Raw genomic sequence first — 72,089 nt, 5'->3', positions numbered from 1 at the left:
CCATCCCAAATCCTCACTTTGAGCAAGCCAAATTCGTCACTACAAGGAGTGGTAAGACCCTTGTAGATCCTCCAAAGCCTCCCAAGAAGGTCTCAACGTCCATAATAGAGGAGGAGGAGGACCCTGCAACGTCCAAGGCTCAATTGACGTCTCCACCTTCCAATGCAAAACCGAATACTCAAGGACATGTTTCTAACTCTTTCAATTCGGTTATTGCTAATCCATCTTCTTCTCCTTTGCCTTTCCCAAGCAGATATGCTAAGTCCAAGAAGGATGAGGCCGAAAAGGCCATCTTGGAAACTTTTAAGAAGGTGCAAATCAACATCCCTCTCCTTGAGGCCATCAAGCAAATTCCTAAGTATGCCAAGTTTTTGAAGGAACTTTGCACCACAAGGAGACAAAACCGTGAGAAGGAAGTGGTGAAGGTAAGTGAGAATGTCTCAGCTGTACTTCAACGCAGAATGCCTCAAAAGTGTAAGGATCCAGGGAGTTTTTTATCCCTTGTGTCATTGGAACAAGTAGATTCGAAAATGCCATGCTAGACTTAGGGGCGTCTATAAATGTCATGCCTTATTCTGTTTATGAAACTCTAGGTCTAGGTGAGCTTAAGCATGATAATGTTATTATTCAGTTGGCAGATCGATCTAATGCATACCCAAAGGGGTTAGTTGAGGATGTACTTGTGCAGGTTGGTGAGCTAATCTTTCCAGCTGACTTCTATGTCCTAGAGATGGAGGAGTCCCCAAAAAGTGGAACGCCATTGTTGCTAGGCCGCCCCTTCATGAGGACGGCTAGGACTAAAATTGATGTCTATTCTGGCTCATTAACAATGGAGTTTGATGGCGAAATTATTGGCTTCAACATTTTTGAAGCAATGAGGTATCCTTTGGTTGATTTTTCATCATGTTTTTCTATTGATATACTTGATGAACTTGCGCAGAAATTCATGGAGATGATGAATGAGGATACTTTGGTTTCAACCATTGCCAATGGCGTTGGAATAATAAAGGATGACACTACCAACCCTAAGGAGGAGCTCACGGCCATTCATAGTGATTCCATAATGGAACATGTTGCTTTTCTTGAAGCAACACCATTCGAGCTAGGTAATGTTTCTTCTGTGTTTATTTCTCCCTCTACTAATAAACCTTTACCTTCAGTGATTCAGGCACCTACCTTGGAACTTAAGCAATTACCGGATCACTTGAAGTATGCTTACTTGGGGGAAAACGAAACATTACCTGTCATCATTTCATCATCCCTGACGTCACCTCAAGAGGGTAGATTAGTGGAGATGCTTAAGCAACACAAGACTGCAATTGGTTGGACTTTAGCAGATATCAGAGGAATTAGCCCTACCACTTGTGTGCATCGGATTTTGCTTGAGGAGGGAGCCAAGCCAACTAGGGAGGCTCAAAGACGTTTGAACCCACCTATGATGGAAGTTGTGAAGAAGGAAGTCATCAAGCTTCTTGATTGTGGCGTCATTTACCCTATCTCAGACTCCAAATGGGTTTCACCAGTTCAAGTTGTGCCAAAGAAGTCTGGGATAACTGTTGTGAAGAATGCAGAGAATGAGTTAGTGCCTCAGAGGACTGTGACTGGACATAGAGTTTGCATAGACTATAGGAAGCTCAACGCCACCACTAGGAAGGATCACTTCCCTTTGCCATTTATTGATCAAATGCTTGAGCGGTTAGCTGGTCATGAGTTCTATTGCTTCTTGGATGGGTATTCTGGGTACAACCAAATCGCCATTGCTAATGAGGACCAAGAGAAAACGACATTCACATGCCCCTTTGGAACGTTTGCCTACAGAAGGATGCCCTTTGGACTTTGCAATGCTCCAGGTACGTTTCAAAGATGCATGGTAAGTATTTTTTCTGATTTTATTGAGAAAATTAGTTAAGTGTTTATGGATGACTTTTCGGTTTTTGGTAAAGACTTTGATGATTGCTTAAATAACTTAGAATTAATACTTAGGCGTTGTGAAGAGACTAATCTTGTGCTTAATTGGGAAAAATGTCACTTTATGGTGAACCAAGGGATAGTCTTAGGGCATATTGTTTCTAAACGTGGAATAGAAGTTGATAAAGCTAAAGTAGATCTTGTTAAGTACTTACCATACCCCACAAGTGTGAGGGAGGTCCGCTCTTTTCTTGGACATGCAGGTTTCTACAGGCGCTTCATCAAGGACTTTTCCAAGATTTCTAGGCCTCTATGTCGTCTTCTTCAAAAGGATGTGGCGTTTGACTTCCAAGAGGATTGCAAGAAGGCATTCAACACATTGAAGGACCTCTTGACGTCTGCACCCATCATGCTTCCACCAGATTGGTCTCTCCCTTTTGAGATCATGTGTGACGCCTCAGATTATGCAGTTGGGGCCGTGTTAGGTCAAAGGAAGGACAAGAAGCCCTATGCCATCTACTATGCATCACGGACCCTTAATGATGCTCAACTCAATTACTCTACAACTGAAAAAGAACTCTTAGCTGTTGTTTTTGCCTTAGAAAAATTTAGATCTTATTTGTTGGGTACTAAAGTCATTGTTTATTCTGATCATGCAGCTTTAAGGTACCTTATGTCAAAGAAGGAGGCAAAACCAAGGCTAATTCGTTGGATACTCTTGCTTCAAGAGTTTGATGTGGAGATCAAGGACAAGAAGGGCTCTGAAAACGTTGTGGCTGATCACTTGAGCAGGTTAGTGAGTGAAGAAGACGCCATACCCTTAGTGGAGATGTTTCCGGATGAACAACTCTTCGGAATCCAGGTAAGTGAACCTTGGTATGCAGATATTGTTAATTACTTGGTGTCTAAAACGTTTCCTAGTGCTATGTTAAGTGTTCAACGTGATAAACTTAAGAATATGGCTAGATTATATGTTTGGGATGATCCTTACTTGTGGAAATTTTGTTCTGATCAATTGATAAGGAGATGTGTGCCTAATAATGAACAAAGAGCTATACTTGAGTTTTGTCATGCTAAACATTGTGGTGGTCACTTTGGCTCTAATAGAACTGCTAGGAAAGTGTTGGAATCCGGTTTTTATTGGCCTAGTTTGTTTAAAGATGCAAATGAATTCTGTATGACATGTGATAGATGCCAAAGAATTGGAAATTTAGGACCTAAAGATCAAATGCCTATGAATTTTGTGCTAGTTGTCGAAATTTTTGATGTTTGGGGTATTGATTTTATGGGTCCTTTTCCTTCATCTAATGGTTTTCTTTATATTCTCTTGGCTGTTGATTATGTTTCTAAGTGGGTGGAAGCGAAAGCCACCAGGACTAATGATTCTAAGGTTGTTGCAGAGTTTATAAAGTCTAACATTTTTAGTAGGTTTGGCATGCCTCGAGCAATCATTAGTGATGGAGGTTCTCACTTTTGCAACAAGACCATTGAGGCTTTGCTTAAGAAGTACAACGTTACTCATAAGGTTTCCACACCTTATCATCCTCAAACAAGTGGACAAGCAGAAGTTTCAAATAGGGAGATTAAGAGGATACTTGAGAAAACTGTGGGACCTTCAAGGAAGGATTGGAGCCAACGTTTGGAGGATGCATTGTGGGCATATAGGACCGCTTTTAAAACGCCAATTGGGATGTCACCATTTCGATAAAAAGTCCAACAACTGGAGCTGAATTCAAGGTGAATGGACATCGTCTTAAGCCTTACTATGAGGCGTTTGTGGAGCACACTGTGGAGGATGTATCCCTCCAAGAGGCGCCACCAACTAAGGCATAAATGAAGGTGCAAGTCTAGGCTGAAAGACTTTAAACATTAAGCGCTGCATGGGAGGCAACCCATTTCAACCGTAGCTGTGGAGGAGCCATCAACGCAGATTTGCTTTCTTGAACTCTTCCCTTCTCTTTTATTGTTGTCCACTTTGTTTTTTTTTTAGGATTTGTTGCGTTATCTCTTATGCCATGCTTGCTTGATGCTTTGTATGCTTTCTACTTGTTTATACATTGAGGACAATGCATGATTTAAGTGTGGGGGAAGGGTATAACGTTTCACTTAGCTAGTTTTTGTGGTTATAAAAAGAAAACAAAATAACAAATCGGAAAAATCAGAAAATAAAAAAAAAAATTTTAGGTTTTTATTTCGGTTTTATACTTGTGTTCTTTGTTTGTTTGTTTTGTTTAGTTATTGTAAGAGTCAAAATGAATTTTGGGTAAATATCTTCTTCATCGTAGGCGCATCCAATGGGATGTGATGTCTAAGGTCTAGTTTGGATATGAGAAGTGCTGACAAAGGGTCTCGTCCCCTGTCAATCAAGTGAGCTGAGCTCCGCCAAAATCGTTCCTCTCTTCACCTGGTCATGTTCCAAAGGAGTTACCGAAAGGAGAAGGGAAATAACCCTAAGTCCAAACGTTTTTGTCATGTTTGTTGCGTCATTTATGTGTAGTTGTTGTTTTGTTTTGTGATTGAGTCTTAGGATGCCCTTTTAACTGTCTAGGATGTACTTATATCTCTGAAATTAAGGCTAAAAGAGGATCACAAGATTGAGATAATGTTTGATGATATTCTTTGGTTAATCATGATTTATAAAAAGCATATGAATGTGTAGTAGATATGGTGCATGCGTAACTTTGGTACAGAATATGAACATGTGGAAGATAAGTTGTGATTCAAAATAACCCTTGTGAGAATTTGAGCCATGTGCCCTTTCTTTGTGAGTCATTAACGAAAAAATGAATTATACTCTTATTTTCTTGGCGATGATTTTGTTGATCTCATTATTCTTTCATCTTGATTGATTACATGCCATAGATTAAGTTTAATGGACTAGAGAATGCTAGAATTCACTTTTATGCTTGTTGAGACGTTTATAATCAATATATGGCCCTGATTCTGGAAAGGATAAAGGTACTTACTTAGGATTTTCACCACCATTGCCAAATATAGCCTGTGTCCCCATTTGTTCCCGTCGCGGGACCCCCCTAGTTTAACCCCTTTGAGCCTACATTAAGCCTTTTCTTTCATCACCCTCAAAATTCCTTAACCCTTAACCTTAGTATAGTTATATCCATACCCTTTGTTCTAAAGACTTAGTGGAGCATATTTTCGAGACTTTGCTTGGAGTTTTGGTGTCAAGGATGAATTTTGAAGGCATGAAGAAGTTCAAGTGTGGGGGTAGACTTGTCCATATGAATATTTGTAAGTAATTGCCGAAAGAAAGAAAAAAAAGAAAAGAAAAAGAAATCGAAAAAAAAGAGAAAGAATTTTCGGCAATTAATTGAAAAAAAATGTGTGTTATTGTTTAATGTTTATGGATCTTAGTCCCCTATACTTAGTGGATTTGGAGTTTGTTTTAAATGGAAGGCCCATTGTTGAAGAATTTGGTCTTTGTCCAATTCACACTTGTTGAAAAGAAGGTTAGAATGAAGTTTGGGCCCAACATGATGACACTTGGCCCTTTTATAAAGCCCTAAGGAGTACATGACGTTTTGCAAGCTTGGTGGATTTCGAAGAAGACAGTCTCTCTACATTAGCAAGTGCTCTACTAGGTTTCTAGGATACTTTGTGATTTTCCTATCCCTTCGTTTCTTTAAACCTTAAGCCTTGGCCCCATTACAACCCTTAATTGTAAGACCTCTTTGATCCTTAAGATGGGACAGCCTTTGATGTGGAGATGAGTTATAACTGTTGAACTTATGGCTTGGGTTCATTCGTGCATGTGGTTGATATCTTTCATGAGATCTTTAAAAGAAAAATATATATGTGCTTTCGTTTCTTATGTATGTGATCTACTTTGTAATCTTTCACATATACTTGAGTGATAAGCTTTTAATCATGAGCCTTGAATCTGAGAGAAGAAAGAGTGATATATCTATGTGAGGTTGAATCATGACTTGTTTAAAATGTGTTGAGCTAAACCATCACCATTGTTTACTCCCAAGTCTTACATGCTTATATGTCACTATGCCAAAAAATGCTTCAGACGACAGACCATATCTGTCGTCTGATGAAGTAAAAATCTGTTGTCTAAGTGGCTGCCGTCTCTAAGCCATTCAAACGACAGATATTCTCCGTCGTTTATAAGCTACTCAGACGACAGATTCAGTTTAAGTTCTGTCGTCTGAAGTACCTAATATTGAAGAATCGGAGTCTATCTGTCGTCTGAAACACCATACCACTACATATTAATGTTGTTGGAAATTCACTTCATCAACGGATTCAAAAAATAACTGTCGATGTAGTTAATGTAAGATGACGGAGTTTTTATTGTTTCTGTCGTTTGATTGAACCAATATTAAGCTTAGTTGTTGCTTCTGTCGTCTGATTTGAAGAACAATGACAGTTATATGTTGACTGATTTCCTATGCAACAACATAATTCTATTGTTTGAAGTTGGTAGAAACAACATATCAACCACCTACTTCTGTTGTCTGAGAGCTCTTTGAACTCTACATTTCTGTTGTTTGAACGTGGTAGAAACAACATATCAACACCTACTTCTGTTGACTGAGAGCTATTTGAACTCTACTTTTCTGTTGTTTGAACGTGGTAGAAACAACATATCAATCACCTAATTCTGTTGTCTGAGAGCTCTTTGAACTCTACTTTTCTGTTGTTTGAACTTGGTAGAAACAACATATGATCATTTGTTTCTGTTGTTTCTATTTTCTTGATACAACATAAATTGTGCTGTATTTTCTTGATACAACATAAACCTGCATATATCTGTTGCCTTTCAACCATTTTAACATCAGTCATTTACAATCATCAAAATTAACCATAAAATTGGACTAAAATCAACATTGAAAATGATGGCTACGTTTCATTAATTGCATCAACATCATCCAAAATACAATCCATAGTTCCAACTCTAAACCTAGCCAACATTTACATTATGATCAAGAGAACCAAAAAACCATCTTATCTCGATCATTTACCTAGTGCACAAAGTCAAAAACCTATAAGGTAAAGAAAGAGTAGCTAGACAGAGCAACTGCATGCATAATTTAAGTTCATCAACACTTTCCATCAGTTATATATAAATGCACAAAAGCAGTTCCAAGTGCTACTCATCTACCTTAAACAGAACCAAAGTTAGAACTGCATAACATGATTTGCCCATTCAGCTCAAACCACATCAATATCCTTCTGTGTGTAAGCCAATCATCCGCTTCCAATGCTAGCCTAATGAGCCTAACTCCAAGCTTTTACTACACAGCACCAACAGCAAAAAAAAAATATGATCAGCAGTATGTAGCATACAACAAGTTCAGATTGCACAAATAGAACAGAACAAAAAATGATGAATGTAACAGAATAGCTTAAGGGAAAGATATATTTCTATTTGGCTATCCGTATGAAAGGGAGAGCGAACTAGAAATTTTAGACATAGACCTTTGACCATGATTAAAAGACTCCAGTCTAGTGCATAGTAACGTAAAAGTAGATATATGCATATATTAAACAAGCATCAAAAGCACCTTAAAATAAGATCCACATGAAGCAAGAACTCCTTCCCCTATATCCTGCGAAATCATGTAATATATATACATATATTACTAGTTAAGTCTCAAAAATACAAACCAAACTTCAGTTGTAGAGTTAAACCTAAAAATGCTTACCAAACACCAAGTCTTGCACTTCCGAATTGCAGGTAATACAATTTGACTATTACTGAAGACTGATCATCTCTTTTTTTTTTTTTTTTTTTTCAAAACAATTTGTCTGACCATTCAATTAAAGTATTGGCTACAAAAGTTGATCTGAATATTCCAAAATATAATTTCTTACAATTGAAGACCTACATTACAGAGAAGAATACTTAACTTTGATTACAAGGAAAGCCAGAACCCACTAATGTTTCAAGGCTGCAGCTATTTTCTTCTGAACCATTTCCACTCCAAGACGAGGAGATAATCTAGGTAGAGTTTCCTGGACCAGACATTGACATTTGCATTACATGAAACTACAAATGTGACCCAAGAAAACAATAAAATCTTAATTCTGGCCTATACTAAAAGAATGTTTTATAACATGCTAATAAAATTGCAGGGTCAGCAATGAGTGCAAGTACTATACTATCTATAATCTACAAAGAACTCCAGTCTTAATAAAGAGAACAAAAAGGATCAGAAAACTTGAAATGCTTCAAGTTGGCTGTTGATCTGAGTATGGAACTATAATTCCACCATCTAATGCAAAATGTTTTCTTGATACTTGGCAATGCAACGAAGCATTTTTTTTTTTTTTTCTAAACAGACTAGCAACTAAATCCATATCCTTGCAATCATGCACAGGAAAAAAGAAAAGAAAAAAAAAAGTAAACTCAATCAGAGATGTATGACTTGGAAAATTAATCATGGATATTATAAAACTAACAAATGACTGAAACATTAGATATGCAAAGAGGTTCTGCATCCATCAGCAAGCACTCAGGAGTAAGAATCATAAATCTACAGAAGATAGGTCACATCAGCAGGAAAAAAGCAAAACAGAAATTAATGAAGAACCATGGAATTCGAAAAGGATTCCATTAGAATTAATAAGAAAAGGTAATACATAGTCTGGGGCCTCCAACCATAACCAAGTTGGAAACGTGAAGGCATAAACGCATTGATTCAAACGTCAACCAAATATCAGAGGATAATGGAACATTTATATTAGTCAGGTAATATTCCAATCAATCTCAACAATGGATAACTGGTTTCAGTATCTAATTAATCTTCTTTGATTGAATGCAATGATAACCAAACCAGTTAATTAGATCCATGTACCAGAACAAAAAGAAAGAATCGTAGGAAGCGTTTACATTTACCCACTACTCAGCCAAACATCATCTTCAAATCCCAGCAGCACCACAAAACTGCTCTGCTCAAAGTCGCCTTGACCAAAACCAGCAACAAACCTGCAAGGAATGTCAAGCAAACCGAGTCCAAAAGCACCCATCTCTGTCAATCCTCACCGACAGCAAGGAGGAAACAAAAAGAAAAGCATAAAGCTTTCTTGTCAAAACAGCTTGCTGTTATCATATTGCATCCAAACAAAAAAAATCCGAGCAAAGAGTCTTTGAAACTTTGGCTCTGCTGCTCTTCAAATCAAAATGAGCTCGGTGGTTTCTCTCAAAAAAGTGTCAAAGAAGAAAACCAAATGAGCTACAAGAGTGCAGTTCATAAAAAAATAAATAAAAGAAAAAGGGATGTGTGGCCTATCGTTCTCCATCAGTGAAGATGACAGAGCCACCTCTTGGAAAGTCACTTAATGGAGCATAATCACATGATCAAGTTTTCTCCAACACACCAAAGCACAAAGCAACATATATAAAAACAAAAATTAAAGTTCTGGTGGTGTTGCAGACCAAAGGGGCTAGTTTAATTAAGCTATGAATAAGACGAAAAGCTTGATTAACAAAGTGCTCCAGATGATTGCAGAAGATGACAAAGTGAAAAGCAAAAGCAAAAGAAGAAAAAATGAATGGTGGCGTTAGCAGACAATGGAATCATGCATGAGCCAAATATAATGCATTCTTGTCAAAATCTGCTGGACTCTTGTCATGAGGCAGTGGATTAATTAACAAGGATGAATGCAAAGGCTTATCAAAGGAAGAATAAAAGTCAAAGAAAGGGAAGAAGCAAAAGTCAATAAGACAAAGCTCACCAAGACTACCTCAATCAAATTCTGCAGAGATTGTCTATGGCCTTTCATCGAACAGTTGGTGGGCATCACGTTACTATTCTACAAATAAAAGAATGAGGGACAGCGACTCAAAACAGGTTCCCAATTCGTCGGCAACCAAGACAGCAACTGCACTCTGCCTTGTTCAGATTTTCCTCGACTAGAATCCAATACCATGAAGCAATTTCAAAATCCCAAAGTCTCTGACAAGCAAGACAAAATTTCACAATTTGATTTCTTTTGTTCACAAATCCAACGAAGGAGTAACGAAAGATAATCAAAATCCTCACCCGGCTTCGCATAGTGAAGTCAGTTGCAAGGTTCAGACAATGACATGTTCTCTTGCCATGAATAAAGGTGCAGAACCATCTCCCAGCACTATGAGCCTAGAATCCAAGAAATTAAGAAAGACGTAATAATCCATTCATGAAAATCAACTGCAGGTAATAAAGTCCAGCTAACAAAGTTAATAGAATGAAAAATTAATGTGGGGACAAGCATAACCTCAAATTGCAATTGAGAAGCAAGGAGTCTAAGCAATTGTCCCACCAGCTACGACTAAACATACAAAGCTAAACAAAATGAGATTCATATAAATCAAACTCGCAGGTATAATCCCAGACAATCAAACTGAATAAACAAGCTCACAGACTCACATGTATAATCCAAACAATCAAACAATCAGCAATTGTTTAAATAAACGTCAAACAACCATCACTCCATTGACAAAGCATCAATTCCAAACAATAAGCAATTGCAGCAAGCCAGCAACCATCCAATCAATAAACCCAAACATGGATTTCATATACTCAAACATAGATTTCATATACCCAATGTCCCAATCAATAAGAAGTGAAAATTTCAGAAAACCCAACAGAAAAAACGAGGAACTAAATCTCAGGCATCAGATATAGAGTCATGGAGGCTGAAGATTGAGAGGGAGGAGCACTATTAGAGAGGAGTCAGAGCCTTAGATTCTGAATAACCATAAACCATCCCAAATCGAAATGAACCATAAACCATCCCCAAATCCATAAACCAGAATAAAACCCAATTCTATTTCAATCACCCCATCTCTAAATCGTTATCCCAAATCTAATTTCAAAGGAAACTCCCAATTCGATATCCCAAAGAAACCCTAAAACCCCAAATCGATATCCCCAGGAAGCCCTAAAACCCAACACAAATCAAGGTCGAAACCCTAAGACGAAGAATAAGACTTACCGTGAAATCGTTTGTGCAATCGAAGAACTCCACCAACAGTGTCTTCTTGACCTAGATCGGGGAGAGGTTGATGATACTCTTCTGTGTAGAAAACCTAGATCAGGGAGAGAATAACCATAATTGGGAAAGGGAAAGAATGTCTCTGATCGGGGCAGAAGAACCAAAATGGCCGGGGAGCTGCAGTTGCTCGGGGTCTAGCTCAGGGAGAGGGAAAGAAGGTTTCTGTTTTTTTGACCAAGTGTTGAGAAAACTCGAGGTATAGGCATCTAGTTCACATTAAGTTTTAGTTCAGCCAAAAAACTATTTTTGTCCACATAAGGGTAAATAATTTTTTCATTTACTCAGACAACAGAATCTGTTGTCTGAATTTTCTAAACTGTAACAAACTTGAAAAAGTTGAATTGGTGTTGATTTTGATACCATTTAGACGACATAAATAGTTAAAACTGTTGTCTGAAGATGTTCAAAAAAATTAGACAACAGAAAAAACGTCTTCTGTCGTCTGAGGGGTATGGTATGAAGCATTTTTTGACGTAGTGTGTGGATTATGTTTTGTAATTAGCTCTTGAATATCTTGAAGATGTGATGCTTGGTTAAGTGCTAATCTTGGTGACTTGAAAGTATGAGATTGCTGAGACAATATGTTAAAGGGCTTAGAAGTCATTGTGTGTGTCAACGTTGGAGTTATTGTTTGTGATGTTTTTGTGTTGATTTTGTTTAAGTGTTTTTGACGTTTTTCTTGAGTTTTGTGTCCTTGTGTTTTCGTTCTTTATACTTAGTTTATTTTCGTTAGTTTCTTTGTTTTGTTTCTTAGTCTTTTGGTTTGTTATGTTGATTTTGCTAAGGGACTAGCAAAAGCTAAGTGTGGGGGAATTTGATAGGAGCATAAAATGCGACGTTAATAATGTTTAAACCCTATATTTTGCTAAGTTATTTCTTTTATCTTGATTAATTTAACTTAGTTAGTGTTTTACAGGTAAAATGGAGTCTCAAAGTCCAAAAATGGCTAAGGAAGGCACAAGTGGCGCAGAAATGTAAAGAAATGAAGAAATTGAAGTTCTCCCAGTTTGACTAGGAAAAGGAATCCCAGTTGAAGTAGGAGTCTGAAGCTGACTTGGACTAGGAGTTCTACTTGGACAAGGAAACCCAATTCTACTCAGATAAGGAAACCTAGTGTGATAAGGAGTCCCTGTTGGATAAGGATTACTCAAGAAGGTTCCGGAAGAGTGTAGAAGCATCTCGGAAAAGAAAGCAGTATTCAACTAGGAAACCTACTTGCATATGGAGTTCTACTCATACTAGGAGAGCCTTGGAACGTTCACGAAGTATCTACAAGTCTCAAGAAGATCATATGCCGTGCACATGGAAGAGAAAGCAACAAGGAATTCGGATTTCAAAGCAATGTGGAGTTTGGATTTCTAGTTGGGTATGGATTGGAATTGCCGTGAGATTCTTGAAGGTTCTAGGGAGTTCTTGACGTTTCATTCTTCAATAAGGCGTGGAAGACATGTGAGAGGCATGTGATGTGAAGGAAAATCGAATTAGACTTTAGTTATGCTTTAAAAGTCAAATCCATTACAGATTCGGATTACTGCCTGTGCAGATCAGTCAACTTCAACGGAGCATAGAAAATCGCTCAGAGCTCAGAAAATTATGATCTTTATATGGTTGGAAAGCTACAGATGTCTAGTTTCCAGAACTTTTTACAGTTCGTCGATGTCTATTTTCTAGAAGAAGTTATGGCCATTTTAGTGGACTGAGGTCAATCCTGCCGGAAATCTGTTTTGTGCCAAACAAGTCCTAAATCAACACAACTTTGGAGAAACCAAGTAGAAACGAATTGGGAGTGCCTTGAGACGTTCTCCTATATATACCTAGTGTATTAGACGTCTCAAGGTTCAGAATTTTCTCCACAATTTCGTATTCTCACTTGTGTGCTCTCAAGTTTCAGGTTTTCATAATTCTTCAAGGAGCAAGCCGTGCCATCACCCTCCATAGCCGTGTTCATCACTTGTTGCCGTGCTAAGGAGCTGCTTTGGACCTTGGGACGTAACTAAGGGTTGTTCATAAGCCTTATCATACATCTACTTCACGGTTTTGTGTAATTGTTAGATAGATTTTCTGCTTTGGATTATCTACGTGTAAGTTGAATCTTTTGAGTATGCAAAACTATTTTCGAAGTATAATTTTGATGTCTTTTCATGTTTGATTTGTTTTGAGTGTTCTTTGTCTTGATTGATTGCCGAATTGATTGAATGATATTCTGATTTTGTGCTTCATTACATGTTAATGATTGACGTGGTTGAAACCATAGATGACTTGCATGTAACTTGCTAGTAATTAGGTTTATGCTTTGTAAACTCTAATTCGAAATAAGTAGTAAAGGCTTGCTTTGAGTCGGAAATCAGATTATGCATGTAATGATGAGTAGTGACGCCCTTGGAGTTGCATGTTCATCAATTCTTTCTTGAACTTAATGATTTGAAAACGAATTTTCAACGTATGTGTGTATTCGGGTTTTCAAAATAAATTGATTTGGTGTTTGCTATTTCGATTAACATAAGAAAGAAAGTTAAAAGGGACATTGGTTGCTTTGATCTTTGTGTCTTGGTTGATGGCATTCTTGGTGATTAATAAAGATTAAGGGATGCATGAAACATTGATTCTTGATAAGTTCTTGATAAATTGTATTTTCGAAAATTCTTCTTTTCCCACCTTTGTATAGAAACGATTTTTACTTTTTAATGTTTTCTAAAATTTATGTTTTCAATCTTCAAAAACCCCCCATCTTTACTTTTTCTTGTTTGTGTAAATAATTAAAATTAACTTAGAGTTTTTAGGTAGCATGTTCATATAAATAATAAATAAAATAAAATATGTTTTAAAATTAGTGAATAGTGATCCGTGAATAGTAAATATGTGTTAGTGTTTTCTAGGAATTAATTTAGTGGTTTTTAGGAGTTTGTTTTGTGTTTTTTAGGTGTTCCTAAATTTTAGGGATGCTTTGGTGTTTTTTAGGAAAAGTAGTTAGAGTTAGTTTTGACTTAGGATTTCTTGTTTGACTTGGTCAATAATTTGTTTCCTTGTTGTATATGGTTTTCCCTATGTGATATGGATTTGTAAATTGTGTATAAATAGGAGTAGGATTTCCAAAACCCATTCTAACTTGGTTTTCTTTGTTTGTTTCGATTTTTGTGAGTATATTTATGTGATTTCGTTGCTTTCTTTGTTCATTGTCTTCTAATTTCGTATGTTACATGTATGTGTGCTCTCTAACTCTTTGTTGTTTCTTTTATTGTTTGAAATTTAAGCATGCTTGTTCTTGTAAACTTGTAATGATTTCGTGAAACTTGTGTATGTTTGTTCTTTAATTTCGTAACTTGTATATTCTTCTTTTAAATTTGTTCTCACATGTTAGCACCCTCAATCCCCGGTTTTGAACGATACCCTATTTGCTCTATACTAACGATGATCTTTTTCAGGGTTTAAATTGGCGATGCTTTTGCACGTATCAACATAGAGACTCTTATCACATTTTAGCTTGCTTGTTACATTTGTACCACTCCTTATAGTATTTTTTATCCTCCTCATTCAGGCAAAGATCCATGTTTTGATGCATAGACAGTTAAAATTCAACTTCATTTCTCCACTTCTTATAATTCCATCAATTAAGCAACTGAATTTGGCCTATTGTGACCACATTAAGCCCTAAAAACACATAAAAATATAGAAAATAAGATTCTACAGAATTTTTTTTATCTATGTGTAAATATTTCAAAACAAAACCAATGTGTTTCTAGCATAAAATGAAAACAAAGCAAAAGACATAAAATTCAGAAGTAGTCATTAAGCTTTGATATGCAAATACATGATCAATTTTCATAAAACCCCATGGCTGAAATAACATTAAGTAATACCGTTGTTGACAAGCCCCGCCCTGGATTTCACCCAGAAATCTGAAGTAGTCCTGCTGGGCCCACCTTAGGAGAAATCCTACTGAAAATTCAGCAGCACTTCCCCTAAAAATGGACTACCCAACCCTGCATAAAACAACTGAACACTTCTAATCATACAAATCGATTCTCAACCCCTGGAGCCTACCTGCTCTTCATAACCACAACCGCCCACCCACTCAAAAATGACAAGGGTCATAGCCTCTCGGGTCTCCGTGAATTATAAATATAATAAATCATAAAAACATTCAACACACATAAATATAATTCTCATCATGCCATAGCATTAGTCGATCCAAACAATTCAAACCATACTTAAAATATACACTCACAACATGCATGACTCTAACCAAGAATCATCACAGACACCAGTTCATCCCCTCTCTCCTGGTGTCTCCATATCGATGGCCACCTGTACATCCCCTCTCTTCTGATGCCACAATAACAATCTCAGTCACTAGTTCATCACTCTTCTAGTGTCTCCAACAACATAAGACATTCAATTAATTCACGAACAACTATCTCAACAAACAATCATCACATCCGCAATTTAATATTGATCCGAGAATCTATAATTAACATTCATGACGATAAATTACTACCAATGACTATAACATTCATAAATCATAAAAATATAAATAAGGGAAACATAATTCCCAAATAGCATACAATCCGAAATATTTATCGAAATTATCTATTGTAATAACCTCATTTTTATCAAAGCAAAAACATGATTGCCATTGCTTTACTTTAGTTGATTTCCGATGCTTTAATTTAGTTGATTGATAGTGCTTTACTTTAATTAATTATCGGTGCTTTACTTACATGATTAAGCATTGTATAATGCTGTTTGGCCTTGTTGAGTCGACTAAACTCAAAAACAATTCTCATTCTCATCCGAAAACACTCAAAGAAACAGAGCATTTTCTCCAAAGCTTGTTCTTGCTCCATAGACCATCAATCAACCTCAGACCACTTCCCATACCTTCACCTTGACCTTGCGCAGCTGCCAGTGGCAGCCTCGTACCGTAAGACGGCCAGCAGCGGCGGCGGAGGAGTCGGTTTCTGTTTGAGCTCGTTTTGGTTCAATCTCAATATCTTGAGCTACAGGTTACCATATCTCTTGATTCTTGTCTCATTGGATTCGCCTCAACCTTCTGAAGCCCCCAGAAGCAGCCTTGCACGGCGGCGCATCCCGTAGCAGCAACTACAAGTCAACCCCGCCAAGAACGAAACCGGAGCTATCGATCCAAATATCTCGAGCTACAGGATGTATTTTTGAGTGATTCTTGAACCAGTGAGCTCACCTTGAAGTTCTGAAAAACTCTCCAGAAGGAATCGAAGCGTTTCGTTGAAGTTTTTACGTCGAAACTCAAGCTCGCCGGATTCTGGAATTTTTCCGACCACCGAAGCTTTCGATCGGTATATCTCGAGCTACAGACCATATTTTTCTGTGATTCTTGAACCAGTGAGTTCTTCTTGAGTTTCTTAACAACTCTTAAGAAGGAATCGAAGCCTTAAATTGACGTTTTTACGTCGAATTGGAGCTCGCCGTTTTCTGCAGTTTCTCGCCGGTTTCTGGAAAATTCCGGCCACCTTCATACTGTTCAAGGTAATTTTCGACCCCTTCCGGTCATTTTCAGACTTCGTGCTAGTTATGAAAGTTGTTAAGCATGATGAGAGGAAGAAGAGCAGCCCGGCCCCGACACCATTGGTGGTGGTCGGCGGCGGCTCTGCCACTAACTCCGGCGGCCCTTTCCGGCCACCTCTGGGGATCAAAAATATGGTTTCTGTACATTTTCAGATTCTATATTTCAATACGATCATTTTGATATATTATACGCAATTTTTGGATATCATATGATTAAGTTATGAATTTTTACGTTTCGATCGATTTCGATCGTTTGATTCGTGATATGTGAAGTTAGGACCGTCAGATGGACTTGTAGTTTTGATATGATGATCTTATGACTGTCCCAGTGGCTTTGTGTGGTCATGGGCGAAGATCCGACCGTTGGATCTTCGTATAATTGAGAAATGGTGATTCGGAAGGCGATTCGTGAGAATCCGTCCGTCGGATTTTTGTATAAATTTGTGAAGATGTTAGTAAGGACGATTCAGGAAGATCCGACCGTTGGATCTTCGTGATGATTTTTGGAGGGTGATCCTAAAGGCGATCCGTGAGGATCCGACCGTTGGATCATCATTTAATTTCGATCCGACCGTTGGATTGTCGTTTGAGTATGTTTTTGAGTTATTGGCTAAAATAAGGTCATGTGTGATTAGGTGATTGACGGTCTCCCTTGGGTGAAAGATTTCGGTGTGTATTGTGTTGAATTGAAGACGCAGCGGGAATATCGAGGTGAGTAAACCTCACGTGGTTCATATTACGAACCCAATACAATTAATTGCTTTATTTTGTTGCAATCATATGAACTATAGTTGGTATTAATGGGCATTCCTGTGTGAATGTCTATCTATATATATATATTATTTATGTGAAATAATATGTATTGTTGAAATTGTGAGATATTATGTACTGTTATGGTTGTGTTGAGTTTATTGTTGAAAAGCAACAATATTGTGAGAGGTATTAAATTTATTGTTGAGAAACAATAAATTGTTGATTTGTTGAGATATATTGATCTGTGGAGATCAATAGGTCACGGGGGTGACCATGGCATCTATTAGTGAACCACGCCCTTGTACCGGGTAGGTGGAAACTAATAGCATTAAATCGTGAACCACGCCCTCGCGCCGGGTAGGTGGAAACGATCAGTTAGAGCTCTAGTCTGTCTGCCAAATGTTGAGTGACCTTATGAGGGTAACGGGGAGTGACTCATAAGTGTATAATATTTATATATATATATATATTTATATATATATGAGAGTGAGAAAGTGAAGTGGTTTTGTGGTGATCATTGTAATTGTGATGTTTCTACATTTCTATACTTGAGTTAAAGGAAATGTATTTTATTAAATCAACAGTTCTTCTTGTTTACTCATACTGGCTGTAAAAAGCTTACCGGGTTTTGTGTTGTTGCAACTCCCGGTACACTATTCAAATTGTGTAGCGGGTAATCCTACAGGACAGGAGAACCAGGACGGTGATCGTGCGGTTAGAGCAATTGTTAGAGTTTTACAGCAATTGTACGTTGTGAGGTGTGTTATGCTCATTTGAGCTTTACAATATTGCTTGTGAGAGTGAATTGTAATAATGAACTCGAAGTTTCGAGATTTGGATTTTGTAATTGTAATTATTCATGTTTCGGATTTGAATTTATTATTCAAAATTCGGGGCGTGACATCTATCACAAGTAAAATCAAATCCAAGTAATCACAATTCATAACCAATGCTCAAAATACAGAACCCTCGTCGGAGATGAATTACTATTAATTATATATGCACTCAAACGATACCCGGATATCCTAATTTAATAATTCGTTGTAAATCTTGATAATCCGTAATCACATAGGAAACGCCTCAAACTTTTTTTTTTAAAGGGGTTTGGAACCCTGTCTAGCTGGGAGGCTCAGCCCCACGCCTCAAACTATTATTATATTAATAGTAAAATTTTGCAACGGGGGGGGGACATAAAACCTGAACCCCATGCTACATCAGAATAAATACAATAATCCTCATAGAGTACATCCTGAATAATAGCAGGAGTCTCATCTAACCATATATACATCATCAAGTAAACAAACACTAACAAGGATTTGAACGATTTCAACGATCTAATAATTTGAACTATCTAGGGAAAAATCACGACGATCCAACGGTCGGATTTTGCCGAATCAAAACACGAATTTCCGAAACTTCAGAAATTCCTATCGATCATAAAGTACAACGTATTTCTACCAATTTGTATCCATGCGCTCGTAACATTTTCCTCTACGTAACTAACAAAAAAAGAGGCTCAAAGGAAACCTCATGAGCCCCCACGCGCCCCCACGCACCACCAATCCCAACCCCAAACCGGGAGTCAAAACCTATGTCAACACATTCTCCATAACAAGCACAACAACTTTCATAACTATCACAAAGTCCAGAAATGCATGAAATGGCCAGAATTTACATCGAAAGCTTCGATTGCTGGAATTCCTCTACCTCACATCGAATTGAGCTATGTAACTTGGAGGATTTCTAGAGAATGTCCATACGAACAAAGCCCAGTTGGTCTCCCTTTCCAATTTGGCCGGAGTTGGCCGGAATTTGAAAAATATGCCGGAAAAGGTTCCAGCCTTCATTTCTTCAATTCGTTGTGTACGGTGGATAATAGGGTGCAAGGCTTATATGGTTGGAAAGATGGCTCGAAGGCAAAGAGAATAAGACCGGTTTCATGGCCTAAGGTGGCCGGAATCGCCGCCGGCAAGGCCGGGAAGCTCCGGCGACGAATCTGGAAATTTCTGGATTTTGGGTTGCTTCCCCCAAATGGAAAGTCAGCTGTGACCATTTATAACACGAATTCATCTTAATTACAAAACTACCACTGATTTGAAACCCTTATTACTTTTTCGTTACAACTCCAATTTTAACGTGTCACGTGTCCACGAACTCGATTTAACATCATCTACAACTTTCATGAAAGAAGTTTCTCCAAAACCTAAGCCGAACAAAAAGTCAACTTTCGGTTCTCTAAATAATCGAAATGAAGGTAAAAATAAAGATTTTAATCGTTTACCGTTCAAATGACCCGTAAGCGGGTAAATTAAGGTATGAGACGTAACAGTTGTGGCATAAAACTCAACATTCTAAAGTTCTAAATCATCATACTGCATTTAACAAAAATCAATTATTCCATGAAACAATCAATATCTGTGGACAAGAAAAGCTTATCAAAATAGATAATTGTGTTTACATATGATGCTGTTCTATATTAAAAATTACACAGTGAACTACTTTGGAAGACAAAATGTAAGTGCAATTTAAAATGCAATAACACATGTTTTAGTTTTGTTAATGCTAAAAAAACCTTGAAAAATAATAGTGAAAGTTTGCTTTGTGCAACATGATCAATACAATCTTTCAGGAATCACAAAACCAAAAATTAATAACGATATGTTCAGGTTTGCCTATGAACTTACTAATTTTCATACAAGCTGTGAAAATATCAATACTACAGATTTCATGTTTGGGAGACATTTGCATACATTTGTATATCTAATTGTTTTCTAAACATCACAGCATACTTCAAAAACAATACTCATCACAGAATAATATCATAATCATAAAAAACTTCATAACCATACAACTCACAATCCCACGCTTCAATAACATATACTTACAGTAAGGTCATTCAAACAATATACATGCAAGATTCCATCCATCAATATGAACAAGTACACTGAATATGATTATGACAACCCTTTCCATATGCAGAAATTGAAGTGTGAGTTTTAGATTTCAGTAAACATACCTTAGCCTCTGCTACAGCGCTGCAACAATCATGTTAGCAGAAGCAAATTGAAAACAAAAGGCAAGTAGTAAAGTTTTAACCGTTTTCTGATGATCCAAAAATTCTAAAGCGGGGTCTTGAATCCCCAAAACAGAGATTTCAATCTCAGTAAAGCCTAAACAATCCGATCCCTTAAGCAAAATGATCGTTTTATTTAAAGGTAATATTCCCATGAAATAATATTTTATTTTGAACTAGGGTTTTGGGCTTGGTTTCTGAAGATATTTGGATCGAGATTTCAAACAGGGTTAATATTTCTTGAGGCCTGCTTTTCTGGATCAATGAAAAAACGTATAATTTTCTCAATACATATTTTATTGTTTTCCCTTTCTCAATTAAAACAATAATTCATGATCTATGCGTTTTATGAAATTCCTAAGCTCTGATACCATTTGTTAAAAGCATGATGCAACAACAACATACATCAAACATCAAGATCAAATCATACAACACATAATCAAGAATCATAACCCTGCTGTAGAGCAACCACAATACATGAACAGAATAGCTCTCCTAGTGGAACTAGGACTCCACCTGGATCAATAGCACTCTGGATCCCAGCAGAAACAACTTGGCTTTGGTTAGACATATTGAGTAGCAAGAACAAGGATCAAATAGCAGCAGCACAACTCAAGCAAAAAAGCCTTTTGTATGTCAACACCAACTGCTTCAGTATGGGGGTGAACAATATGCAAATTTCTGGTGGTGGATACAGGGACTTTGCTCCCTATATATATCGGCCAAAAACAAGAGTTAGACTCATTCCATAAGGATTCTAACATCGACTTATGCTTTTGCACACCATAAGGGGATTTGCGGCGGAGGTCGGCGGACACTACTACAGGGTCAGGCTAGATTCTTTGGCCTCTCTTTTTTCTCTGCTGGCTTGAAAAACTTGATCCCAGTCGGGAAGTGCAACGGCACATTGCGGGCGAACTTTGCTATGCCGACGAAGCCTCAAAATGGGCTAGAGCACATCAATCAAGAAACTTGGATATGGGTTTGGGATTGGGCATGTCTTGGGCCTGGTTCTAAACTTGGTTTGTATAATCCTCCTAGCCCTAGTTCTAAGGGCAAGGAAAAAATATAAGTAAATATGGTAGGGGCCTATTTACTATGTCTTGTTATTCTCCATAATTTATAGGCTCGCTTTTAAATAAGTGAGCGGTTAGTTCGAATATAGGTGATCTGTTTCTATGTATCACAGTAGTTCTCTTACTACAACTTCTTTATCTGTCTAGTCGAAGGCAGCAGAAGGATATGTAATGGCCATCTTGGCATGATGAGTTAATGAAATCCACATTTCTTTAAAAAAGTTTCCTACTTCTATTAAGAGATATAGAGATCTATTGAGATGTATATAACAAGAATTAGAGTCATATTCGTGTACTTCTTGTTATTTATATTTAGCTAAATCAATTGGCTTTAAACTCAATGTATATAAGATAATGTTAAGTCCACATTTTTCTAACAAAAGACACAAATGATGACGGAAGCAAAACCGGAAGCACATTGTTCATAAGAAAAAAAATAACGTTCAAGGTGAGCTTTAGAATAGATAATTGGACAATATAGTATCTACCTAGGAATTCATAATTAATTAAGATGAGTCATAAAAAAGTTTTAAAATGCAAGAAAAATGTACAAGTTAATCAATTTAACCAGACAAACACCGATATGTTATAGATTTTTAGGGAGAATTTCATAAATAGTCACTCAACTATGACTCATTCGACACTTTAGTCACTCAATTTTCAAATATATCACTTTGGTCACTCAACGATTACTATGTCAATCACTTTAGTCACCAAAGAGGTATTTTGTCTCACTTTAATAACTTTAGTCAAAAATATCACAAGGTATTTTATTTTTTAATCATAGAGTTTATCCACAAAGTACTAATCGAATCCCATTAGATTATATGTTAACAAAAGAACTAATCAATGCCATGCCTATAATTCAAATGAAACTAGGAAGGAAATGTTCAAAACTAAGACTTTATGCATGAAGCCATTAAATACAACGAAGAAACAGGGCGCTAAAAAATGGAAAAGCACATGATCTTGTTATTTTGATTCCTCTCTTTATTGTTCATAATTATGTAGAGTTGACTTTCCCTTTTTCATGGTTATTTTTCTTCTATTAACACTCACTGTTATTTGTTTATCTTAATCAAATCCTTGCTTAAAAGCATGGACTAAACAGCCATTTGTATATATTATCATAACATGTGAAGTGATCGCTGTGTTGAAAATAATATAATAGCAAAAGAGTTGAATGAACCCTTAAACTTACCTAAACATATGTGACCATGGCTACATGTATACATATATGAGGATGCATTGGAGCCGGAGGCACAAAGGTAACCTGTTCATCCACTAAAACTAATATAGATTATCATTCGATCAGTTCTATGCAGATAACAATCAACCCGCCAAACCATAAAACATTGCAAGACATATCATAATTAATTTTCACAAGCCTGTACGGCTTCTCATTAGCATAGAATCCCAAGAGGTCCATTGGAGATTTAGTGTGGATTTGAAAGCTAATGAGAAGCTAGTGGGTCTGAAAGATGAGAAAGAGAGTTGTGGATTTGAAAGATGAGAGAGCTAGAACAGGTTAAAATATTAGAGAGTGAGGGCCGGAGAGGGACGTAATAGTGAGAAACGAGGAGATGAGAGCTCGATCTGGGTGGGAAAGGGTAGAGGGAAAGCAAAAACAGATTTTTCGCCGAGTATGGAAAACGCAAGTCTTAGAGGGAGGGAGGGAGATAGGAAATTAATAATAAATTGGACAGCGTAAAAAAAACTCATGCGCGGTGATTTTTGTTTTTTGCCACATGTACGGTCAATCTACTTAGAGGTCATCATGGGCCGGGTTAGGACCAGTTTTACTTTAAAATTTAGGGCTTAGGGTTGGGCCGGGTTAGGCCTAGTCAAATTCAACAAAATTTAGGGGCGAGCAGGATCAGGCCAAGGCTTAATATGCTAACTCTTACTCGTCCATTAGGGCTGGGTCACTAGGGACAAAAAAGCAAGGCCAAGCCGATCTTCTGAATAGGGCCGATAAGGGCCTTACTTTGTACAATAAAAAGAAATACATTATTTTTTATTTTTTTTCTTCTCAAAATGTGGCTCAATGGTTGTACAGGTAATCCAAAACTCAATTTTTCTTTTTGTTGATCCTATTAAATATATATATATATATATATATATATATATATATATATTTACAATTAACCTAATAACATTTATAAATATGCCCACTTATCACGAAAACCCTAGCCGCAAGGGAGTCTCTCTAAAAAATCTTCTCACTTGTCTGGCGACGCGTCCTATAGACGTTGTTGTCGGACGGGTAGGCTTAATATCGCTGGTTATCGGCAAGTAGTGGCCCTAGGCTTTTGGTTGATAGATTTTGGGGTTCAAACAATGAGGGGTTGCAAGGTTTTTGACCGACGGAGGCTTGGTAGGAGGATCAGATTGGCAGCGACTGGTCAGAGTTGGACGGCGGAGCCGTACGGGGACGTGGTAGAGGGGGTGGCTGGATTGATCTGGTTTGGAGGGTCTGTGGGTGGTTGGCGGAGTGGGGTTGCTTTGATCTCTGGTGGTTATGCTAGGTGGGCTCCGATCGGATGGGATCTGTCTTCCAATTCGGTCTGGTCCGGTGGTTGGTAGGGATGGGTAACTCCAGTTCAGGGGTGATGGCTTGTTCGATCCCGATCTGGCTTGAAGGGAGGATGGTATGATGATGGTGGCGGTCAGTCTCCGGTGATGCTGGCGCTGGCGCGATGCAGTTTGACGGCCGTCGGGGTCTGAAGGCGGTGGTGGTCTGGGCTTGGTGGTAATTGGGCTTAGGGTATTTCTCTAGGTCCATTAGGTGTTGTTTTTGTTTTAAAGCTTTTAGTTTTGTTGTTTGATTGGCTGTTGGTGTATTGTTGGTAATAAGGCACTACTAAGGGTGTGGCAGAGAAAATCTTCTCTTTCGTCATCTAGAGGGTAGTTCATGTTCTGGAGTTGGGTCAGCAGCGGGGGCGAAAATGTCTGGCTATGGCATAGACAATCATCCTTGGCCTTCTAGTGGGTCTTTCCTGTCTGGGTCAGGGTCGGAGGCGATGGCGATTTGGAGCAGATGTGGATGGATGGTGTTGACAACAAGGTGGTGATGGTGTTGGGTTTTCTTTAGTCCCAGGTTTGAATGTACGGCAATCCTTTTGGTCGAGTTTAGGTCACAACGAGTGCTGGCTTGGTCGATCAAAGGCTGTCAGGAGGACTCTGGTTGGTGAGTTAGTGTCGACACAAGTGAGTTGTCTAGTTTTAGAGTTCTTACTGGCTGTGATACGTGCAAAAGTAATCGCCAATTTAAACCCTGAAAAATATAGTTGTTAGTATAGAATAAGCAGGGATCGTTCAAGCCGGGGATTGAGGGTACTTACATGTGAAACGAATTTAGAGAAAAGGATATACAAAATTCACGAAAATAAAAGATATATATAGACAACAATTCGAAATTTACAAAAGAATACCAATTAGAATTAATTTATTTCTTCCACCTTGTGGCATCGACGTCTTGGTCATCCTTCTCCAAATCGCTTGCAATTGCTAGCCAAAACAATTCCTGGTGTTTCTTGTAGTGCAGATAAAGTATGTGATGTCTGTCCATTAGCCAAGCAAACACGTCTCTCATTCAATTTTAGTACTATTTCCACAACGAAACCATTTTCTCTCATTCATTGTGATATTTGGGGTCCTCACAAAATTGCATCTCATTCCGGTGCAAGGTATTTCTTGACAATTGTGGATGACTTTAGCAGATGTACCTGGTTGTATCTCATGCATGCTAAATCTGAAACTCAAAATCTTCTGAAATCTTTTCTTGCCTTTACTGAGACACAATTCAATCAAAAGGTACAACACATTCGTTCTGATAATGGAAGTGAATTTTTATCCATGCGTTCATTTTTTCAAGCTAATGGCATCATTCATCAGCACTCTTGCGTTTACACACCCCAACAAAATGGAGTTGTGGAACGAAAACATCGCCATATAATCACGATTGCCCGTGCTTTACTTTTTCAAGCTAATCTTCCATTAGAGTTTTGGGCGGAATGTGTTCTCACAGCAATTTATCTTATCAACAGTCTGCCTACACCAGTTTTGTCTGGTAAATTTCCATTTGAAAAAATATTTCAACGTGTTCCCCAATATTCTCATATTCGTGTTTTTGGTTGTCTTGCATATGCCACTAATGTTCACCCCAAACACAAATTTGATCCTCGTGCTCATAAATGCATATTTGTTGGATATCCTTTCGGTCAAAAGGCATATAAACTTTATGATCTAACTACCAAAAAGTTGTTCACTAGCAGGGATGTTGTTTTTCATGAGGATATATTTCCTTATAAGCAAGATTCTCCTAATCTTTCTCTGCAGCCTCATGATGCAGTGCTTCCTAATGTGATTCCTGAAAATGATATCCCTCAAGAACCCTTGTCTGCATCTAGGGTTTCTCCCATTGAACACACCCTTCCTCAAGTTGACAATTCTTTATCTCCAGATGTCTTGTCTGACCATGAGACTCATCCCAATGATCAGACACCTCCATCACCATCTTTACATCATTCATCCCCTCCACTTGACAACTCTTCACCTTCATCACCATCTTCACCTCCTTCTTCTCCTCCAGTTCCTAATGAGGATATTGTCCCTGCACTTCGCCGCTCAGAACGCGTTAGAAAACCAAATGTCAAACTAAAAGATTATGTTTGTTCTCATGTTGTGCTGCCTACCCAAGAGGATTCATCGTCTTTGTGGCCATTTCCTAATAAAGGTACGCATTATCCACTTTCTAATTACATTTCCTATCACCGTTTTTCTTCATCTCACCGTTCTTTTATTGCCAATATTACTCGAAATGTGGAACCTAATTGTGGGCCCTGGAAAATTTATCGAGCTTAAATTGAGATCATTCAACAAGTTATTTATTTACGATCTCGATAAATGTCAAGATGCTCGAGAAAATTTTCAGAAATTTTCATAAAGTGAAATCCTCAATTTAAGAGTTGGAAAATAAGATACACGTCACGACGAGTTCGTGGAAATTTTCGAGGAATTTTTCGGATACCGGAGGTAATTATTACAATTTTTCAAAGTTTTGACATTTTGGAAATCATTTAAGAAAATGGAAAATGTCGTGGACCAATCTGGGCCGTCTGTTGACTCCACCGCTTGATCTCCACCGTTGGATTTGAGTTGTTTGGACTATAAATCCCGTGGAAGGGACCAGATTGCATCAGAAACATCGAGAGAGATTGAGAGAGTGACGCCGATCTTGAGACTTGGCGACCCGATCACGTGACCCGACCGGAGTGACGCCGTCCGGCCACCCCACGATGGCGCGCGGCCACCAGAAGCTTCATCTCGGTTTCGCCTACCTCCCTACATCCTCAGATCGTCCATGCATCGACGGTGAACGGAGCAACAACGGCAGGAAGCCCCGAGCTTTCTCCGGCCACCTCTGCAACTTCCGGCGACCGATTAAGCTTCATTTGGTATGGAAACTCACCTCCTCGTCATGCCCAACACCTTAGTATGATTAGTTTTTCGATTTAATCAAGTTTTGACGATTTTGCGTTTCTGGGTAGCCACGGCTTCACCGTGTTCTTCGATACCGGTGACGTTTCGGGCACTTCTGGGCTTAGTTTCCATCTCGAGTTCACCTGTAGACGAGGAATTAAGAGGATTTCTAGGTTATTGGCATCAAAATATTCAACTCACCAACGTTCCAGTTCCGGCAAGAGGTTCTGTAAACCCGAGCTTGATCAACGTAGAGTTTCGAAGGTATAATTTCAAACCTTGAATTAGAAGGCTGTTCTTGTGACGAATACGAACTTGTGGGCTGAAGGGTTCTTGAATTATTTTCGTCTTGGTATTTTGGTTAACTGTTGCCGGTTGGTTTTGGTTGAATTGTGTAGTTTTGGTGGTTTGACAATATGTTGGAACTGGGAGGACAGATTGGATGAGTTGTGGTGTTTTGAATTGAATGAATTGTTGTGCTGTGGTTGAGATTGAGATATCCTGGTTATAAGTTTTGAATGCATAGGCAGAATGGGTTGTCGTATATTTGATTTGAATGGACTTTGATGATCAAGTTTATGTTTTGTTGGTATTGCCTTGGCTGTTGGTTGAATGATATTGTTGATGCATTTTTATTCACTAGTATTTGGGTTTAGTGTTGAAGTAAAATTATGGGGAAAGTGGCCTAAAGTGATGTATGGGTGTCCTTAGTAATTATGCGACACAATCGTTAAGTAAAGAAAATAAATCAATATATATTGGGTGGCCCTAGTAAATCGGGTGCACTTAATATATATTTGGTCGATATCGTAAACTTCAAGTGAATGTTCGGTATTTTGGGTTACTTATCGAACAAGTCTCGATTGGTCAAAGTTGGTCAACTCCTGGTCAAACTAGGAAAAGTTGGTTGTACGATTTGTTAATCGTCGAGATTTCATATAATTGTTCAATGGATTATTAACGGTCGAAATGTCGGAATCTAGGACTCCAGTTACCCGAGGAACAGAAGGTTCGCAGCTCTCGGAGTACGTGAGAGAAAGCATCGGAATCCAGGTAGGGATTCAGGACTCTCCTCGGTTAGTGATTTTCTTATATTGTTATTAAGTGATGCATGTTAGTTGGTATGGTTTGGTTATGTTCAAATGCAATGCATACTAACCAAACCATGTGAGAAATGTGATGGCTTGAGAGCGAAGGGTGGCTCTGACTTCCTTGGGTTCGATCCCCAAAACCTCCGGAGGGTTAGTTACACCGGTCGGACGGTGAGCGATCGCAATGACGACCCGATCCGTGTGTGTAGCTAGGTAGCGGACGCTCTCGCTACGCTTACCTAGTGATAAATTAAATTGAGGTAAGGTCGTGTGGTGGGTCTATGGGACCGGCCATCAGGTAAAACTTGGATTTGGCGCCGTAGTTGTTTAAGCATCATGCATCAGTTTTCAAATTGAAAAACATTAAAGTTTGTCGTTTCTTTTAAACACTTGGATTAAGCATGTTTTCATACTGAGGCCTCAATAATTTATTTACCGATTTTCAAATCTAGTCGACATAGAGTTCCTGTTGAGCAGCGAGGACGAAAGCTCACCCCTACAACAGTGTGGATGCAGGTACTGTGCACTGGTGACGGGACAGTAGCGGACGGAGCTGGGTGTGCGGAACAAGTTCAGTAAATCATTGTTTGGATTCTGTTTTAGATTCTATTTCTCGAACTTCGTGTTTCAGAACTTGTGGATATTTAGCATCGTGTCAAATTTAGTTGAATTCTCTTTCATTGAAATTCATACTTCGTGTGATCCTTATCCAAGTACTGGACGAGTGAAATAGGTTTTAACAACTCAAGTTTTTCACCTCAAAAATATTTGTAGGTTCCGCTGTGTTTATACGAAAAGTTTTCAAACAAAATGCCTAGCGGTTCTCTAGAATGTAAATCGAGTGTTTGGTTTATGTTTTAGAGGGTCGCGGCACTGTGACGTGCTTAAGCTGGTGAGGTGCAGCTTGGGGCGTTACACTAATAGTTTTGCAGAGGCCATAAAAAATCCTCAATGGCAAGAAGCAATGACATCTGAAATTCAAGCTTTGGAGGCTAACAACACCTGGAGCCTTACTCCTCTTCCTCCCGGCAAGGAACTCATTGGCTGCAAATGGGTGTACAAGATCAAGTATAATTCAGATGGCACCATTGAACGTTATAAAGCCCGCCTCGTTGCCAAGGGTTACACCCAAGTTGAAGGAGTGGATTATTGTGAGACTTTCTCACCCACTGCCAAGCTCACCACATTTAGGTGTCTCCTCGCTATTGCTGCCTCTCGAAATTGGAGTCTTCATCAAATGGACGTACAAAATGCGTTCCTTCATGGTGACCTTCATGAAGAGGTTTATATGCTTCCTCCACCTGGATTCAGTCGACAGGGGGAGAATCTGGTATGTCGACTAAATAAGTCATTATATGGTCTCAAACAAGCTTCCCAAAATTGGTTCTCCAAATTTTCCAATGCTATTCAAAAGGCTGGTTACAGGCAATCCAAGGCTGATTATTCATTATTTACACGTGTGGTTGGTAATTCTTTCACTGTTGTGCTCATTTATGTTGACGATATTGTGCTCACTGGAAATGATCCCAAAGCCATTAAATTATTAAAAGCATTTCTTCATAAGGAATTTCGCATAAAGGATCTTGGCAATCTTAAATATTTCTTGGGCATTGAAGTCTCACGGTCCAAGAAAGGAATTTTCGTTTCTCAACGAAAATATGCATTAGATATTCTACTTGATGCAGGTCTTACAGGAGCACGTCCATGTCATTTTCCTATGGAACAAAATTTAAAGCTTACACCTACAAACGGGGAAATTCTTAAAGATCCCACACGTTATTGGAGATTGATTGGGAAACTCATTTATCTCACTGTGACAAGACCAGATATTGTGTATTCTGTTCGGATTCTTAGCCAATTCATGAATCAGCCAAGGAAACCTCATATGGAAGCTGCCATGACAGTATTGCGTTTTATTAAGGGAAATCCAAGTAGAGGCATTTTCTTTCCATCAGAAAAATGATTTGGCTTTAAAAGCTTATTGTGACTCAGATTGGGCAAGTTGTCCAACAACAAGAAAGTCAACAACTGGATATTCTATTTTCCTTGGTAATTCATTGATTTCATGGAAATCTAAGAAGCAAAGTAATGTGGCGTGTTCATCAGCAGAAGCCGAGTACCGTGCTATGGCTATGACTTGTCGAGAATTAACTTGGTTGAGGTACATTTTACAAGATTTTCAGATTATTCAAGATAAACCTGCTTCTTTGTATTGTGACAACCAAGCTGCATTACATATTGCCGCCAACCCGGTTTTTCATGAAAGAACAAAACATATAGAGATTGATTGTCATGTGGTTCGAGAGAAGCTACAAGCCGGATTGATTTCTACTAGATATGTTCCTTCTTCTCTACAAATCGCAGACATTTTCACAAAGGCATTGGGAAGAGATAGTTTTGAATCTTTAGTTTCCAAGTTGGGACTTCATGACATTCACTCTCCAACTTGAGGGGGAGTGTTGAGAATCTCTCATGATATGGAAAGATTTAGGTGTAAATGCTAATTGTTTCCCTTCACATTTTGTCAATCATTGTAATTTATTTTTGTGATAATAGTTAGGATCTAGATTATTCCATACCATAGAAGGTAGATTATTTTCCTATATATCTTGTAATATTCTGAATTGTAATTATCATCAATATAACAATTATCATTTTTACAAGATTAACAACTCAAAGTTTTCGGTTCACACATAGAAAATCCAAAGCAGAAATTCTATCTAACAATTACACCAAACCGTGAATAAGATGAATGGAAAGGCATATGAGCAATCCTTAGTTACGTCCCAAAAACCCAAAGCAGCTCCAAGGTGTCGCAACAAGTGAAGAACACGGCAATGGAAGAGGATGGCACGGCAAAGCTCCTTGAAGATTGTGAAAACCTGAAACTAGAGAGAAAGCAAGTGAGAAAACGAATTGTGGAGAAAGAATGTTCCCCTTGAGATGTCAAATACACTAGATATATATAGCAGGACATCCCAAAGCTCTCCCAATCCGTTTCTACTTGACTTCTCCTAGTTCTTGTTGATTTAGGACTTTGTTGACACAAAACAGATTTCTGGCAGAATTGACCTCAGTGTATTAAAACGGCCATAACTTTCTCTAGAAAATAGATATCGACAAACAGTAAAAATATCTGGAAACTAGACATATGTAGCTTTCCAACCATATAAAGATCATAATTTTCTGGGCTCTGAGATATTTTTGGCGCTCCATTGAAGTTGACTGATCTGCACAGGCAGTTTTCCGAATCTGTAATGGATTTGACTTTAAAGCATAACTTGTGTCCATTTAGGATTTCTTTGCCATCACATTCCTCTCACATGTCCTTCACGCCACTTCTAGATGCTTCATGAATACTCCTTAAGCTCTCCTAGCTTCCACATTCTTCCGGAACCTTCTTGAGTAATCCTTAGCCAATAGGGACTCCTTGTCACACTAGGTTTCCTTATCTGAGTATAATTGGGTTTCCTTGTCCAAGTAGAACTCTTAATTTCCGCGACTTAAGAGTTTGAATCCAAGTCAGCTTCTGATTCCTACTCCAACTAAGATTCCTTTTCCTAGTCAAACTGGGAGAACTTCCATTTCTTCATTTCCCTTCATTTATGCGCCACTTGTGCCTTCCTTAGCCATTTTTGGACTTTGAGACTCCATTTTACCTGTAAAACACTAACCAAGTTAAATTGATAAAGTTAAAGGAAATAACTTAACAAAATATAGAGAGTTAAACATTATAAACATGGCATTTATGCTCCTATCAGGCTGGACGAGAGGTGAGATGTCAAGGATTCACTGTTCCTGCGCTTATTGTCTTTGTCATACAGTTGTAGTGCAAGTTTAGAGTCAGTCATTATAGAGTTCCAGTGTGAAGTCTAGTGGCCATTTCTGGGTAAGAGATGTCGCCTAAAACTCGTTGTAAGCAGTTCATTATTAATGAAGTTCTTATTTGATCAAAAAAAAAAAATTATAAATATTAGTTAAGGTGGTTATATTCAGTTAATTATCTCTCCAAATCAATTATTGTTAACCACCTGGTGTGGTAAGGTTGGTCAAGATGCCTAGTATGGAACCCCATGTCTAGAGTTCGAATCCTAACTCCTACCAGTTTGTGGCTAGTAGGTTTGAGGGGTCTTCAGGTTAGTGCGCCTGTGGCGGCGAATTAATCTGGCATTGCTAGGATACCCCCGTGGAAATCGGTTCGAATACTGACTGGGTGGGTGTGTTACTAACTCGCTAATGTAACTAAGGTGGCTTTCTACCTCACTCCTAATAAAAAAAAAAAAAAAAAACCATTATTGTTTAACAAAGGAAACAAATTAAAGAAAATAAATTTTTCGAAATCAATTAGAAAGAAAGAGATAAGTTGTATGTTATAGAAAAAAAGAAACACATTTAAAAAATAGAAACTTATTAGGGCTCGATTGGGTGGGCTTAAAGAGCCAGGATGGACGTAAGGGCCGGGCTTCATTTGCATGGCCCTGTCCTATTTGAGAAATGGTCGGGCCGGTAAGCCATAATGCAAGGGCTGGGTCGGGCGGGCTTGGGGCGGTCTTAAGACCCAAGGGCCAAATGATGACCCCTAGATCTACCTTAACAGATCAATATTTGGTATGACAATCTCAACCTTGAATAACTCTAAATTGGGCTTCAGTATTGAAAGAACACTCATTGATGAAATTAGAAGCTTGATGCCAGAAGTTGATGTGTTGGTTTGGAAGAAAATTCCAAAGAAATGCAGCCAAGCTACTCATGTTGTGGCAAGGTAGTTTGGTATGACAATCTCAACCTTGAATAACTCTAAATTGGGCTTGAGTATTGAAAGAACACTCATTGATGAAATTAGAAGCTTGATGCCAGAAGTTGATGTGTTGGTTTGGAAGAAAATTCCAAAGAAATGCAACCAAGCTACTAATGTTGTGGCAAGGTAGTCTTTAGGCTTGTCTAAGACAAGATTTTACAAGGAAATCGGACCACTGTGGCTTGAAGAAGTTTTATTAGCATATAGGATTGATTGATGTAATATGATACTCTTTTTTAGAGTAAGGTTTTTGACAAGCCACCGTAACTCTTATGGTTATAATTGAGGAAACTTACCATTTGATCAAACCATAAAAAATGTTGAGCAAAAAAAAAAAAAAAGGAAGTAAAAGATTTGAAACATTCAAGGCTTTATCTATCCTTCTTTAATTTGAGATGCATCAAAAATTATTGTACATACCTACATATATATGCACTGTCGGTCAACTACTAACAAAAGGGTGAAACCGGTGGTCTTTAAAAATAGGGTTTTTATTATAGGGTCTGAATTTTTTCAGACCGGACAGAATGGTACCTGGACTTTCAAAGTGATCAAATAGGTACCTGAACTTTCAAAACCATGTCAATAATGTACTTTCGTCTATATTTTGTTATCCCTCCGTTAAATGCAGGGGTAGATCAGACATTTTACTCAAATTGACCATTAAAATGACTGTCATAACCTCATCTGACGTGAATTAACACATTTCCCTAATTTCTATCTTATTTTCCCTCTAAAAGCAATTTCCTCTGTGAAGCTTTCCATCTTATTTTACCTCCAATTATTGTTTCCCGATAAATAATAACAATTACCAACATTCCAGCATCATGTTTTCTTGAATAATTTTTATTGTTCTTAAATAATTATTGCAACTAATTTCTACAAAGTAAAAGTAAGGAACAAAAAAAAAAGTGATTATACAACAAAGTATTTATTAATCTTTATTATAATACTGTTTTTATATATAAGAATTTGGTATGTCTATTTGTGTTAAGATAATCACTTAGTTGAGTTACCGTAATTTATGTAATTTCATTATTTTATTATCAGTTAATATGCATGCTTGGCTATTAGGGTCATTATGCTTCATTTTTTTAGAATACTTTGTTGTATAATAACTTTTTTTTGTTTTTTAAATTTACTTTGTAAAAATTAATTAAAGTTTTGGGCTAATTTATGAAGAACAATAAAAATTATGAAAAAAAATGATGTTGGAATGTTGGATATTGTTATTATTTATCGGGAGACAATAATTGGAGGTAAAATATGAAGGAAAGTTTCACATGAATAGTGTTGGGGGAAGAATAAATTGTTTTTCGAGAAAAAAAAATAAGATAGAAAGGAGGGAAATGTGTTTATCCACGTCATATGAGGTTATGATAGTCATTTTAGTGGTCAATTTGAGTGAAATGTTTGATTTACCCCTGCACTTAACGGAGAGATTACGAAATATAAACGGAAGCACCTTGTTGTGTGGTTTTGGAAGTTCAAATACTTATTTGATCACTTTGAAAGTCTAGGTACCATTTTGTCGTGTCTGAAAAAGTTCAGGCCCCACCTCTGATAAAATCCCTTAGAAATATGACTTGTCAGAAGTGTTTGTTTATAATAGGGAAAATTTTGCAAACAGTACACCGAGTAAAGACCACTAATAATTTCCATACATAATGTTCCAAACCAATCACTTTGGTACACGGACTCTCGAGCCCGACCCACTTTGTAGACATGCCGTCACTGACACCGTTTACTCTTATGTCATTACTCATTTGTCAGAGGGTAATTTAGTACTTTTACCTCTCTCTGACTTTGTCTCTCTCTTTCTCTTCCTCCATGGCCGTGACCGGAAATTTTCCCAATCCTTTACCTACTCTCTTGTTATCTTTCCTCCAAGCTCTTCTGTAACCAAACGCAATCCCAATATCATAGGAATTAACTTCATAATTGTAAGTGAGCTCCATTACAAAGTTCGTTTCTTCCGGCCCAAATCCGAGGAAAGCATTCAAGTACTTCTCTTCCGGAATATCCCTCTGCCGCAACAGCTTCATCCCAAGAGCCTCAGTGTAAAACTTGGTGGTGCGCTCGAGATCGCCGACGCAGTACACGGCGTGGAGGAGGCGGCGCTTGTTCTTCTTAGGCCATTCCAGAAGCTCCGGAGTGACGAATATCCTCATCAATTTCTTCTTCTATCATCCAATTCATCAAAGTGAAAGGAAGCCGTTGGATCCGCCCACGATTCTTCCTCCCCTCACCTTCACCTTCCTCATCGTCGCCCACCGCCGTCCGCCTCCGCATTGCCGGCAGTCGTAATTGAAACCTTGAATTCTCTAACAACAATATCAAATCAAATTTCAAATTTCTTGATCAAATTGGGTTTCTGCAATGAAAGGTGAGGGACTGGGTTCAATGCTTACATCAGAGAAGTAAGGCGATAGAACTTACTTTGAATTTCTTGGATAGCTAGCCATGCCTGAAGCCAAAGCTTTGCCTTTGATAGAGAACACGATGAACAAGAGGGAAAGAAGATTCGCAGGGTTTTGTTACTAGTATATTTATTTTATTTTTTAACAGAGTTAAGCCTCCTCTGGTTCACTCCCGTACTCCATATCTTCCTCACTCATCATGGCCATCAATTCAACTGTTACAGCAACAAAAACCCTAGATTGGAGTTGGAGATCTTGAACAGATGAACACAATAGAGAGAAGATGAAAGAGGTGAGGATGAGAGATTAAAGATTGCGTCTTTGTAGTTGTTCAATCTTTGGTTTCGGCGGAGAAGCTTGAGAATTGAAGGATGTTGATTGATGGTAATGGTTGGAATTGCAGAATTGCAGAGGTGATCGAGATTGGGAAGGGCGGAAGAGAGATGGGTGCCCATAGTGAGTCAGAGAGAGAGAGACAGAGAGAACGCTGGGTGCCCAGAGTAAGAGAGAAAAAGCCGGGTGCTCAGAGTAAAAATTTGAAGAGACCAAATTACCCCTCAAATTACGGCACTGAAACTAATGGCGTCAATGACGCCGTGTCTAGATAGTGGGTCGGGTTTCAGGTTTCATGTACCAAAATGCTCGGTTTGGAACTTTATGTATGGAAATTATTAGTGACCTTTACTTGATGTACTGTTTGCAAAGTTTTCCCTTTATAATAAGGGAAAATTTTAAAAACAGTTTACCAACTAAGGCCCACTATGGATTTGTGTAATGAAGTTACAAATTATGAACTTTGGTACACGGAATTTGAAGCCTGACCTTCTATCCGTACACGACGTTAATGACACCGTTAACTCTTATGTCCATTATTCATTTGTTAAAGGGTAATTTAGTACTCTCTCACTCTGACTCTTCTTTTTGGTCCAAAAAGAAAAAAAAATCACCTCTCTCTCTCCCTCTGACCCTCTCACTCTCTTTCTAGTTTCCACATACCCAAAACATATCTAATTGAAGAGAACAAGATGAAACAACAACCCAGAAGGAGCCATGACTTTATATCTACACAAACAACTACTTTATTCTGAAACATAATTCTTAAAAACACCTTCAGAATTGAGATACAGTGCCAGACACACGGACAAACTATTATAGAGCTATTACTATCAAGCTTTTCTTCAAGCACCAGACTCCATTAAAGCTTCAGGACCTCGCTCACTTGCAATTGCAAGGTTGCAGGTGCAGTTGACAGACTTGCAGCCACCGGAGCCTCCCTCGGTAGCCACACCAGCCTCATGCCGTCCATAGTTTAGTTTCTGTGTTCCCACGACACCCATGACAAGAGTCTTAGAGGCCGAGATCTGCTCTGTGATGTCTGGATAGTTGCCGCAACCTCCATAACCACCGCCGAGAAAAAAAAAAAAACCCAGAAGCCGACGCCTCTGTAAGAAGAAGAAGATGGAGATATATCAAACCTGAACCAAAACCAGAACCCGAATCGAGTGATAGACCAAAACATATCTGGAGATTCCGGATATCAACATCGACATACTGAAATTGCTGCCGGCGAAGTCTCTGGTTCGATTCAGGTGCGTGTGCAAGCCATGGGGCTCTCTGTTCACAGATCCCAACTTCATCAAATCTCATCCGGAGCGAAACCGATCGTTATTCCAATCTAATCTCAAAACCAACACTCGGCTCAGATGAGGACACACCTCCTTATTTCGTTGAGCATATTTTTCAAGCTACTGAGGTGAATGGTGGGCTGTATTGGCTGGTTGAGGATCATCAAACCACTAGGTGTGTGATTCTGAAGTTGATTTAGCCGAGTATTGGTCCGCTGCCAATGGTAGCATCGGATCCCGGAACCTGCTTCCGATTTCCAATTGAGGGAGGGGGAAGAGAGAGAGAGAGAGAGAGAGAGCTGGGTGCCCAGAACAAAAGAAGAGAGATAGCTGGGTGCTCAGAGTAAAAAATGTGAAGACACCGTTTTACCCCTTGAAATACGACAACTGGCACCAAACTAACGGCGTCATTGACGTCGTGTATGTATACTGAGTCGGTTTTGAAACCTCATGTACCAAAATTTATATTTTGAAACTTGATGTACTGAAATGCATAGTGGGCCTTACGTTGGGTGCCATTCATGAAATTTTCCCTTATAATAATTGAATCTGAGGCGAGCTAGTGGAGTAGTAGGTGTGAGTTGTTTATTTTATAAAGCACTTCTCTGTTCTTCTTCTTCTTCTTCTTGTTATTCTGCAAAATTTCTGAAGATGCATTGCCCCCTTGATTGGGCTTATTTTGGTGACTCTCTCTCTCTCTCTCTCTCTCTATATATATATATATAAACACACACACACACACACACTCACTCACTTGCATATAAGTGGCCGGATCATGAGTTGCTCATGTTGTGGCAAGAAAGTCTTAAGGCTTGTTAGCTTTAACTCCAGAGTGGCAGAGATTACATACAAGTGGATATTTATAGGAAAATAGTTTCCAGTTTAATTTGCTGGCTATGTATACAGGTAAGTTGATCATATTGCGTATTAGAGCAGAGAATTAAGTCGTGGAATCCTTGCTCACAATATGGAACAAGGCATCAAAAAGAATCTTTTGATAAAAGAGACAAGTTGCTGCAGCAGCAGCAGCAGCAGTGTTGACAAACGTGAAGATGAAGATTTGGGTGTCAAGTACAAGATATGGAATGAATCCAAGAAGATGTGGGTGGTGGCTGGACCTGCTATATTCACCAGATTCTCAACTTTTGGAACAAGTGTCATCAGTCTAGCCTTTATTGGCCACATCGGCTCTACTGAATTAGCTGCATTTTCTCTTGTATTCACAGTATTCGTCAGGTTCAACAATGGTATCTTGGTACGTATATTTGTTGTTTTGTACTTTTTTTGGCTTCATTTACTCCTGTCATCGTAATCTTCTTTTTTTCAAACTATTGAGGCAATGATAGATATGTTAGGGAAATTAATCCCCCGTTGTTGGGAAATTAATCCCCCGCCATGCAAGAACTAATAGTAGAGATGGAAAGAAGAAACAACCAAGCAAAGAAGACAAGAAGTTTTAACGAGGTTCGGCCAAAATCCATGCCTACATCCTCGGAGAGTTTTCATCTTCACTATGAGAGAATTACACAAGTACAAGATACACCACTCAAGTTTATGCACAACTCGAGCACTCAAGTTTATATCCAACCCGAGCCCTTGTATCCAAAAGGATACCCCTTGTACACCCTCTCTCAACCTAGAAGATCACTCTACCCCAAGAGCTATACACGCCCATGAACACAACTCCCCCTATCTTCTACATTTTGAAGACCCTTGGAGTTGCTCCTTAACCTCTCCCTTCTTGCCTCCACACAAGCTTCATCTATTTATACCATTGATAGAAGTCTCTAGACTCACTTCATCAATGCTCATTCATGAATCAATCACTCATCTCCCACATTAACTCCCTAGGAAGACTAAAAGGTCAATACATGAATTTAACCATGCATTTATTCCCAATGCATCAACTTGACCATGCATTTATACCCAATGCATGCACTTGACCATGCACCAATTTTCCATGCATAAGTTGTCACCTTGAATGCACAAACAATTAATACCATGCAAAATATCTCCACCAAGGAGGGATAGGCACCAAACCCAACAATCTCCCCCTCCCGAATTTGGTGGAGAGCTCCGCACCACCACTTCAATCCCTGAAGTCATCTCGACCCAAGACATCGCTTGATATGCTCACAAGCTGCATCATCACTTCAATCCTTGAAGTCCGTCTCGATCCGAGACACTACTTGTTATACCCACAAGCACACTATCACTTCAACCCTCTGAAGCCCATCTCAATCCGAGACACTGCTTGTTATACCCACAAGCAATCCATTGGCCTTATTCTTCCACTAATTACACATCATCCGAATCAGTTGCACGTGGTTCTAACTCCCCCTGATTCAATCGACCAATATCATGTGTAATTGCACCGAGACAACAATCACTAGTTGGCTCCGAAGAGGGACCTCGACTTCACCCCTTCCCCAGCAGGATTTACCTTCTCACCATCGTCTGAAACCTGGAAACTTGTAACTGGAGTCTTTGCTATACTCACAAACGAGACCCGTTTCAGGTACCTGCATCCTTGTGCACACCGTTTCCCTTCAACCTTCGAGGTCTGAGTTTTTCCTATCAGACGGAACATACTTCCACACTTTTCTCCCTACATCAGAACACAACTCCCCCTGCTGTTGACACCTACAGCCCTTGGAGTGTAACTGGCTCAACTTTGAGAAAAAGTGTCATAACCTTTGGAGTGTGAGAAATTCTCCAAGATTACTAAGACATTTTGCTGCACCAGCCTTGGAGCAACATGAGCCCTTATCATCCTTCTGTTTTGACCTCAGACAATCCAGCTTTATGTGTCCCTGCTCCTTGAAATTGCAGCACTACTTGCCCATTCCTCTGCCCCGGGATTTAGACCTGCTGCGTCTAATAAAGTCCTCTGGCAGTTTGCATCTTCCTTTGCTTTACATCCTTTCCCATCAACGATTTAGTAGGGCCTTGTTGAATAGGATGTCGTCCACTCTTCTTACCCAAGAGTGCAATTTCTCTTCCATCAATCTACACCACCTTGAATTGTGAAGCACTAGAACTTGCCATGGCACATACAACCTCACCAGCCATCATCCCCTTGAGTCATATCATGGTCCCTTGCAGCTCCACTTTTGAATAGGATTTTTCCCGAGTCCACCTTGCTCCCCCTAGCACGCGAATCACTCCACCTATCGAGTACACCATCGATGAGGATTTCCTTGAGTCTCCGACCCGCTCTACCTGCTAGGAATTTTCCTGAGCTGACTCACCTATTGCACCTTCGGGCTGCCACCTTGACCATTCACCTGACTCCACCTCGGATGATAAGTCCCAGCCGAACCATCGGCTCTGATACCACTTGTTAGGGAAATTAATCCCCCGTTGTTGGGAAATTAATCCCCCGCCATGCAAGAACTAATAGTAGAGATGGAAAGAAGAAACAACCAAGCAAAGAAGACAAGAAGTTTTAACGAGGTTCGGCCAAAATCCATGCCTACATCCTCGGAGAGTTTTCATCTTCACTATGAGAGAATTACACAAGTACAAGATACACCACTCAAGTTTATGCACAACTCGAGCACTCAAGTTTATATCCAACCCGAGCCCTTGTATTCAAAAGGATACCCCTTGTACACCCTCTCTCAACCTAGAAGATCACTCTACCCCAAGAGCTATACACGCCCATGAACACAACTCCCCCTATCTTCTACATTTTGAAGACCCTTGGAGTTGCTCCTTAACCTCTCCCTACCATCATTTTCTGTTGCTACAATATATGCAATTCGTTAATCAAGTCATCTTTAATCGTTTACAGCTGGGCATGGCTAGTGCGCTGGAAACTCTTTGTGGTCAATCATATGGTGCAAAACAATACCACATGCTTGGAGTATATCTTCAAAGATCATGGATAGTATTGTCTGTGAGCGCATTGTTCCTTGTTCCTATTTGTTTCTTTGTAACCCCAATTCTGGAGGCTTTAGGCCAAGAAAAGAGCATTGCACAAGTCGCAGGATATATTTCTCTCTGGACAATCCCTGTGATTTTCGCATTTTTTGTATCCTTTACGTGCCAAATGTTTTTGCAATCCCAGTGCAAAAATATGATCATTGTTTACTTGTCAGCATTTGCTCTTGCAGTCCATATCCTCCTTTCATGGATTTTAACTGTGAGATTTAAATTTGGGATACCTGGTGCAATGCTGTCAACAATTGTAGCATTTTGGATACCAAATTTTGGTCAGCTTTTATTTATTACATGTGGAGGATGTCCAGAAACGTGGAAAGGTTTCTCCACCTTAGCTTTCAAAGATCTCTGGGATATTATCAAACTTTCTCTGTCTTCCGGTGTTATGCTTTGGTAAGAATTTCTTAATTTTTCTTCTGTTCCTATCTTGTTGTTGTTTTCTTTTTATTGTTAAATGTGCAAGGTCTTATAATATACTTATTTTGGTCGTTGAGAAAATCTGGATACAGGTATATTTTATCAAGTAGGAGCTGTCATATATCGCATAATATATGTACTAGTGGATATTGGCTAACTTTACATTTGAAGAAACAACAGATTTTTTTTTTTTCATCTCTTTCCAACGGTATCTTGAAATTCTTGGTTAAGTTATTTTTCCATGTAGTATAAAATTAGGGTCTTTCTAAATGTACCCAACAAATTTCTATGTAGACCCAACAAGTTTTTTACACTCAATAAAAAAATAAAATTTATAATTGTACTCATAAACTTTTCCAACAATACCCTTAGCAAAACTCACACCCAGCAAAAATCATAGCCAGCAAATCTCACACCCAGCAAAACTTGGATTATCTCCGCATCAATTTTTGATGTTGATTGTTGCAGCAAATCTCACACCCAGCAAATTTCTTTGAGTAATGCTAGGTGAACCACATTTTAGGTGGTTCCCCAGAGCCCACCTTAGATGGCAGCTTATGTGGCGTATCCATATCATTAAAGCATAATTTCTTATTTTCATATTTCTATGTTTTCTTAATTACAAAAATCCTTTTTTTTTTTTCTTTTTTTCTTTTTTTCTTTCTTGATTTTATCTTTTAAACCCTTTTTTTTTTTCTTTGTGATATTATCTGTGTAACGTCCCGAACCAGAATTCACCGGTTTACTTGTCATTTGGACGGTAAACGACCTTTACTTTCGGTTTAGTAGTTTTAGTGGCCCTAAAGGATGACTTTTTGTTTGGGTCAAAATTTGAGAAAATGTTCTTCATGGAAGTTGTAGAAGACGTTAAACCGAGCGCGTGCATATGTGGTACGTAAAAATCGGAGCTCGCATGCCAAAGTTATAAGCGAAAAAGGAAAAGTTACTGTTCAAGGTAAGTTTCTATAAAAAGGGAAAATCACTGTGGTAAGTTTCCAATTTTGGAAACTTACCGGCTCTCTCTCTCTTCTCTCTCCTCTCCCCCGAACTCTCTCTTTCCCTTTCGGTCACTCTGCCTCCCCCTCGATTTTTCGCCGTCCGGCGAACAACCGGCCACCACAGGAGCGCCTCCTTCCTCCCTGCACCCTACCGGCCTTGGGTTGTGGCGATTTGGCCCAGAAACCTCGAATTGAGGCAATATCGTTCCCGGCTACAGTTTGGAGTTTCGCCGATTTCCGGCGATTCCGGCCACCTCCGGTCACCAGACGGACATCGAAGGCCGGGTTTTTGACAAGGATCATTTCCCCTAAGGTCTTGCAGTCCGATTTGCAGTGTGGAGGGAGAATTGATCGAAACCCAATTCTAGGGTTCTTGGAATTCTGGGTTTTCTTCACTGGTTCGATTCGATCATTTAAAGGTAAAATTGTGAGATGTTGTAGTTGAATGAATGGTTGGGTTTGTTGAGTAGAAGCTACTGTCCAAATTTGGTGGCCATCGGAGGTGGTGGCCGCCAGCGCGTGGGCCCCACTCGCCGCCACTGTGGGTGGCGCGTGGTGGCGCGTAGGGCTGACATTTAATTCCAATTTTTAGCCCATTAAATCCTATAATTTGAGTAGAGCTTGTTTGTGAAGTTTAGTAATTTTTGGAGAAACTTAGAATTATTTATGGATTTTGAAATTTAAGGTTTCGATTATCGAATTACGAGAATCCGACCGTTGGATATCTCTCGGTTCTGCCTTGGAACCTTTAAATTAACGAATTGGTATTAGTGGTATAATTTGGGCTGAATCCGAGGAGAATGGGAGATGTAATTTATGAGGAATTGAGTTTAGGAATTATATTAAATTGTTGAATAATTATTCACGGAATATAATCGTGTACAGGATGTCGTACCGAGCCCTGGCTAGATGAAGGAACTCGTATACATGATCGTTGGAATAGTACTGTGAGTGGACTGTCTAGTCCGATTCCCTTAACCAGCGGGGCTGGTCTTATTTTCTTGAGTATCAGAGTTCTTTCGTCTTTGCTTGGTTGTGGCTAGCGGGGCTAGTCGGTTTTCTTGAGCTGAACTAAAGTTATGTTTCTTTAAATTGTTGCATGCATCGGGATTTTTAAAGAAATAAATGTGGGAAAGTATAAAATACTTTTGGTTTTAAATTGTTTATTTTTGTCCACTCACGCTAACGTTTTTATGTACTTTCCCCTGGGCCCTTCGGTTTCAAATGCCCAGTGTGCAGGAGAAATTAGTTGAGGTCGGACGTACATGGAGTCGAGGCATAGTCAACAGTATGGCTTCCGCGATTGCCTTGAATTAGGTTTTCCTCATTTACCTTTCTATTAGAATTGCTCTGATTACCTGCGGAATTAAGGTTGTTAAGTCGAGATTTGTGTGTTGTGATTTTGGTTGATGTTGTTTGGGGGAGCAGGGTGGCTCCAGGAGAATAAGGATGGGTGATTTAGAAGTGTAAATTCTCTTTCTACAGGTTTTGGGTTGTCCACTTTAGGGGGAGTTCTGCCTAATTTTTGGCAAAATTTCTTCTAAGGTGGGCCTCGCAGGGTCACTTCGGATTTCAGGGTGAAATCCGGGGCGGGTCCTATCATTTGGTATCAGAGCATTAGGTTGTCTGATTTTGTAGACCATTTTCGATCTTGTCACCTTATATGCTTGATGTTACACAGTACCTCCCGAGTGATGGCCCGACTGCAGCGGTTCCCCATCGTATACTCTTCGGTGCTGAGGTATTCATTAAGCGTGTACGGTATATGTCTTGTTGGGTTCCTTGGATTCTATGGCTCCTGTACGCCGACCTCATAGGAATTTCGCTACGTATCAGATTGATTCATGTCATGCACCTGTCCCTAGAAATGGTAGAGTAAGGTTACTTTACAGATTCGAGTTGTACTATGAAATGTGATTCGAGGAAATGTTGTGGTTATTTCTTCCTCGATGCCAGTAAGTTGTTGGAGCTGGGTTTAAGGTGCGAGAACAAAGTTCGATTTCGTGTTTGAGTATCGGAGACGAGCGACTATAGCTTTGGGCTGTCTCCGAATACTTAGAATCAGAATTGTGGTTTGATGTAGGACTAATAGTACTTGTGGTTCTAATCTTGAATCGAGTTACGGGGGATGTGTCATGTAGAAGTGGTTGGTGTTGTGAGAGTCATTTTGGATTGATATTTTGCAATTTACAAAGACAACCGGATTGGGAATTTCCTCTATTTGGACACCTTGGTCTGTTGACCTGACCATGACTTGTGGACATAGTCTTGTCCAAGTGAAGAATATTGTCCGAGGTTGTGTGTTTTTGGTTAATGATTTTTTTTTTCGGTGAAATGGTTTATCGCAACTTCAGGGATTGATGATAGTGATCCTGTTGGGTATCTATAGTGGTTCAAGCGAATCACTATATGATATGGAGTTTGATTTGAATTCTGAATCGTGGAGTCATAGGGATTGAAATGTAGTAAGTTCTGGATGGAGTGATTGTTAGATTGAATGGTCGAGATTTGATAAGAGTAGTAAGTAGAGTAACTCTAAGGACATGAGTTTTCCCAGTTGCCTCAGGAAGTATTTAAGGTCATAGTTCGACCGGAGTTCTAAGTTATATTTTGAGTAAAACTTCTTACGTGTGGAGCTTAAATTGGATCGTTAGGTGGTGGGACCACCTTCGGATCTTAGTATCGTTGAGAGTGATACATATTGTTGGACGGGTGTCCATCATATGATGGGTGATGTCGTCAGGGGAGGATGACTGGTACAGCAAAATTTAGGAATTTGCAATCGATTTAAAGCACAAAAGTGAGAATTGAGGATGCGAAAGGTTTCAGAAATCAAGGACATTCGAATCGTCTTTGACGGTTTTGATCACTTTATCGCGTATGAAGGTACTGTTTGGTGTCGTTGGATATCCGTTTCGGTGAAATCATTGAACTTGGGATCAAGAATGGGTCGTAATAACCCCACGGAGTGTCCGTAGTAATGCAAGTGGAATTCCCATGTGATGTGGTTATGATCAAAGTTTTGAAGCTTAGAGTAACGAAGAAGGTTTGGTGATAGTTTCCTTGCGGGGCGATGCTAGTCAATAAGTTTTGGAATTCTGCCAGCATTTAATGATGGTTTTCTCGATGAGTCCTTTGGGGACTACGGAAGAATCTCTTTCCTGCTTGTGGATTTCGTTATTGCTTCGATATCTTTTTCCTTAATTCGTAAGTCGATTTTCTTTTTTACAGTATTTGGGGTGCCTTACACTCACGTAATCGATTTTAGTTTACCCTTAAGCCTTCTACTCTCGAAATTTTGCTTTATGTTCTGGTTACACATTTGAGATAATTGCATATTGCTTGGAACATAGGGTTTTTCTGTCACGAGCGGAGGTGAACCTTTCTTTTGGAATATTGAGTTCGGCGGGGTTGCTATGGAATCGATCAAATTAAAATGTCTGGCAAGGTTTCAGTTTGAGAATCGTTAATTTTAAGAATTGAATCTCTTTTATAGTTGGTCAACTCTTGGATCGGATTTGGAACATTTATAAGTGTTGTTGGTTACAGTGTAGTCCAGTAAAGGGGTTGGTACATACAGGGTTAGGAAAACTTTCCACAATGTTGTATCTGTAATAAAGTTGTCATGAGGTTTTGTCAGCTGGTTTGAAATGTTGCTATTTGGGCTGGTGAAGTAGTTATAAGAGAGAGTTTTCCCTAACTAATTAAGAAAGCTATTCTATTTTGGATTGATCAAGATTCGAGTCTAACATCTAGTAATTCAGATTGAGGTGCTCTCGGTAGTGAGAATTACTGAGGTATATGAATTAAGAATATCATTTGGGGCAATAGAGATCAACGATAATGACATGGGTTCAACCAGATTTCCGGCCTATGACTATTATAGAAGTGTAGCCTCAGCTAAGAACAGTGTTAGTGCGATGCATCTCCTCCTGAATTCGAATCTTGGGTTGGAATAGATTGTGAAGTGACGGTTATTGCTTTGCACCAGGTTTCGAACGACGTGGTACTCATTGCGTGCCATTAAATAAACACTTTCATGTGAGGAATCTTAACAGTTTGGATTGAGAACGTTGACAATTAGTAGATTCCTTGAAACATATGTGATTTGGAAGAGTTTTCCACTACATTACAATTATAGGAAGTTTGTGAGGAACAACGCTAGTTAGCTAGTATAAGATACTATAGGTGTAGCTAGCAAGGTAGATATCAAATGAGTTTTCCTAGTTGACTCAGAACGTCATCTCATGGCTTGACCAATGATTTTAGTCAGGTATTAGAGTAGCGCAGCGGAAGTGTGGTGGTCCCATAACCTACTTGATTAAGAACTTGTGGATTCGTTCGAGGTTAACCTTTGTGCGTTGACAACTATGGGACCTTTATGTGAACGACCTTCGATTAGGAATTTAAGCACAAACAATTAAGGAAGTCTTTTGTTTTGAAATTGTTATTGTTGAAGCAGAAATTATATTAAATAAGTGTTGCTTAGAGAACGGACTTTCAATAGTCTTTATTCCCAGCTTGGTAAAGAACAAGTATTGCTGGGGAATGTCAGTTTTGAGTCAAGGAAGAAAGGTTGACTATACCTAAGTACTTTGTAGTTTGGTATTGATTGTTGGAACATGGAACACGAAGAAAAGAGTGAAATATTATGATAGTAGTACATGTGCAAGGATTATGGCAGTCAAAAAGTTAAACGATTAAAAATTGATCAAATTGAGCGAGCTACCCTTTGATACTTGTGGTCACAGTGAGACCTTTACATGAAATGACATTTGATCAGAAATTTAAGTACAAACAGACAAAAGAAAGTGTTATTTTTGTGGTAGTTACAGAACTACTTGTCTTGGGTTTATAGTAACTGTGATCACCTAGTGGTTATCATCACGTTATTGGTGAACAGAGTGGATCTTCACCATACAAGTTATATGAAAAGATTATGGATACCTCTTTCCAAACGAGTGACTTGTAATGTCAGTACCTTATGTTTTCTGGGTTATAAACAGGTTGTGTTTTGCTTGAGTAGTTGGTATGGTTAGAGACTCTTTGGATTGTTAAAGTAGTGACATGAGATTGTGAAGGTGAACTTAACCCAAGGAAGAGACGACAAGTTTAAAGTTTTAGAAGGTATTGAATGAGGATTGTTTCTCTTAAAGTTTGATCTCCTTATTCGATCGGCCAACTCTTGGAACATTTTTTGAAACTAAGTTCTACGTGTTTGAGCAGTACTTCGAGTTGAGGTGTACTCTTCAACGGTTTGAAATTTCGAGGGCGAAATTTTTTTAAGGAGGGGAGATTGTAACGTCCCGAACCAGAATTCACCGGTTTACTTGTCATTTGGACGGTAAACGACCTTTACTTTCACTTTTACTTTCGGTTTAGTAGTTATAGTGGCCCTAAAGGATGACTTTTTGTTTGGGTCAAAATTTGAGAAAATGTTCTTCATGGAAGTTGTAGAGGACGTTAAACCGAGCGCGTGCATATGTGGTACGTAAAAATCGGAGCTCGCATGCCAAAGTTATAAGCGAAAAAGGAAAAGTTACTGTTCAAGGTAAGTTTCTATAAAAAGGGAAAATCACTGTGGTAAGTTTCCAATTTTGGAAACTTACCGGCTCTCTCTCTCTTCTCTCTCCTCTCCCCCGAACTCTCTCTTTCCCTTTCGGTCACTCTGCCTCCCCCTCGATTTTTCGCCGTCCGGCGAACAACCGGCCACCACAGGAGCGCCTCCTTCCTCCCTGCACCCTACCGGCCTTGGGTTGTGGCGATTTGGCCCAGAAACCTCGAATTGAGGCAATATCGTTCCCGGCTACAGTTTGGAGTTTCGCCGATTTCCGGCGATTCCGGCCACCTCCGGTCACCAGACGGACATCGAAGGCCGGGTTTTTGACAAGGATCATTTCCCCTAAGGTCTTGCAGTCCGATTTGCAGTGTGGAGGGAGAATTGATCGAAACCCAATTCTAGGGTTCTTGGAATTCTAGGTTTTCTTCACCGGTTCGATTCGATCATTTAAAGGTAAAATTGTGAGATGTTGTAGTTGAATGAATGGTTGGGTTTGTTGAGTAGAAGCTACTGTCCAAATTTGGTGGCCATCGGAGGTGGTGGCCGCCGGCGCGTGGGCCCCACTCGCCGCCACTGTGGGTGGCGCGTGGTGGCGCGTAGGGCTGACATTTAATTCCAATTTTTAGCCCATTAAATCCTATAATTTGAGTAGAGCTTGTTTGTGAAGTTTAGTAATTTCTGGAGAAACTTAGAATTATTTATGGATTTTGAAATTTAAGGTTTCGATTATCGAATTACGAGAATCCGACCGTTGGATATCTCTCGGTTCTGCCTTGGAACCTTTAAATTAACGAATTGGTATTAGTGGTATAATTTGGGCTGAATCCGAGGAGAATGGGAGATGTAATTTATGAGGAATTGAGTTTAGGAATTATATTAAATTGTTGAATAATTATTCACGGAATATAATCGTGTACAGGATGTCGTACCGAGCCCTGGCTCGATGAAAGAACTCGTATACGTGATCGTCGGAATAGTACTGTGAGTGGACTTTTGTTTTTAAGTAAATGATGCATGCATTTATTTTGAAATTATTGGTTTATTTAATTATCGTTTTATTTATCGAGCATGATATTTTGTCTTGGATTATAATTTGACATTGTTTTTTCATGAGTTTCGGATATGAACTTATTATGCTCGGATTTGGATTTATGAGTTGTTTTTGAGAATATAAATTGATTTTCAGAAATTGATTATAATTATTATTTGAAATTCTGATATTGTGATTTTCAATGAATTCTTTTCCGAGGTGATTTCCGGAATTTCATATTTATTTTTCATTCACCGATTTGAGATCTCCGAAAGATTTTCGGAATGAGATTTCGATGGAATTTTTCTTGTTTGTTTATCGACTTTCGGTTTTGGCATTGGGAATGCCTCGATGATGATTTTGGAATTGGTTTTGTTTCGAATCATGATGATACTCTTGGCGTGTGGGACACGTCGTTGGAAATTCATTTGCGAGAGTTGGGGAAGCCTTATGTATTTATGGATTTACTTGGTTTTCGGTTATGTTTCCCTGTGCCATACTGAGGGGTGATTTTATCATGCTAGCATTGATTTTCCGCCTTTGTGGCGCGGTGATGGGATCACCGTAGCCCTTCCGCCTTTGTGGCGCAGGTTACTGTCTCTCTGACAGTAATTCTGTAGCCCAGTATCCTATCGCTACACTTAGTGGCGTAAGGGTATATTACGGGAGTTATGAGAGTTCTTTAGCCTGGGAGGCTATCACCCAAGCCTGAGTGGCTTATTCGTATGGCTATCATCTTCCCCTACTCATTATATTATTGCTGGGCTAGCGGGGTCTAGTCCGATTCCCTTAACCAGCGGGGCTGGTCTTATTTTCTTGAGTATCAGAGTTCTTTCGTCTTTGCTTGGTTGTGGCTAGCGGGGCTAGTCGGTTTTCTTGAGCTGAACTAAAGTTATGTTTCTTTAAATTGTTGCATGCATCGGGATTTTTAAAGAAATAAATGTGGGAAAGTATAAAATACTTTTGGTTTTAAATTGTTTATTTTTGTCCACTCACGCTAACGTTTTTATGTACTTTCCCCTGGGCCCTTCGGTTTCAAATGCCCAGTGTGCAGGAGAAATTAGTTGAGGTCGAGCGTACATGGAGTCGTGGCATAGTCAACAGTATGGCTTCCGCGATTTCCTTGAATTAGGTTTTCCTCATTTACATTTCTATTAGAATTGCTCTGATTACCTGCGGAATTAAGGTTGTTAAGTTGAGATTTGTGTGTTGTGATTTTGGTTGATGTTGTTTGGGGGAGCAGGGTGGCTCCAGGAGAATAAGGATGGGTGATTTAGAAGTGTAAATTCTCTTTCTACAGGTTTTGGGTTGTCCACTTTAGGGGAAGTTCTGCCTAATTTTTGGCAAAATTTCTTCTAAGGTGGGCCCCGCAGGGTCACTTCGGATTTCAGGGTGAAATCCGGGGTGGGTCCTGTCAATCTGGGCAACGTCTTCTCTATCAGACGTTGTTTTCTTTTCTCCTCCTCTCACCCCTCCTCAACCCTCTCACCTCTTCTTCAATTCATCAACGCCTTCTCAATTTGATCTCGGTTTCCTCGCAAGTATCGTCAACAAACCCTTTGCCTAAACATGGTTAGTTCTTTTTTTATTTATTTTTTCTTTTCTTTCTTCTTGAGTATGAAACACGAATAGCATAGTTGTTTGAAATTAGGGTTTAGGGGGAAGTGGATTTGAATAGACAAAATTACTTAAACCCTAATTTCAAACAAGCTACGCTATTCGTGTTTCATACTCAGGAAAAAAAAAAAAAAAAAAAAACTAACCATGTTTAGGCAGAGGGTTTGTTGACGATACTTGCAAGGAAACCGAGATCAAATTGAGAAGGTGTTGATCAATTGAAGTAGAGGTGAGAGAGTTGAGGAGGGGTGAGAGGAGCAGAAAAGAAAACGTCTAATAGAGAAGACGTTGCCCAGATAATATCACAAAGAAAAATTGTAATACCCTGGAAAATCCAAATTAAATTCCGTGGATTTTTAGAAATGATTTCACGATAGTAGGAGCGAGTACGAAGCTTGGAGAAGTTGTGGAATTAGTTCGAACGGTTTTATTTTCGAAAACGAACGTTTTTAGGGGGTCAACAAAGTTGACTTTTTATACGTTCAAAATTTGGGAAAACTTCCTTCATGAAAGTTGTAGAGCTCGTCGATACGAGTTCGTGGACATGTAGAACGCAATATTCGGAGTTCGTATGATTAAGTTATGAATATTTGAAAATTGGGAATTTTCTATAAATAGGAAAAATATCTGATTTTTCAATTAAGGACGAAACATTTTCATTTTTGCTGAACAGTCCCCCAGCTCTCTCCGTTCTCTCTCTTCTTTCGACCGTCAGACCCAACGGGTCTTAGCCGACCCGACCCGGATTTTCCTTCCTCCTCCGGCGTCCTCCGGCCACGACCCGGACACCATGGTGATCGCCGCTCCAAGCCCGGCCTCCCTCCGGTGTCGCCTTGCCCCGCTGCTGCCCCCAGATGGAGATCGAAGAAGCCAGCCAAGAGGAATCCGACCCGACCGGAATTCCATTTTTCCGGCGTTGCATGGGCCGATCGTTCCCATTTTCGTGATCTCCTCCTCCCCCTGATCATCCCCATATAGGCCTTGCTTGACGATTTGGAGTGTGGAGTGAAAGATCACGAGTTGAAGATTTCGACGTCCCTGATTCAATCTGGAATCTGATCAGACGCACGAGATTAATCCAACTTCAACGCTTGATCTAGGACGATCTAGGCCGAACCAGGCTTAGCTCCAGGTATGAAAGTCGACCACCCTTTCATTTTGAACCAGTTTGTAGTTGGTCACTTTGCCATCTGAGGTGGTTGACCGGCGTTGACCGCCGCGTTGACCGCCCACTGACCACCGCTTGTGGCGGCGCATCAGACCATATTTCGAGTTTTCATTATCTAGGCGATGATCTATGCATCCATACGAGCGTTTTGATATATAACATGGTCATGTTAGAAAAAGTTGATAAATAGTGGATTTACGTTTTGACGTTACTATTTAACGTTTTTACGTTTATCTTCGGTTTACGATCTGTGAAGATCTGACCATCAGTTTTGCTTCAATTTTGGATATGTTGATCGTATGACTGTCCCGGTGACCTTGTGAGGTCATGGGCGAAGATCCGACCGTTGGATCTTCGTATAATTGAGAAATAGTGATTCGGAAGGCGATTCGTGAGAATCTGACCGTCGGATTTTCATATAATTTTGTGGAGATGTTAGTAAAGGCGATTCAGGAAGATCTGACCGTTGGATCTTCGTGATAATTTTGGAGGATGATCCTAAAGGCGATCCGTGAGGATCCGACCGTTGGATCATCATTAAATTCAGATCCGACCGTTGGATCATCGTTTAATTTGAATCTGAGCGTTGGATCGTCGTTTAATTACATATTTGAGTTGTTGGCTAAGTCAAGATCATTATTGGACTAGGTGATTGACGGTTTGAGTTGGTGGACGATTGTGGATCGTATTTTGAGCTGAATTGAAGACGCAGCGGGATTATCGAGGTGAGTAAACCTCACGTGGTTCATATTACGAACCCAATATATTTAATTGCTTTATTTTGCAATCATATGAACTATTGCTGGTGTATTAGACATTCCTGTGTGAATGTCTGTATATATATATTATTACGTGAAATAATATGTATTGTTGGAGTTGTGTTGAGTTTATTGTTGAGAAACAATATATTGTGAGAGGTATTGAGTTTATTGTTGAGAAACAATATATTGTGAGAGGTGTTGAGTTTTATTGTTGAGGAACAATAAATTGTTGTGATCTGTGGAGATCACTAGGTCACGAGGTGACCATGGCATCTATTAGTGAATCACGCTCTCGTACCGGGCTGGTGGTTATTAATAGTATTAAATCGTAATCACGTCTGTGGCCGGACGAGTGGTTACGTTCAGTTAGAGCTCTAGTCTGTCTGCCAAATGTGGAGTGACCTTATGAGTGAAATTGAGAGTAACTCATAAGTGTCAATATATATATGGTAACCTTATGAGGGAAATTGAGAGTAACTCATAAGGGTCTATATATATATATGAGTCTGTCTACCAAATGTTGGGAAATCTTATGAGCGAATTTGAGAGTAACTCATAAGTGTCTATATATATATATGAGAGTGAGGGATCTTATGAGCTAAATTGAGAGTAACTCATAAGTGTCTACATATATATATGAGAGTGAGTGATCTTATGAGCTAAATTGAGAGTAACTCATAAGTGTCTATATATATATATGAGAGTGAGAAAGTAACGTGGGTTTGTGGTAGTCTTGAAATCTAATAAATCAACAGTTCTTTCTTGTTTACTCATACTGGCTGTAAAAAGCTTACCGGGTTTTGTGTTGTTGCAACTCCCGGTACACTATTCAAATTGTGTAGCGGGTAATCCTACAGGACAGGAGAACCAGGACGGTGATCGTGCGGTTAGAGCAATTGTTAGAGTTTTACAACAATTGTAAGTTGTGAGGTGTGTTATGCTCATTTGAGCTTTATAATATATTGTGAGAGTGAATTGTAATAATGAACTCGAAGTTTCGAGATTTGGTTTTTTTGTAATTGTAATTATTCAGGTTTCGGATTTGAATTTATCATTCAAAATCCGGGGCGTGACAGTTTGGTATCAGAGCGTAAGGTGCATATTTGGTGATGTGTCAATACCTTCCGAGTGATGGCCCGTCTGCAGCGGATCCCCATCGTGTGCTCTTCGGTATTGGCTAAGTCATTGGGTATGCGTGAGTGTTGGGAGTTGTTTAGGCCGCTAGGTCGTTTTAGGAACGTGAATACCTTCCCTATAGTATTGACTTGGTTAATATGAATTTGTATTTGACTTATACTGTGTTTTAGGTGTTATACATGTATTAGCCAAGCATACTATACTCCTTAGGTGATGGAGATTCGAAGGGGTTGTACTTAGAACCTTACAGTTGTCTTGTAGGTTCGTATTGGAATAAGTTCAGTGGCCGCGAGTTACAATCCTTGAGGAATAGAAACCTCTTGATTCAACTCTGTTAAGTCAACGAGGATTGTTTTATGGAAATGAGGTTCTTTTGATTGTTGAAGTGTTTGGTTGAAGGCATGGTGTGGACCTATGCTCGTCTGTAATGTGGATACGAGTATTAATCGATAGTAATTTTGCCTTTTTAAGTTGGATATACTAATGTTTTTGAATAGATTCTTGACTCATGTGGAGTTGTGAGTAGTGTTGCGGTTAGGGAAGGAATTATTGTGGTTAATTCTTCCATGTGTTTGTAAGTTGTTGAGCAGAGTTTGAGGTGCGAGAACGGAGTTTGATCTTGTGTTTGAGTGATTGAGACGAACGACTATATATTTAAGTTATCTACAAGTACCTATAATCATAAGGGTTATTGAAGTGGGACTAGTAGTAATTTTAGTGATTCTAAAATTGAATCGAGTTCGAGGAACGTGTTTTATATACGTGGTTGATGTTGCGAGCATCATTTTTGATTGATATTTTGCGTTTCACAAAGACAACTGGATTGGAAATTCTCCATTTGGACACCTTGGTCTGTTGACCTGACTATGACTTGTGGACATAGTTTTATTTAAGTGAAGGAAATTGATTTTGTGAACTAGTTTTCTTAAGTTTTGGATCGTAGTATGGAGTTGGACTGAAGTGAATTTGAGGTTGTTTGTGTTTTAAGTTTAAGTAGGCGGGACACTTAAAGTTTTGAAATGGAGTTGATTTTGGTGTAATTAATTGGGAAAGTTAGAATCAGTTCTTGTGAAGGATGTTGGATGAGAGTGTGTGCCTTTGGTGATTGATCTTAGGTGATATAGTTAAACGCAATTTCGGATATTGATTTTAGTGACTTTGTTAGGTATATCCATAGTGGTTCAAGTGAATTACTATGTGATATGGAGTTTGATTCGGTTTCTAAATCGTAAATTCATAGGGTATGAATTGTGGTAAGTTTAATGGAGCAATTAATAGAGGAAATGGTTGAGATTTTATAAGATTTGTATGGGTAACTCTAAGGATGTGGGTTTTTCCTAGCTAACTCAGGATGTGTTTAGCTTTATTAAACCCTAATTCTAACGACGAAATTGTTTGTGTTTGGTTTGACTCAGAGGATACTAGCTAGACCTCGATGCGACTTATTTGATTGTTGGATTCTTTTTGAGTGATTGTTTTTATTGCATCATTATGAAAGATGTGTGCAGTAGAGTTGTTTATGGTTTTGAAAATAGTATTGGGTGACCAAGGTTCGATCCTTGGTGTTGTTGTTGGTTAAACAAAAAGAAAAGAAAACATGCACACCATCTTATTGATTTTATATTACAAAAAAAAAAAAAAAAAAAAAAACGAGGACTATGCTATACTAAGCCTAGTCAGCAGCTCCGGATGGATTTAGGCTGAGCTCAAGAGAAACGTTTGAGCCACTGTGGTAACCGCCTGAGCCACCAGAATAGTAACCAAAAGCGCTACCTTCCTCGGAAGTAGCCTTCAGGTTACCAAAGACGTCCTCGCCGTGCACGGGGAACAGAGGAAGAGTTTGAACCTCCTGGTGATCTCCTCCTCGTTGTTGCAGGGATGTTTGTCCTCCTGTTGTGCCAAAAGAGTTGTACTGGTATTAGTGTTGAAGTGTGAGGAAGAATACGAAACAAAATTTAAGTAAATAAATCCTTCATTACCAGTAGAATAGGTGGAACCAAAGTTGAGATCAATGGATCTACCATCATCAGTAGAACTAGTGGACCCAAAATTGATGTCAATGGATCCACCAGCTGGCCCAAAATTGATGTCGATGGATCCACCAGCACCAGTAGAACCAGTGGACCCAAAATTGAGATCAATGGATCTACCAGTACCAAGAGAACTAGTTCTCATGGGCACTGGAGCAGCCTGATTACACCTATTCATCTGCTTCTCTCGAGCCCTGACGTTCTGGAACCAAAAGTAAATGTTCTTACCCTCAACATACCCATACTGGTTCAGCTGGAGACAGATCTCGTGAATCTGCTCTGTAGTTGGGCACTTAAATCCCTTGACATAGTAAAGATCCTTGAGGATTCTTATTTGTTCTGGAGTAGGAATCCACCTGGTACGGCTTCGCCAGAAATCCATGTTGGCACTACTTCCAGCTGCTTGGGTGTTTCCTCCCTCCTCTGTTGGTTGCTGTTGTTGTGGTTCCATTTGTTGCGGGGTTTGGAGCTCCATTAGTTGCAGAGTTCGTGGCTCTTGGGTCATGGGGTGAGAGGATGTGGAAATCGAGGAATACATGGTTTAGTGTTTGAGGGAGATTTTGTTAGAAGGATTGGAGTTGTTGAACTGGTGATTGGAGATCTGAGATTCTCAGAGGAAAGATGAGATCGAATCTTCAAATGGAAGAAAAGATCTGAGAAAGAAGGATTGAAGATTTGGAGGAAAATATTGAAGATCTGAAAGTTCAGAGGAAAGATGGGATTGAATCAACTAGATGGGAGAGAAGATCAGAAGAGAAGGATTGAAATTGATGAAGGAAGGATTTGAGAAGAGAAAGGCTGAAGAGTTGAGAGAGAAAGACTTGAGCTCGGAAGAAAAATTTCTTTTCTTTTGGAGTGAACAGTTTTTCTCCAGAATGCACCTATTTATAGAACAAGGTGAGCAGATCTCCACCGTTGGATGAACGATCTCAGAATTTGAATCCACGCGTTGGATTAAAGTCGCCCCGAAACCCGGAAAAGCTGTTGGCGCGTGTTGAGCGTGTAAGGGGACAGGCCGAACCTCGAGACGCTGTGGCAGACAGCTTTAGCCGAAAGTGATTTGCTTTCCGTAAATCACGGAAGAGACGTGTCGTGGCACGTGGAGTGTACCGACAGTTTGTTGTTATTCTATCGCTTATGATAGAATAAATAAAAGAAGTTGCATGGATAGTAACGAGAGCAGCTGGTGCTCTAGTGGTTGAAGAGCAAGGCTCATGTACAAGAGGTCAGAGGTTCGAACCTTGCCTCTCGTTTATTTTTATTATGTTCGCTTATGACATAATAAGTAAAACATTTGTACACATTATATTAAGCACAGCTTGTGCTCCAGTGGTTGGTGGGCAAAGCCCTTGTGCAGCAGGTTAAGGTTTCGAACCTTGCCTCCCCCGTTATTTTATTTATGTCGCTTATGACATAATAAATATAACACGTGAGCATATATTAATGAAGGCAGCTCTTGCTTCAGTGGTTGGGAGCAAAACCTTCGTGTTTGAGGTCGGGAGTTCGAACCTTACCTCTTACAAATATTTTTGGATCTCGTATATGCTTGATATACGACGTATATACGGTATGTACGGTATACATACGTATATACGGTCTGTACGGTATGCATACGAATATACAGTTGTACGGTATGCATACGTATATACGATCTGTACGGTATGCATACGTATATACGGTATGTACAATTTCATACCGTAGCCGAGCTGGAAGTTGGTGGGCCGATTGGTAGGCCCAAATAGTAAGCCCAAATAGTAAGCCCAAATAGTAAGCCCGAATAGTAGGCCCAAATGTTAAACCCAAAGTGGTTTGGGCCGGTTCGAAATGTGGATGGTCCGATTTCTTCAGGCCCAATTGGCCAGCCCTAGTGCTTAACCCAAGGATTGAGCAAGCCCAAGTCATCATCATTGGATGACATAATTTATTGGCGTGCTTTTGGGGATGATTTGTTTTGAGTGATGCATCTTAAGTTTTACTATGAAGATTTACCGTGATGCTAATTGAGTAGCGAAACACTTTGTGAGAGTGTTTACTGTGCTTGTATGCCAGTACAGAGTGATGATCTATGTGAAGATCTATGTGATGATCTATGTGAAGATCTATGTGAGGATCTATGAGATGATCCATGTGATGATTTTGTGTAATTGATGTGGATTGATGTTGAACAGTTGTGTTGTGCGTTTACGTTTGTGATGAAAGGATTTAGTGGCTATAGGAATGTATTTTTATACAAGGGTTGAGGCTTTGTAGATTACTACAGCTTTGGGAAAGATGGAGATTCGATGGTTAGGTCAACCTTAATCGAGAGGAATTGACTTACGCTCAAATTTCGGGACGAAATTTCTTTAAGGAGGGTAGACTGTAATACCCTGGAAAATCCAAATTAAATTCCGTGGATTTTTAGAAATGATTTCACGATAGTAGGAGCGAGTACGAAGCTTGGAGAAGTTGTGGAATTAGTTCGAACGGTTTTATTTTCGAAAACGAACGTTTTTAGGGGGTCAACAAAGTTGACTTTTTATACGTTCAAAATTTGGGAAAACTTCCTTCATGAAAGTTGTAGAGCTCGTCGATACGAGTTCGTGGACATGTAGAACGCAATATTCGGAGTTCGTATGATTAAGTTATGAATATTTGAAAATTGGGAATTTTCTATAAATAGGAAAAATATCTGATTTTTCATTTAAGGACGAAACATTTTCATTTTTGCTGAACAGTCCCCCAGCTCTCTCCGTTCTCTCTCTTCTTTCGACCGTCAGACCCAACGGGTCTTAGCCGACCCGACCCGGATTTTCCTTCCTCCTCCGGCGTCCTCCGGCCACGACCCGGACACCATGGTGATCGCCGCTCCAAGCCCGGCCTCCCTCCGGTGTCGCCTTGCCCCGCTGCTGCCCCCAGATGGAGATCGAAGAAGCCAGCCAAGAGGAATCCGACCCGACCGGAATTCCATTTTTCCGGCGTTGCATGGGCCGATCGTTCCCATTTTCGTGATCTCCTCCTCCCCCTGATCATCCCCATATAGGCCTTGCTTGACGATTTGGAGTGTGGAGTGAAAGATCACGAGTTGAAGATTTCGACGTCCCTGATTCAATCTGGAATCTGATCAGACGCACGAGATTAATCCAACTTCAACGCTTGATCTAGGACGATCTAGGCCGAACCAGGCTTAGCTCCAGGTATGAAAGTCGACCACCCTTTCATTTTGAACCAGTTTGTAGTTGGTCACTTTGCCATCTGAGGTGGTTGACCGGCGTTGACCGCCGCGTTGACCGCCCACTGACCACCGCTTGTGGCGGCGCATCAGACCATATTTCGAGTTTTCATTATCTAGGCGATGATCTATGCATCCATACGAGCGTTTTGATATATAACATGGTCATGTTAGAAAAAGTTGATAAATAGTGGATTTACGTTTTGACGTTACTATTTAACGTTTTTACGTTTATCTTCGGTTTACGATCTGTGAAGATCTGACCATCGGTTTTGCTTCAATTTTGGATATGTTGATCGTATGACTGTCCCGGTGACCTTGTGAGGTCATGGGCGAAGATCCGACCGTTGGATCTTCGTATAATTGAGAAATAGTGATTCGGTAGGCGATTCGTGAGAATCTGACCGTCGGATTTTCATATAATTTTGTGGAGATGTTAGTAAAGGCGATTCAGGAAGATCTGACCGTTGGATCTTCGTGATAATTTTGGAGGATGATCCTAAAGGCGATCCGTGAGGATCCGACCGTTGGATCATCATTAAATTCAGATCCGACCGTTGGATCATCGTTTAATTTGAATCTGAGCGTTGGATCGTCGTTTAATTACATATTTGAGTTGTTGGCTAAGTCAAGATCATTATTGGACTAGGTGATTGACGGTTTGAGTTGGTGGACGATTGTGGATCGTATTTTGAGCTGAATTGAAGACGCAGCGGGATTATCGAGGTGAGTAAACCTCACGTGGTTCATATTACGAACCCAATATATTTAATTGCTTTATTTTGCAATCATATGAACTATTGTTGGTGTATTAGACATTCCTGTGTGAATGTCTGTATATATATATTATTACGTGAAATAATATGTATTGTTGGAGTTGTGTTGAGTTTATTGTTGAGAAACAATATATTGTGAGAGGTATTGAGTTTATTGTTGAGAAACAATATATTGTGAGAGGTGTTGAGTTTTATTGTTGAGGAACAATAAATTGTTGTGATCTGTGGAGATCACTAGGTCACGAGGTGACCATGGCATCTATTAGTGAATCACGCTCTCGTACCGGGCTGGTGGTTATTAATAGTATTAAATCGTAATCACGTCTGTGGCCGGACGAGTGGTTACGTTCAGTTAGAGCTCTAGTCTGTCTGCCAAATGTGGAGTGACCTTATGAGTGAAATTGAGAGTAACTCATAAGTGTCAATATATATATGGTAACCTTATGAGGGAAATTGAGAGTAACTCATAAGGGTCTATATATATATATGAGTCTGTCTACCAAATGTTGGGAAATCTTATGAGCGAATTTGAGAGTAACTCATAAGTGTCTATATATATATATGAGAGTGAGGGATCTTATGAGCTAAATTGAGAGTAACTCATAAGTGTCTACATATATATATGAGAGTGAGTGATCTTATGAGCTAAATTGAGAGTAACTCATAAGTGTCTATATATATATATGAGAGTGAGAAAGTAACGTGGGTTTGTGGTAGTCTTGAAATCTAATAAATCAACAGTTCTTTCTTGTTTACTCATACTGGCTGTAAAAAGCTTACCGGGTTTTGTGTTGTTGCAACTCCCGGTACACTATTCAAATTGTGTAGCGGGTAATCCTACAGGACAGGAGAACCAGGACGGTGATCGTGCGGTTAGAGCAATTGTTAGAGTTTTACAACAATTGTAAGTTGTGAGGTGTGTTATGCTCATTTGAGCTTTATAATATATTGTGAGAGTGAATTGTAATAATGAACTCGAAGTTTCGAGATTTGGTTTTTTTGTAATTGTAATTATTCAGGTTTCGGATTTGAATTTATCATTCAAAATCCGGGGCGTGACAAAAATAATAGGGTTTAAAAGATAAAATCAAGAAAGTAAAAAAGAAAAAAAAAAAGGAATTTTTGTAATTAAGAAAACATAGAAATATAAAAATCAGAAATGATTATTTAATGATATGGATATGCCACATAAGCTGCCACCTAAGGTGGGTTCTAGGTGGTTCCCCGGCCAAATGTGATTCACCTAACATTACTCTATTTCTTTAATTTTGTTTTTCAAATTCCTGTCTTAAGGATCATAATTAGATTAATTACCATCATATCCTCTAGTCTATTAGCCTGATATAGATTTCAGAAAAACAAGGTTGGAGAATTTAAGTGATTGAAGGAAAATTATAATGCAGCAATGGCATTGTTTTCTAGAATGAAGAATTAGTGTCCTAAGATTCCAGGTTTTAGTACACATTTTTATCTTTTGAGTAGAGAGTTGATTTTCCTAACAGTCTCGAGCTTTGGTACAACACAATCTTGATTCTTTTGACGGGACACATGGAAAATGCTGAGGTTTCTATTGATGCTCTAGCAATTTGGTAAGTTCAATGGCATTCCCTTCTATAATAAATATGTATGTACCTTTCCCCTTGATTTGTTTTATGTAGACTTCAGCTACATCATCGATCTGCTTTAGAACGCTTGTCGTATTTCTTTTGTTTTATTTTTATTCCATTGTGTTTAACATGTGTGCATAAAATACTGCAGCCTCAACATCAATGGGTGGGAAATGATGATATCCCTGGGCTTCTTAGCTGCTGCAAGGTACGTATCATTCTTGTCATCATGTTTTCCTAGATTCTTGAAATACTAAATAGTTTTTATAGAAGCAGGAATAAGATAATATCTCCATTATATGGCCTTGCATTTTAATCATATGGTTGATATTATGCTTGACTGTATTCACGATTGTGATGTACTGAAGTTTGGGTGTCGAATTTCTAGTGTACGAGTGTCAAATGAACTTGGAAGAGGTAGCTCAGAAGGGGCAAAGTTCTCAATCGTGGTTATAGTGATCACATCATTTGCCATTGGTTTTGTGCTTTTCTTGTTCTTCCTGTTCTTGAGGGAGCGTCTTGCCTACATTTTCACTGACAATGAAGAGGTAGCTGAAGCCTTCGCCGATTTGTCACCTCTATTGGCTTTCTCCATATTGCTGAACAGTGTTCAACCTGTGCTCTCTGGTATTGTTACCATGCATTTTACGCTCAAATCATGTTAGATTATAATAAACCAAAGGATTTCACGTATAGCATACGATGACACTTACAAGTTACGAGAGGAAAAAAGAGATACGAAATCACATTACGAGTATATTTTGATGGTTTGGAACGTATATAATGTTTACAACAGGAGTTGCTGTTGGTGCTGGACGGCAGAAAATTGTAGCATATGTCAATATAGCATGCTACTACTTGATAGGGATTCCTGTAGGAGTTGTGCTTGGTTATGTTGTAAACCTACAAGTCAAAGTGAGCAATTCTTGTATCTTCTCCTCTTTTTTTTTTTTCCCCCTTTTCATCTCTTATAATTCTATACCAACTCATTATCTCGACTCTTCTGTAGGGTGTTTGGATTGGAATGTTGTTTGGGACATTTGTGCAGACTATTGTACTAGTCATATTTACCTACAAAACTGATTGGGATAAACAGGTATTTACAGCTGATTTCTTTTCTGCCTTAGCCTTGACCTATTTCACATACAAGCAATTAATAGTAATTTCAATGTCTACAGGTATCCATAGCTCGTAATCGTGTTAACAACTGGGTGGTAACTGACAATCCGGAATCGAGCCCTGACACATAAAAATGTCCGGCTGTTAGTCTGGCGTAGTGGCGTGCTTCCTTCCTTTTTTTTTTTTTTCTTTTGCATTGTTCGTTGAATGACATGCAAACTTAGATTACTATTTCACACACCAAATAATCTGGAAAGCATAGCATCATTTCATTGGTTCATAGAATGTTTCCAGAGATAGACGTGAGAATAAGAGAGTAATTGAGAGAGTAACGTGATGTTATTATTCTTCTCACATGGAGTTATATATAAACCACGGTTTTTTTTTTTTTTTTTTTGAGTTGAATGGTGTTAGACTTTATTGATAACTAATAAACAGATTAAGTATAGGAAAAGATATTATACCAGAATGATTTCCTTGTATTTGACGATGAGCAATATATACAGAGATTACATCTTGACAGCTAAGAATCTCTATCTAGTTAGGAGACTAAGAAGGAAAGACAGCTAACGTGATTGTTTACAGAATGAATACAGATTGATACAAATTGATGCTGAAAATATGCTAACAGATCATCCTAATTAAATGCCAATATACTTTCCAACACTCCCCCTCAAGTTGGAGAGTGATTGTCAAGAACTCCCAACTTGCACATGAGCGATTTGAACTTCTCTTTCCCCAAAGCTTTAGTAAACACGTCTGCCAATTGCTGTGAAGAAATCACATGTTGAGTGACAACCTCACCTTGTAAAATTTTGTCCCGAATGAAATGGCAATCCATTTCAATATGCCGTGTTCTTTCATGAAATACAGGATTCGCAGCAATATGCAAGGCTGATTGATTATCACAATGCAAAATAGCTGGACTCGAAATAGGCATATGTAAATCTGCCAATAAATATCGCAACCAAGTAAGCTCACAACATGTACCTGCCATTGCCCTGTATTCAGCTTCTGCACTTGATAGTGAAACAGTCTTTTGCCTTTTAGTCCTCCACGAAATTAAAGAACTTCCCAAGAATATACAATAACCAGTAGTGGAGCGGCGGGTAATAGGACAACCCGCCCAATCAGAATCACAAAATGCCCTCAAGTTTAAAGAATCATGAGAACGAAGAAGTAAACCTTGACCAGGAGATGACTTTAGGTAACGCACAACTCGAAGGGCAACAGCCATGTGAGGTTGGCGTGGTTCATGCATGAAACGGCTGAGAATATGTACTGAGTATGTGATATCGGGTCTAGTAATGGTCAAGTAAATCAATCGACCAACTAGACGCCGATATGCAGCAGGATCTTTGAGTAGTTCTCCCTTGTTTGAAAGCTTGGATTCTTCCATAGGAAACTTAACCGGCTTAGCACCCAAGTAGCCACTATCTTTGATAATCTCCAAGGCATATTTACGTTGAGATATGTAAATCCCTTTCTTGGAACGAGCTATTTCAATGCCTAGGAAAAATTTCAGATCACCAAGGTCCTTGATACGAAAACGAGTATGAAGAAATTGCTTCAAGTCATTAATAGACTCCATATTGTTTCCTGTGATCAAAATATCGTCCACATAGATTAATAAGACGGTGAGAGATGTACCATCTTTGCAGACAAATAAAGAATAGTCGGCTTTTGACTGAGAGAAGCCAGCAGTAAGAATAGCTTCTGTGAACTTAGAGAACCATTGACGAGAAGCCTGTTTCAGTCCATACAACGACTTGTGGAGGCGACACACAAGGTTCTCCCCCTGTCGCCGAAGACCAGGAGGAGGAGACATATAAATTTCTTCCAACAAATCACTATTGAGGAAAGCATTATTAACATCTAATTGATGTAAAGACCAATTCTAACTAGCAGCAATAGCAAGAAGGCAGCGAACAGTTACCATTTTGGCAGTGGGAGAAAAAGTGTCATGATAATCAATGCCTGCAACCTGGGTGAAACCCCGAGCAACAAGGCGAGCCTTATATCGCTCGACGGAGCCATCAGCCTTGCGTTTAATCCGATAGACCCATTTACAACTGATTGGACGTTTGCCAGGGGGTAAAGGGACAAGACTCCATGTTTGATTATCAGTGAGAGCTTGAAGCTCAGAATTCATGGCCTCTTGCCATTTGGGATCTGCGACGGCAATTTCATAGGAAGCCGGCTCCTCATCTCGACTGACAGTAGCAACATAACGAAGATGGGCAGGAGAAAAATGATGATAAGATAAATAGCGACAAAGGGGATATCTAGTACCTGGTGTAGGACCAGGCGAGGCCGACGAAAGTTGGTGTGGAGGCAGAATCACCTGCGAGCAAACGTAGTCCTTAAGGCGGACATTGGCTTCTCGGGTACGTTGAGAACGGCGGAGAGGCTGAATAGGGGCCGCCGGCAGAGGATCGGGATGGACCAGGGGAACATCGAGATCGGGATTAGCCAGAGGAACAGCGGAATTGGCGGTTTGATGTGGTGAAGGAAGTTGGGGAAGGTCTAGAGCAAGTTGAGCTGGTGGAGAAGAAGGTATGTGGTCAGAAGTGGATGGGTCGAGCTCAGGCGATGAAGACGCTCTAGGGGACTGAGGAATTTCGTCGGTGTGGGTCGAAGAACAAGGAGGCGCTGAGGTATGGATATCGGATAAGAGAGGAAGGGGAATGGGCTGGGCCGGATTAATACTGGGATTTAGGGGTGTAGGTGGACTTGATGAATAGTGAAAAGTATCCTCTAGAAAAATGACATCCCGATTAGTGAATATGTTCTTGGTCTCAATGTTGTACAGTTTGTATGCTTTTTGACCCATGGGATAACCGAGAAAAATACATTTGGTTGCACGAGGAGCAAATTTGGAAGATGGGTTGACAGAAGTTGCAAAAGCAACACAACCAAAAACTCTCATACGAGAATAATCAGGAGGCTTATTATAAAGAATTTCAAAGGGTGTCTTCTTGTGAAGCAATAAGGTAGGAAGACGGTTAATTGTATAAACGGCTGTGAGAACACATTCTCCCCAAAAACTGATAGGGAGATGGGATTGAAAACGAAGGGCTCGAGCTGTTTCAAGTATGTGTCTATGTTTCCTCTCGACAACACCATTTTGTTGAGGTGTGTAGACACAAGAGTGTTGAAAAATGACGCCTTCTTCAAGGAAAAAATTTTGTAATGAAAGGAATTCAGCTCCATTATCGGATCGAAATTGTTGGACTTTGGTGTTGAATTGGGTAATAACATAATGAAAGAATTGGCGTAGTAATGTTTGTGTTTCACTTTTGTGACGCATTAAGAATACCCACGTAAAACGTGAAAAATCATCCACAATAGTTAAAAAATAATAAGCACCAGATAGAGAAGGGGTTTTAAAACGACCCCAAATGTCACAATGAATAAGGGAAAAACACTTAGAAGTTGAAATTGAACTAGGAAGAAAAGGTTGACGAGTTTGTTTCGCTAATGGACAAACGTCACATTTATGACTAGAATCAAATGAAAAATGAAGCAAATTATTGGCCAAATACTGTAAACGAGCAGGAGAAGGGTGACCCAGGCGGCGATGCCAAAGATCAGAGGAAATGATCAGATTGCAAGCAAAGCGGGAAGAAGGAGTAGAAGCCAACGCCACAAGGTAGTAGAGGTCACCACGTCGCTTACCCACACCAATCATCGTCTTCGTAGCCAAGTCCTATAAAATACACCAAGAGGGAAAAAAAGTCACCAAACAATGTAAGTCATCAATTGTCTTGCCAACAGACATAAGATCTACTCGAAAGCTTGGCACACAGAGAACATTATTCAATAGAAAATAATCATTAAAGTGAATCGAGCCAGTCATAGTGATACCGGCCTTGTCTCCGCTAGGTAAAGAAACCGGTGCTAAAGAAGGATGCTCATCAATATTCAGCAATAATTTAGGAGAAGAAGTAATGTGGTGGGTTGCTCCACTATCAATTATCCAACGGTTGGGATCAACCGGTAACAAACCTGATGCAAATTCAGAGACTGAAGCAGCGGTGGCATTGGCCTGTGGGACGGCAGGCTTGGGAGTTAAGGCACTAAGTATTTGAGTGTATTGGTCCTCCGTCAAATTGGGCAGAGAGGACTGCAGCTCCTGGTAAGTGGGGGTAGAATCCACAAGATTGGCAGAAGGAGTACTACCAGATGCCGAGCTTGAAGAATTGTTCCTATTGCCTTGACGTTGATGCCGAGCTTTATTCTTGGGATGACCAGGAGGGTATCCAATTTTCTTGTAACATGTTGGCTCCCTATGGTATAAATCACCACAATAAGTACATTGAAAAGGCTCCTTGTTGCGTGGATTGTTGAATTGGTTTCCATCCTGATTATTTTGTCGATTCCTAGGCACATTAACATTGCCACCACGTACAGCCATAGCTGCTGCATCTGATGGAATAGTGATGGAGCCTAATTCTCGTTGCTTTTCTTCTTGTACAATTGAGGCATAAGCTTGATGAACAGATGGTAAGGGATTCATTAATAAAATTTGACCACGCGTACCTGAATAGGATTCATTCAGTCCCATGAGGAACTGCATCAGTTTGGTTCGATCATTATTTCCACATGTGCAGGTCATTGAATTGAAGGATGCAAGTTCATCCCAGAGTCCCTTCAATTTGGTATAGTATGCGGCAACAGACAACTGCCCTTGTTCAATCTTGTATATATCTCGTTGGATCTGGAATATGCGGGGAGCATTGCCTAATGAAAATCTTTCCCGTAAGTCTTCCCAAACGGCATGAGGAGTAGCACACGAAAGGACGGAGTCAGCTATTTCTGGTTCAAGAGAATTGAGGATCCAGGATAGCACCATGTCATTGCAACGTTGCCAGAGATCATGTACATCAGAGTTCTCAGAAGGCTCCTTGATTTTTCCAGTAATAAAACCGATTTTGTTTTTGGCACTAAGAGAAATCCTCATGGAACGATACCAGGAATTATAGTTGTCGCCATTCAATCTTTTTGTAACAAGGTGAAGACCAGGATGGTCAGAATGATGAAGGAATAAAGGGTTGGCGGCATCATCAGCAGAAGAGCCGCCTGAAGCAGAGGAAATAACTTTGTCTTCAGTCATGGAGGTTGGTGAAGACGGAAAAGAAAGAAACGCAGCAAGTGCGGCAAGAAAGAAAGAGCTAGGTTTACAAAACCCGCTCTGATACCATATAGGAAAAGATATTATACCAGAATGATTTCCTTGTATTTGACGATGAGCAATATATACAGAGATTACATCTTGACAGCTAAGAATCTCTATCTAGTTAGGAGACTAAGAAGGAAAGACAGCTAACGTGATTGTTTACAGAATGAATACAGATTGATACAAATTGATGCTGAAAATATGCTAACAGATCATCCTAATTAAATGCCAATATACTTTCCAACATTAAGGAATACATTTCTCAGATTCTATTACATCTTGAATGAAGGAAGGAATATTAGACCAAAAGAAAGCTTAATCAAAATCTGCAGCATGAGCTGCCGGCCAATTTGTGCGCAGCCATGTTTGCCTCTCTTCTAGCGTGAATAATTCTAACTTGGTTCACCTCTTTCAAATCTTGTCTGAGGTCCTCATATAACCTTCCAAGAATAGAATAATTTTGCAGCTCCTCCTGACACACTTGTTTCTTCAAAACCAAACAATCAGTCTCCAAAATTACTGGACATAGACCATGTTCCATCACATAACCAAATGCTTCCTTACAAGCCAAGAGCTCGACATGTTCAGTAGACTGAACTCGAGTAACTACCTTCCCCACTGCTCCCAAAAAATTCCCTTGAGAGTCACGGACTAAAAAACCAATTGCTGCTTTGCCAGAGCACAGACTAAAAGCTCCATCAAAATTCACCTTTAACCAACCCACAGGAGGGCACTGGCACTTCAAAATTTTCCACGGTTACATAGACTGACTAGGTAAGAACTAATTACAATTAAAGTGCTAGTTACATTTCTAATAGAATACAATAGAGCTGTCAATTCGGACACGACCCGATAACACGACTCGAAACCCGCACGAAATAAAGCAGGTTGAACTCGCACGATTAAAAAGCGGGTCAGCCGTGGGTCAACCTGCCATGACCCATTTAATAAATGGGTCGGCCACGAGTCAACCCGCCAACACGAAGTGAACCTGTATAACCCGATTATTGACAAGACCCGCCCCGGATTTCACCCCGAAATCCGAAGTGGCCCTGCGGGGCCCACTTTAGAAGAAATTCTACCAAAAATTTGGCGGAACTTCCCCTAATCTCGCAACACAACACAAGTATGAATCCCATCCATACTCGGAAAATCTCAAGAAAATATATACTCCAACGACGTGGCCCCGCACGCCAAAATATTCTAGAATTCATAAACCATTAGGCGAGAAATAATCGATAAAATAATTCAATCGAAAATCCCATTTTCGAAAAATATTCCAAAAAATCTCAATATCGACGAATAAAATATTTTAATAAATTCCGGAAATCACCTCGGAAAGTAATTCGTCGAAAATCACTTAAATCATGATTTCAAATAAAAACCATATATCGGAGATACTTATCAAAGGCTCAAAATCCATTCCCGAATCATAATTGAAAATAAATTATAATTAATCTCTGAAAATTTAATCATATTCCGAAAACAAATCATGAAATCCAAATCTGAGCATAATAGATTCGTATATGAAATTCATATGGAAAAACAATGCCAAAATTATAATCCAAGGCAAAATATTATGCTCGATAATAAAATGATAAATAAATTATTATTTCTGGAAAAATAAATGCATGCATCATTCTTTAAAAATAAAAGTCCACTCACAGTACTATTCCGGTGATCACGCATACGAGTTCCTTCGTCGAGCAATCGCTCGGTGCGTCATCCTGTACACAATTATATTCCGTGAATAACTATTCAACAAATTAATACGATTCCTAAAATCAATTCCTCATAATCACATCTCCACTTCTCCTCGGATTCAACCCACATTCTACCACTAATACCAATTCGTTATCTTAAAGGTTCCAAGTCAGAACCGAGAGATATCCGACGGTCGGATTCACATAATTCGATAATCGAAACCCTAAACTTCAAAAATTCATAATTAATTCCAAGCTTCTCCAAAAATCACCAAACTTCACATACAAGCTCTACAACATTTACACAATTCAATGGGCTAAAAACTGGAATTAAAACACTGCCCCACACACCTCCACGCGCCACCAACAGTGGCAGCGCGTGGGCCCCACGCGCCGGCGGCCACCACCTCCGATGGCCACCAAATTTTGGCAGTAGCTGCAAAACAACAAACCTAACCTCTTTCTCAACTACAACACATCCAAATAACAAGTAAAAACAGCCGAAATCATTTGATGAACACAAACCCAGAAATTTCCAAGAACCCTAGAATTTCATTTCGTCAATTCGACTTCTACACAATAAATCATGATACAAGGCCATAGGGGAAATGATCAGTGATGAAAACCAAACCTTCGACGGCGATTTGGTGGCCGGAGGTGGTCGGAATCGCCGGAAATCGCCGAAAAACCCCAACTGCTACAGTGATCTTCTTAGGTCAATTCCGAGCTTTTCCGGCCAAATCTTCGAAAACCAAGGTTACTAGCGTGTTGGGAGGGAGGAGGCGCTCCTCTGGTGACCGGTTGCACGCCGGCTGGTGGCCGGAAAGTGAAGAATCGAAGGGAGGACGAAAATGGCCGAACCGGAAAAGAGAGAGGTCGGGGGAGAGGAGAGAGAAAGAGCCGGGTAAGTTTCCCAAATTTGGAAACTTACCACAGTAACTTCCTATATTTATAGAAACTTACCGTGAACAATAACTTTCACAATTTCGCTTATAACTTTCGCATATGAGCTCCGATTTTTACGTACCACATATGCACGTGCTCGGTTTAACGTCCTCTACAACTTTCATAAAGAACATTTTCTCAAATTTTGACCCGAACAAAAAGTCAACTTTTAGGGCCACTAAAGTTACCGAAAAAGAGTAAAAGTAAATCGAATTGTCGTTTACTGTCCAAATGACTAGTAACCGGTGAATTAAGATACGGGATGTTACAATTATACTATACTTGTTGAAATTTTGGATGTTGGGAGTATTTGATCATAGGATTAGACAATTTGAAATAATTTGGTTTATAATTATTGGATTTAATTATTTATCAATATATATAATTACTTATATTCTTCATCTTGTGGAGTTTTTAGTGAATTTAATCAATTTATGCATTTTTTTAGTTAAATGGGTCGCATTGTTAACGCTTAAATGGGTCATTTTATCTAACACAACACGATATATTTGTTAAATGGGTTAAGCGGGTTGGAAACGTTGGAAACGGATAACCCGTTGAATGAATAGGTTGGGTTTGGGTTTAAATTTTTGACACAATTATTAAATGAGTTGAGTTTGGGTTTGTATTTTGCGACACGACAAATACCTTGACCCAACACGACCCATTGACAGCCCTAGAATACAATAAGTACATTCCTAATAGGATATGTTGACTTACGCTAACACTCCATTTCAAGTTGGAGGATACAAGTCTCGGATGCCCAATTTGTCGAGTGAGTCAAGGAACACCTTGATGGAAAACCCTTTTGTCAACACATCTGCTAGTTAGGGACAATTGGAAAGTCAATCAATTTTGCATCCAACTTCTCCTTAATAAAGTGTCCCCCAACCTCCACATGCTTGGTACGGTCATGCTATACTGGATTCTTTGATATAGCAATTGCTGCCTTATTAACACAATGTAACTTCATAGCTCGCTTAGGCTTGAATCCTAAATCACGCAACAAATTATGCAGCCATTGTAGCTCACAAACTTCATGAGCATTCCTCTAAACTCTGCTTCAACACTAGACCTTGCTACCACCTTTTGTTTCTTACTCCTCCAAGTAACAAGATTTCCTCCAACAAAGTGAAATACCTGGAATTAGACCTCTGGTCAATAATAATGCCAACCCAATCTGCATCATTAAAGCCACTCACCTCAAGATGATGATGATGTTTAGAAAACATCAAACTTTTTCCTGGTGCAGTCTTCAAATATCTCAAAATCCTCACCACTGCATTCATATGAACTTCACTCGGGATGTGCATGAACTGACTCACTACATTAACTGCATAAGCTACATCTGGTCTGGTATGAGACAAGTAGATTAACCTTCCAACCAATCTTTGATATAAATCTTCTTGCATTATGCTAATATGAACTATCTGCATTGTGCTTCACTATATAAATTCACTTGTGACCCACAGTCTTCTTTGCACTAGACAGTGGCACTAGCTCCCATCTATTGTTCTTTAGTAATGCTTCCATCTCTTCCTCCATCGCCTTAGACCACTTGGGATCTCTCAAAGCTTCCTGCACTTTGTTAAGAATAAATACATAGGATATTTGGTGCACAAAGAATTTGTATCACTTAGATAACCTATGGGTTGACACATAGTTGGAAACTGGATATTTTGACTTGACGCTAATAGTGGCTTCATACTTTTTTGATGTTTTACCACGATTGACTCGATTGGACAACGTGTATTTAGTAGGTTCAGACTCTTCATCATGAATAACTATATTAGGAGGATCAGACACATGTTCAAAATTTACCTCGGGATGATCTTCAGAACCTTAGGAAACTTGGTCAGAGGGGAGTAATGGTGGAGGGGGAGTCATTGTAGAAGCTTCTTCTATACTACAATATGACTGTTTGAAATTCTAGGTTGCCAGATTAGACTAGTCGAAAACTTGATTCGACTGGTTGCCATTATGTCCTTTGACTACATCTATTCATTCGATTGGTCGATTGGTCGATTGGAGCTATTCGACTAGTTGAGTACCTCTCAGCCTCTGACTTTCCTTAGTTCGACTAGCCGAAAATTATTCTTGACTAGTTG

At 39.4% G+C, this 72,089-nt stretch overlaps 3 protein-coding genes and 2 long non-coding RNA genes across 10 annotated transcripts; 2 read left to right on the top strand and 3 right to left on the bottom strand.

Annotated features, from left to right (window-relative positions):
- Positions 1–6,942: 6,942 nt before the first annotated feature.
- LOC133720001 (uncharacterized) lies at positions 6,943–11,080 on the bottom strand. 6 transcript variants are annotated; one of them, XR_009851623.1, is made up of 6 exons: positions 10,855–11,080; positions 10,135–10,188; positions 9,921–10,016; positions 8,768–9,833; positions 7,440–7,890; positions 6,943–7,169 (listed from the first exon to the last, which is right to left on the bottom strand). It is a non-coding gene; the product is annotated as an uncharacterized LOC133720001 (long non-coding RNA). The 6 variants fall into 6 exon arrangements; XR_009851625.1 differs by having other exon boundaries at positions 7,440–8,863; positions 9,613–9,833; XR_009851624.1 differs by having other exon boundaries at positions 7,440–8,863; positions 9,622–9,833.
- A 5,015-nt stretch (positions 11,081–16,095) lies between these two features.
- LOC133721911 (uncharacterized) lies at positions 16,096–18,065 on the top strand. The gene is made up of 3 exons (XR_009852377.1): positions 16,096–16,419; positions 17,094–17,169; positions 17,882–18,065. It is a non-coding gene; the product is annotated as an uncharacterized LOC133721911 (long non-coding RNA).
- A 16,458-nt stretch (positions 18,066–34,523) lies between these two features.
- Positions 34,524–34,904, bottom strand: LOC133723243 (lactoylglutathione lyase-like). The gene has a single exon (XM_062150061.1). It carries the CDS (start codon positions 34,902–34,904, stop codon positions 34,524–34,526), a length of 381 nt encoding a protein of 126 aa, XP_062006045.1.
- Positions 34,905–37,389: 2,485 nt separating this feature from the next.
- On the top strand, positions 37,390–62,626 carry LOC133721910 (protein DETOXIFICATION 21-like). The gene is made up of 9 exons (XM_062148685.1): positions 37,390–37,460; positions 37,685–38,033; positions 40,575–41,116; positions 60,931–61,017; positions 61,187–61,243; positions 61,424–61,662; positions 61,832–61,950; positions 62,045–62,131; positions 62,214–62,626. The coding sequence occupies exons 2-9, from the start codon at positions 37,746–37,748 to the stop codon at positions 62,283–62,285; spliced, it is 1,491 nt and encodes a 496-aa protein (XP_062004669.1). The 5' UTR covers positions 37,390–37,460; positions 37,685–37,745; the 3' UTR covers positions 62,286–62,626.
- A 201-nt stretch (positions 62,627–62,827) lies between these two features.
- LOC133723242 (uncharacterized mitochondrial protein AtMg00810-like) lies at positions 62,828–63,982 on the bottom strand. Its single transcript, XM_062150059.1, has 2 exons — positions 63,145–63,982; positions 62,828–63,102 (listed from the first exon to the last, which is right to left on the bottom strand). The coding sequence occupies exons 1-2, from the start codon at positions 63,980–63,982 to the stop codon at positions 62,828–62,830; spliced, it is 1,113 nt and encodes a 370-aa protein (XP_062006043.1).
- Between the last annotated feature and the right edge of the window lie 8,107 nt (positions 63,983–72,089).

Source organism: Rosa rugosa, chromosome 7, assembly GCF_958449725.1.
Source record: "Rosa rugosa chromosome 7, drRosRugo1.1, whole genome shotgun sequence".
Taxonomy (NCBI): Eukaryota; Viridiplantae; Streptophyta; class Magnoliopsida; order Rosales; family Rosaceae; genus Rosa; species Rosa rugosa.
This window is presented reverse-complemented; position numbering and strand designations above follow the sequence as displayed.

Bases quoted from the DNA above. Each gene is read 5' to 3' on its own strand.
- LOC133723243 (XM_062150061.1), bottom strand. From the start codon at position 34,904: ATGAGGATATTCGTCACTCCGGAGCTTCTGGAATGGCCTAAGAAGAAC.
- LOC133721910 (XM_062148685.1), top strand. From the start codon at position 37,746: ATGGAACAAGGCATCAAAAAGAATCTTTTGATAAAAGAGACAAGTTGC. The intron at 61,663-61,831 runs GTATTGTTACCA...TGTTTACAACAG, and splicing joins TGTTCAACCTGTGCTCTCTG to GAGTTGCTGTTGGTGCTGGA. The intron at 62,132-62,213 runs GTATTTACAGCT...CAATGTCTACAG, and splicing joins AAACTGATTGGGATAAACAG to GTATCCATAGCTCGTAATCG.
- LOC133723242 (XM_062150059.1), bottom strand. From the start codon at position 63,982: ATGTCTCCTCCTCCTGGTCTTCGGCGACAGGGGGAGAACCTTGTGTGT. The intron at 63,103-63,144 runs GTACATGTTGTG...ATTTATTGGCAG, and splicing joins TGAATACAGGGCAATGGCAG to ATTTACATATGCCTATTTCG.